We start from the raw sequence: 72,089 nt of genomic DNA, 5'->3' as shown, positions 1-72,089 counted from the left end.
CTTTTTTTTCTCTTTTTTAAAAAATCTAGTTTGTGCTTTTACAGTGTACATAGAAACTTTTCTGACACAATTTCAAGAGAAATTATAACCTTGAAATCAATGTTGTGTTGAATAGGGCTTCCTCTTACTGTGTGCACCTCTTGTACTGTTAAAAACTGTCCATTATCAATTAGCGGCATGAGAAAGATTTGCTCTACTGAAAAACGGTAGACCTGTCACCGTGTTGACACCCGTGCTATTAGAGGAACATTCTCAGGTGTAGTGGCTGGCAGTCTCCAGTGTTTACTGGGGAGCATCATTAGCCTGGCGTCTCACAGCCTTAAAGTGTCATATATCCACAGTAATGAACTGTGAGAGCGTGCACTATTCCCAAACTTCCCTGCTGCAGCACCCACATTAATCCACATGCTCAAACTCTGCAACTCGAGTCCCTCCACTCATTAACAGTGGCAGATATCAAGATAGGAATAATGAGGAAGTGCCCGCAAGTCAGGACATATATTAAAGAAATAGAAAGAGCAGGAAAAAAGAGAGAGATGGAGAGATGGAGAGAGAGAGAGAGAATAAATCCCGTCATAAATGGGAAAATACCCCGGAGAAATGGCCCGGGCTCAGATGACAAACAGCATGCATTCTTATTGTTTGGAGACAGTGACAGCCTCGTCTTCTAGTGCCAGAAACATAATCATAAGAGTGTGCAACTCATTTGTAGTCTTACAAAATGTACAATAAAAACAGCTTTTATACAGAGCAGCTGTTTCCAAAGACTGCACTGTACATAACATTGAACTGTTTACACTCCGGCATTTCATGCAGTTAATTTTCAGGAAACAAGAAAGAATAATTTGTATATTTTTGAGCATGTTCGGATACAATATTCAGGTTGGTGCTCTATATCAAAATCCAGCAGTACTGAATCAGACATGCTGAAGTTGTTTTTGTAACAAATGTAAAATAATGGTCATGGTTTGAAAAAAAAAACAATGTTGATTTTTGGTTGGAAATGGGACACGAACAGTGATGTAGCATATTAAAGTCAGGTATTCTGTTGACCCATCAATCTACCCCGACCTCCTCCATATGTAGACTTCGTTGCTTCAACGTCACCTGATTTCTTTTTTGCTCCTATCATAATTAATACAGCCACTAGAGGGTTTCTGTCACTATATATATATATAATGTGTGTGTGTGTATGTGTGTATGTCCTTGAGGGGCGCAATAAAAGTGGTACAGTATTGTTTAAAAAGAATTTAACAAAATGAAAATGGAAATATTTATCAGGTCTACTCTAAAAAGTGACATCAGTAGGGAAATCTTGGATATCAACCCCTTCTCAATTCCAGGTCGTCAAATACCTCAGCATCTGATACCGACACATAAGGTGCCCTTTAGTGTCTGTATGAGATGCGCCGGGCTTTCAACTGATGTGAACCCATCCGCAGTAAAATTAACTCCAATATTAACTCTCCTGCAGCGCTATATGACACTTTGAGCTTCACTGGGCCGATGGATCAATCTTCCCATCGGTGATGGAGGCGGCCAAATCAGAACACACAGTTTTCCTGGATGCTGCCTCCAGCTGGTCCACCCGTCCTCTGATACAGTTTTACGAGACATGATGTGACAGCTGTGCGTTATCGGAGTCAACGGACAAAACACTGAAACTGGATCTTTCTCTCCAGTTCTTCCATGTTTTTCCTCCATTCTTGGTCATCAAGAAGATGTTTCACTCTGCATGAATGTTTTTTTCTTTTTTGCTGCACCCAGCATGTGCATGTGGGCCCCATAAGGGTTCAATTTGGGTTGCAACTTAAGTATGGGTTTGTCAGCAGTTTCCATGGTGGCCCCACCTGTGTTTGCAAGTGGGTTTTGACTGGGTTTCAGTTGGGGCTCAACTTGGTCAGACCCATGTATGTTTACCCTAAATTGGATCAGAATGGACCTTAAATGGGGCCCATTTAGCCAATCCACATGGGCTTCACATGTGGTGCCCATGTTTCTGAAACAATATGGGGCCCGTACAATTTGCCCTGTTTATACCCATGCACACTTACTAACTTCAGGTGGTGCTCCTGGATCTCCAACACTTCTTGGAGCTAGATTAACTGCAGGCAGGAAGTGTGACGGACTGCATGAACAAAGCCTACGATCTGGCGACAAGGTGGATTTGGTATTGGGTATTTGTGGCAGGGCTAATCATGATGAGTGGCAGCTGTTTACTCGCCTTAGAAACACCTGTCTCCACTCCTGTAATTAGACACACACACACACACACACACACACACACACACACACACACACACACACACACATACACACAGATAGACAATGAGGTGGAGAAAGAAAGAGAGAGAGAGAGCGATAGAGAGAGAGAGAGAGAGAGAGAGGCTGCAGGCTAGGTGGATGAGGAGACAGAAATGGAGGGCATGACACTTGTAGATAAGTCAAAAATAAAGACGGGCGACAAATCAAAGGAAAACCTGAACAAATGAGTGGCGAAACATAACAAATTCACCTGCTTCTGTATGGTACAATTAAGCAATTGACATCCAAGCATGCTCTCTGGCATTTATACAAATACTGAGCAGGCCTAGTTGATTCTAATTTTGTTTCAAGAAGGCAAGAGGAAAATATCTGATTGATTTTGAAAGAGGGTTCATCGTTGCAGCATGGATGGCAGGAGCTCAACTGGCCAGTATTTCAGTTGGAACAGTGACTAAAGTGACATCTGCATTTAGACGTATGGGAATGAAATTGTGATGAAAAGTTTACAATTTCTGACCATTTTCCTTATGCATTAGAGTTTTGGAAAAACAGAAGAACAACTCCTCTTGACCCCTACAGTGATGGGTCCCATTTCCCCTGGGACTGTTAAGTAATGTCAAGTTGGTATTTTCATGTTTGGATCTAGTTTGGGTCCACTCGGGTCACTGCAAATCAATACAAAGTTGTTCTGTGTGATCACCTTTATCCTTCCTCTAGTGTTAGGGTCGGCACCGACCCGTTTTTAGGTTTTAAATGCATAAAAGTACTACATAAATGTGTTAATTGCATCAAGACTTTTTGACTTTGTCAGGAACTTCTAATTAAACAAAATAAAATTAAAAAAATCTGTTTTACTAAATTATAAAATGCTCTGATGAAAATTATGACCTTTGTGTTGTTAGGGTCAGTTTCGACCCAGTTATAATATAAGCTTGTAAAACAATAATAAGTGCTAAAACTGAAATCATAAACACACTATCAGCCAACAGCCCACAGCCAGCTCTTCCTCCAACCACTTGAGCTTCAGTTAGTGGCTTCTCTCTTTGCCTGTTTGACCAAACAAACAAAGACGGACATGTCCAGGTATGTAAGGCCAATTCAGTTTAGAGTCAGTGACTTGCAGAGTACACATCTCCAGTTCACAGCATGCCACAATGAGAAGAAGATTTACTGTAAGCCAAATTTTGGATTATATCTGTGCTGACAATGAGGCAGAGGACACACAGCAACATAGCGATACAGATGAGCAGGTTTCTGAGGTGGAAGATGATGTGGAGTATCAACCCGAAGACACAGACAAATCTGATCAGTCTGATGAGGAGGTCACCAGTGCTGAAGCTGCTCCCACTTCAGCTGAAACATTCATATCCAAAAGTGCAACATCTGTTCGAGCTCAGTACCTCTTTTCGTACATGGCAGGGCAGCTGCTGCAAATGTCATCAAAATGACCCCTGGGATCACAAGGTTTGCTGTGACGAGAGTAAGTGACATCAAGACAGTGGACAACCTGGACAAGCTGAATGCCACCTAGAACTTGCCAGCGAATGACCAGGAGATGGCCAATGGTTGTGTTTTACAACATCCTCGATGTGTCTGCATACAATGCATTTGCGTTGTGGACCCACATTCACCAAGGGTGGAATTAAACCAAAAAAAAAACCAAGCGGAGAATGTTTCTTGAGGAGCTTGGAAGTTCCCTTGGCAAGGTGCACAGGGAGCAAAGGGAACGGGTGCTGTGAGACCCAGCCGCCGCAGCCTTGGTCAGACAGCTGCAGAGCTCACCAAGCACTCTGTCCACGGCCACAGCAACATGAAGAGCATCAGCGCCAGCATCCTCCTCAGACAGCCCTGCCTCAACATCAACCACAACAGCCACAACCCCAGTGAGACCACCTGATTCTAAAATAAAGAGGTGTCAGGTCTGCCCTAGCAATAAGGACAGAAAGATAAACATATTGTGCTTCACCTGCAAAAAATACTCTGCAAAGAACACACTAAATGTGTCAGTTTTTGCCACACATGCATCTAAAAATACACAAATACACATGCATGTTCTTGCACACAGTTTCTATGGTACTAGTACTTGATTTCTGTTGGTTTGATTTGCTTGATTGGTTGTTGTTTGCTTGCAAATCTACATGTTGTATAATTACTAGTTCTGCTTTTCATTTGCTATCTGTATTAGTTCTATTTTTGAAAAAAAAAGACTTGTTTTTTGCCTTTTTCTTGAAGTAAATATATATGGGTCGAAATTGACCCGTAACACCATAGATGTTACTATAGTTAATAATATAAAAATTAAAAACTATATATTTTTGAACATTTAAGAGATGTGTTTTAATACCCCTCTGTAATATTCAGGTAACATAACAACCTTTTATTATTTATATAATTCTTTTGAGGTTAATTTAACATTTTTTTTATATTGAAAATGAGGGGTATGTTGTCAAGAGAAAGGCCAAGGGGCCCACTAAAAAAATATTAAAACCAATCTTTTCATGGATAAGGAAGCCTAACAGGGTAAACAAGAGATAAGAAACAAATTGGATGATAAATAATTGTTTTTAGGGTATTTTATGGCTGATTTAAGACACGGGTCAAAACCGACCCGTTAACATAAGAGATGGTAGCAGAAAGCTAACACAAGAGGAAGGTTATCCTATAATGAAACATTTCTATCCTAATGGGAGTGGTCTCTTGACAATGCTCCCATCCATAGGGAATGAGGGGTCGGAGTATTAAAATGATGTGAATCATATGCTATGGCCTTCACAATTACAAGATCTCCACCTAATTGAACACCTATGGGAGATTTTGGATCAAGTTTTAGACAGCCTTCTCTTCTACCATCATCAAAACACCATAAGAGTGAATATTTCTTTGAAAGAATGATGTCCATCCCTCCAATAGAGTTCAAAGACTAGAATCAATGCCAAGTCGCAGTGAAGCTGGCAGCACATGATGGCCCAACACCTGACTAAAACATTTTATGTTTATGTTGGTTTTTCCTTTAATTTGTCACCCGTCTGTATATAACTTGCACTTAAATTATGTTTTGCACTTTTGACATCTCTGAGTATAAATCTGCTTTCTTAAAGGGAATTCCATTAAATCACTGGAGGGCCAGTTCAGCTACAAATCTACGTGAAAGCATTTAACTACTTTACATCATTAATAACCATCTCAGACTTTCCAAGTATCATCAGCTGCAGAGACTGATTCTTATTACACATCCATCCATCAACACTGAGATAATATCAATAAGAAATTTTGCCAAAGTATTACTGTGCAGGTATTGACTGAATATTGTTTTCCATTTCATAGCATCACAATATATTGCAACTCATTACATTTCTCCACTGTCAAGGTAATATGTCATGCTGCTCATCTTTTGATAAATATAAAAGCCAAATGGCCAGGGTCCAGCCGCGACTTTAAGGATTTATTACAAGTCCACCTTGTGCAGCATATTTAAACAAACTGTGTCACTTTTTAAAGTGTCCTGAATTCCAGTTTGACGAAGCAGAACTGTGTTTCAATTAAAGTGTTTCCCTCATTATAGCACAGTTTCTTCCTACTGGTTTAGGAGTGACACTCAACTAAGCCGTACAATTTCATTTTTTACATTAAAGTTAAGGAGGAAAAAACAAACTCCCAATGTGATCATATGTTTAAAAGAAAACACAAAAAGACTAGAAAGGGACAGTGACAAAGTGATGCATTATAAACCAAGTTTCAGATATCCATCTGTATGCAGGTACATATTCTAAAATAAAGCATCTCAGGAACATCTACTCATGTGTGACTGGATTGCACACCCGGATGTGCTCTGACATTTCTCTGATTTTCACAGTGTTGGATGATAAACTTGTGTCAGACCTTCATGCAGATGCCACACTGATCTGCAGTGTTTACAGGAAGTGAGATGGCAGTCACCTATGACTCAGCAGGATCCCTGGCTGATGAATGAGCCAAGGTCAGGTCTCTGATTCAGTGCATGCAACATAGTTTTTGTGGGAGCATATTTTTAGGAGACGGGGTTGGTGCATTAGTGGGGTCAGGTGTGCGGCTTGCTTGTGCATAAGCATACTTTTAACAAAATGATTTATTTAATGATATATCACTAAAAATGCACTTTTACATATGACTAGACACATAAGGCCTATTTATTATGCTGTATTAATACTTTGATATTAATAATACTTTGGATTTTCTGATAGTGGTTTAGTGTTGTTAAAATCAATGATCAAATTGATTGTATCAGACTTAGAATTTGTCAACCTTTATTAAAATTATTTAGATACCAAATCCGTAAATTCCTCAACAAAATTGAGTTTACTGTTTAATGACCAAGACCAGTGGCGACTGTCAGAAGCTTTTTTTAATGTTTTCTTTGAAAGCGTTTGATCCAAGAGACAAGGCTTAAAAAGAACGTTAGGAAAACCGAACGTGTGTAAATGTTTAAGACCCTGCTCATGCATTCAAACTGATTGTGAATGACAGAACCTACTTATGCAAACCATTTCTACATCCAATCTAGACTCCAATCAGTTTATCTCCCAGCCGCTCCTCACGCTGACAACTTGTTCCTCTTATCTCCTCGACACTCAATCTCCTGCTTCTGTAGTGGCTGGAGCAAAAAAAAAGACTTAGCAATTTACATCCAGGACAGCGCTCATCAGTTAGCTTGTTTTGATCACTGCACTGGATCATTGTGACTTGTAGAAGAGCAGCATATCTGAAAGGGGCTTCTGGTAAAAGTGAATTACATTGTAGACAGAGTTCTTTGGCTTTAGAGACATTTCAGAATTTGTGATACACACTAATATTGACTGAAGCCCTCGTTTGTTGCCCTGACATTGTGTTAGTCTGTGTATATGAGCAGAGTGCACTTGTTGTGCATTTTACCTGAAGCAATGAACAGCTTTTTGGAAAGTCACAGTGTGTGTGCTCTCTCTCTCTCTTTCTCTCACTACAAGATTGCTTCATCCTCTGAGCAGATGCCCCATAATGCAATTGTTAGTCAGGCAGCATCCGGCACATTACTTACTCCATTAGCTGCAGTCAGATAAAAAGACACATGGAATTTGCCCAAAAAAAATCAAATTTTAAAAACAATAAATGATGGAGAAAGAAGCAGAAAGCAGGAAATACAGTAAGTGGTTTGGGAGACGGGTAATTACAGATTGTGTTTAACAGGGAATGAAAATTGCTTCTGAAATATTTTCATGTTCTGGTTTGCGCGGAGAATGAAATCTCAAAACAGCACAATTTTCATGTAACTTTTTCAAAAAAGGAGAACAAAATAATGTGGCTGCCTGTATCAGTCTGATCTGAATCAGTATTTAGGTCAACAGTCCCTATTATGTTGCTATTCATTTATTAAAATAAAATAATGAAAGGGGAATTTAATATAGAGTTAACAAGTTTCAAGACCCTATACTGTGTTGGTTTTATACTTTGAGAGGGGATTCCAATCTGTGGATAAACAGAGCAATTCAATCTATTCACAAGCACAAATAGTGTTTTGAGCGGTTTATAAAGCTTCATAGATTTCACCAAAAGAGTCTTGCATTCATTTCACCTTTTTCCTCTTAGTCCTCTATTCAACACGGTAAGATTGTTGTTATTATTTGGACAGTTTCTAAAAGCAGCGTTTAGTGTTCTTAAGATAGTGAATTGATTGAAGCTTACACACTCTCAACACCGAAACCTTGGAACACGATGCATGCTTTCAACACAGCCTAAAAACACTTGAACTTTTCTCATTAAATGCCGCCACAGCTCTGCTAGCCTCTCCGAGCTGAGCTGGAGCGGGGCATCAGCTTTGATAGCTCCCTGGCCTGGAGTGGAGCTGCAGACCCACACACAGGGCTGCAGTGGGCAGGTGCAGGAAAAGGCCCTGATAATTGGCTGGCTATAGCATGGCCGGGCCTCCGGTGGGGCTGGGCTGTGACTCCTGAGGAAGACACACAAAATGAGCTACTGCATCAAAAATTGAGGTTGGCAACCTCCATGCACGTCTGGGCGATTTTTCAAATGAGCATTTCTTGGCCCCAGAGGATACCACGGCGCTCCTGCTATCATAAGCAATTGGAATAGAAATGGAAACAAAATACTTTTTTTTCTGGCATGCATAAGTAGGTTGGGCAAGAGGGCAAGCTGTGATGTTCAAAGAGTGGTGGATAAGAGAGCAGGAACAAAAAGAGACATGTGTTTTTATTTTCTAAAGAAATTAGGTTAGCATATTTTGGTTACTGGAGTCTTTCCTTTAAGCCTCACATTTCATTCTCCTGTTCTTTAAAGAGTGAGAAGAGATCTGAGAAATGAGCTTTGAGTCCTAATGAGAACTGTAAAGGCTGCGTGGTGCATCCTGCTGCCTCTGACAGAGCTTTGAAAGCCCAGAGCAGAAATAGCTCAGTTTTCAGATCAGAGCTCCTAAAGCTCTTTTTAAAAGTTTGATAAATGTTACTCTAGACAAGCTTTCTTTAATCCAAAGCAGCTATAATAACACAAGTGTCTGCATTGTTTTTTTCAGTGCTATAATGTAGCTCAGGATGAAATGATGAAATGTGAAATAGTGGTTCATTTTTAACTTCTCTAAAATTCCAAGACAGAAAATGCAAATATAATTCCAGGAGGGATTTGATAATATTGTTCCGAATTTTAATAAGCTCAAAACTGGCCATCATTTAGCAAGTGTAGAGTCTCTGGAGACACACACACCTGGCTCACCGGCTCTGTTGGATAAGGAGCCAGAAAAGGAAGGAGGAATTATTCATCACAGAACTTGGACATCAAATACAGCAACTCTAATATTATGCTAGCAGCTACAGCCTCTAGCTACTGGGAGGACTTCGCTGTTGGACACATGTAACAAGAAAATGAGGATTTTCACATATGTTGACATATGAGTCAATGACGTATAAGGATGTGCAACAACTCAATTTTAGAATAATACAAACAAGCATATCTAAACATTCAGAATGTTGTGTACCTGAAGATCCATATTATACATTTGAAATTAAGTGATTTTAGTGGGTTTTTCAATATTAATTGGCACTGGCCTTAAAAAAAGTCATGTGGTGCGACCATGATTCATCTTGAAATAAATTAATTTACTTAACACGCTTCACATCTTTTTTTTACAAGTTTTCAGTAATATAAAGTGTTTGGAAACAAAGTATTTACATTTTTTTTTTTAAATGTTTGTAAATGATGATCTTTTATTTATATAAGATATTTCAAGATGAATCATGGTCGCACCACATGACTTTTTTTTAAGGCCAGTGCCAATTAATCTTGAAAAAAACACTAAAATCACTTTCAAATTGTAATATGGATCTTCAGGTACACAACATTCTGAATGTTTGAACTACTGCATTAGATATGCTTATTTTTATTATTCTAAAATTGAGTTGTTGAAAATCCTTATACGTCATTGACCCATATATACAAAATGTTGGCAAAACAGTTCATGCAAGGACATGAAATAAGAACTTGGAGAGTGTATTTATTATTTGTTACTGTGTAAAGGTGCATTGATTGATTTTTGTCACTTGATTTTTGGCAGTGGAAGAAAATTCATACACAGTGTCCGAAATATTATCATCTTAAAAAGTTGTTTTGGTTAACATATTAACAGTGACCTATTTATCCAGGAGACACAGATTTTAGCTTTCATTTGGAGTCTTCTTGCTGTTTGTGATTCTGGAAACATGATGGATTTAATATTTACTTTTTTCTCTTTTTTTTTTACATGAGGAAAATATATAGCTACATGGAGACTACATTGAGACAAACACTGCCTGTCTGCTGTTTGTTACTGAACAGTCTGCAAGTTGCTTTATTAGAGCTTCTTAGCTATAAAACACATTTCTGCTCTCACTGGAATTGAGGTCGCTCTCACAAAAGAGAGCTTCCAGGTTAAAAAAACAAAACTATGAACTAAAAGAAGCTAAATAGCTCCGTCGAACAGAAGGGTAATTGATCATTCTCTGTAAGTTTCTCACTAAGAGCAACACCTTCCACACTGTGCAGCTTTAAAGGCAACCGATTGAACAGGATGAACACAGCGCAGCAGTAACTACTGAGATGTCTGCAGGTAATTCCTCAAGCTGTTTATAAAGTGTAAAATTAGAACGGGGAAGTCTAATCTTTCTACTCTATTATCTCAAATATTTGACTCACTTCAGAGCTATCCTGAAATCTGATGATTTGGGGAAAAAAAGCTTCCCTCGGATCCAGTTCACATGTCACGCCTGAACAGAACTTGGCAGAGATGATTGAGGGACACATTTGCATTTGGCCGACCAAATCACTATTTTTATAGACCCTTTTCGCAATTACATATTCGCCGTGTTAATGTAACTTTCAGATGGAATTAGTTCTTTATGTGCTCCGATGCTTGTAGTCCATTAATTTAGTTTTATTACCGCTAAATTAGATTCACTTACCTCCTCTGGCAAGGCAGCATAATGTGCATAAAAATAACTTATACCCCTAAACATTTGTTCTCAAAATATTCAGCTCAAGTACACTGTTAGGTAGGCCACACAAATGCCAACAACCTTCAAAACTCCTTTATGTTTCGGACTTTTATTGTAATATGAACTAAATAACTCATTCGAATTCTTCTAAAAAACGAATGGTTGCCTCTTCTAGACTAGGGCATCATGTCGCCCTGCCTACTTTAAGTTTCTAAGGGAATTTTTTCTCTGAGGATCTGGCATTGAAATGATGAAATTATTGTCACCTTCACCCACCACATTCCGTGCAGACGGCGCTCTTTCACTTTTCATCATTTAACATTATGTTTTAGTGCCACTATTAAGGCATTATGAGTTTGCATGAGTGCTTTCTTTCTGCCGGAGAAAGGGCTGCTACTTCCCGGGTCACTTTGGGAATTGTGTCTGATTGCAGCTTGTGTGGTGAACTATGAAGTACATTTTCAAAAAGCCACGCAGATTGCTCTTTTGGGAACTACAGCTAGGAGTAAGCTGAAGGGGAAAGAACACTGAATGCAGAACAATAAAAGCAGAAGCTGATTGCAGAAATATTTTGACTCACAAATCACACATCATCTGCCTCTAGAGGAGGGAAATGCTTCTACTTGAGACTTGTAAGCCCATCATGTGAAGAACATAAACTGTCCCACTGAGTTATAATAAGATGTAGACATTAACACGTGATAAAGTAGCTATAAATTAAACATTGCAAGAAAAAAAGAGCGTGAGCTTCTACTCACGATTAACACCAATATAAGACAATATCACAGTTTTCAAAGGGTTGATATCACGCTTGAGAATTTAATTTGTTGTGTCATTTTCAGCATTTGAATTGAACTATTATTGCCCTTTGATATGATTAGTTTGATAGAAAACAAGGCTGTATACAGGCTGTTTTATTGAACTGTTTGCTCACTCATACCTGCATCAGTTGCAGTATGTTAATGTTTCCCTTTGATGTGGTATCAAATGTACTGAGTTACATTATAGAGGGAGACACAACGGTTAGTAGTTTAGCCCAGCAGCTGTGGAATAGATGACTCTGTACTGGAACTGTATGTGCGGATAAAAAAGATGAAGATGAAAGATGAGTGAATAGACTTAGAAGTGTATACATTATGTAATGTAATGTCAGTAATACTCATGGAAATTTCATGACCTTGGTATCAATAGTAGAAAAGAGTTGACATTTATATGCCGATATTTGAAAGATGTTATCTACTTTTCTAGATAGATAGATAGATAGATAGATAGATAGATAGATAGATAGATAGATAGATAGATAGATAGATAGATAGATAGATAGATAGATAGATAGATAGATAGATAGATAGATAGATAGATAGATAGATAGATAGATAGATAGATAGAAAACCCAAGGCAGGGAACGGAGCTCATTTAAAAGTAAACAGAGATCATTTAAAAGTAATATTCTATTTTTGTGTTTCCAAAAAACTGTTTATTGAAGGAAGGTAGAGCCTAAAACCACATCCATTTATTTAAGTGGACTGTTGCTATTATATTAATAAGGTTGCAAGAAAATGACTGATTTAGCATTGTAAATTGCGAGCAAGTTAAAGAGGCTATAATCATGATTTTGACGGAAAGGGATCACATGAATACTCACATGAGAAATGTGTTGCTTCTAATGATTAACTCACAATTACCACTGACTATGACTTTAATTTTGGCTTGAAAGAAAAAGCTTCTTTCAGCTTTTGTTGTTAGTTTTCAGGCCCCCAACTTTACTGTTTAGGTTCATTCTCACTGCTCTCAGTGGCCTCGTTGTTCTGCACCAAATGGCAGCACTATCTTGTGAAAATAGTGGAGCATTTAGCATCTTGGGAGCTAATTACAGTGGAACCAAGGAAGAGTGGCTATTGCCCAGCGCAATTGCTAATGGGGATCCTAATAAACTAAACTAAACTAAACTAAACAGTCTTTCCTTTTGGGAGGTGGTTGATACCATAAACAGAATTAAAAGTAAAGTGAAATTAATTTATAATGTTGTTCCATAGCTGCACCCTTGAATAGGCAACTGTTACCACTATCATATCAACATGAACAATTATATATTAGTAGTTTTTTTTTACAGCTAATTTATGCTGGCCAAAAATAAGTTAATGCACGTTTGAGTTGACAAGTACAACTTTTTTTTCTTTTCTGTATGTAAGCAGAGCCAAATATCATGACAATCTTATGCTTCACACTGTCAAAAAAGTGCTTTGAATACCCATGAAACTTGATAGTTTTTACCAACAGAATCTTATTATCTTTTGCTAATCTTCTATTCAAGACAGGGGATGAAATTAAACATTAATATTCCTTTGAAATTGGATTCTTTCAAAAGAACCCTTCTGCGATCTTAAACTAATGAGTTGATTGAAACCAACTTACTTTGAATGTTGTAAATAGATGGAATATATAATAATAATAATAATAATAATAATAATAATAAAGTCATTGTTTCAGTATTTCTTCATCAGCATGACTCATGCATGAATAATGGTTATTTAATTATTACAAAAGAAAGACGTGCACCCTTGACATGGACTAAAGATATGAATAAAATATTCATATATGCTTTATACATATCTGCTATCATTTTTTGAGTGAATATTTCAATTAATTTGAATTCAAAAACATAGGAAATGATCGGTTTTGTTCTGACTATAAAGCTATGGTTTAGATTCCTGATTTCTGTCTTAAAGGTCAAGCTCTAACTCCTCTCAACACAGATAGAAACCTTCTCATTATTTAGTTATGTCCCAAACATCACAGAGCTGCTATCTGTGAGCTCCAGTCTGAGCATCTGATGATCCGTGTGAGAGGTCAGAAACAGTCAGTATCACCAAAGAAAATAAGACAAGTGAAAGTTAATCTTTTTAAATCTTTTCTTTTTAAATCCTTTGTGGCATCGAACACATTTTCTTTCATGATGAATGAGGAAGTCCTTTCCTTCAGTTACTGCCTGTGCTGAGCTTGATATCCCATTACACCTTCAGAAACGTGGATATGTTTTCAATCCTGGTCTGTTGACATTATACTAAAGGTGGACAAATCTTAAATCATGTCAAAATACAAGGTCATACTTTTCGTTTTAACTTTGATGGAGAGCTAGTGTGTGTGTGTGTGTGTGTGTGTGTGTGTGTATGTGTGTGTGTGTGTGTGTGTGTGTACTTGCTATCATTCTTTCCTCTTTTATATGCACAGTCATACATGTTTACCCTGAATGCCTGAAACTAGACTTATATCATGATTTTTTTCCCTTCTGATTTTTACATTTTATTTTACTGATAGACTATTTAACTATAAATCTGAGGCCAACATCAATATTTATAAATAAATCATAGACTATCACAATAAATGTTACAATTAAATGAATGTGTCGGAATCTGTAGGTAATGCGCAATTTTCAAACCTCGCCCAATAAAGAGCAGTCTGTCCTTTCAGTTTGTGGATTTTGGGCGAGATGACTCAAGAGTTTCATAAGAAAGCTACAGCGGTGATCAAACCTATCTGAAAATTTAAAAAAATGTCTATTATTTTTCATTCGACTCCTGAACATATGGCTAAATCTTTCATAGCTCACCTGAGAGGTTTTGCTGACAGTCACAAACAGTTTTAGAGGACAAGATGCAGCTTTTTTAGCTTAATGAATAACGTCCATGTCTTAATGACACACATGCATTAATAACTCTGCTTTTTATCCACTCATAAAAAAGTGGACAGATGGCATTAAATAGAAGATGTTCCTCTCACTAATTTCAAAGATTAGTGTTTGGATCAATAACAGAAGATTCTTGTTGACTAAGCTCAACTGTTTCTGACTCTTTGGCTCTTCTTTAAAAAGGACCAGATGTCTTAATTTGCTTTTGGGATGAATTTTCACCAAACATAATGCAGTTGTTTAATTAGACAGCGTGTCTGAGCAACAATCACAAATAAGCTAACGACACCTAACGCCTGAAATTAAATACAATATCATATGATCTTAATTTTTTTCCGTGAAGTTGTTTTAAACTCTGTGACATTTGGAACGTTTAAGGTATAAATACTATGTTAGGGTTTCGCTCTTAGGACCAAATAAGCAGAACACAGCCACGGATTAGCCAACTCGGTGCAAACAGAGTTTATTGAGAGTTTGGGTTTGAGCGTAGATTCCGATTTATGCTGGAGTGCATGTTGGAGAATTGGACCAGGAACATTGAACAGGATTCGATGGCTGGCTGGGCGTAGCAGGAGGGCAACCGGGCAGGTAAGGTGGATCTGAAGCAGAGGCAAACAGGAGTTAAACAGAGGTCTTCCAAAACAGTAATACTAAGGCAAGTATATTTAGGTTCAGCCAAGCTGTGTACCACATGAGTAAACGGATGATCTGGCGATGAATGGGATGAAGAACCAGCCTTAAATACTGCAGCAGCTTGTTGAGATGATGAGGTGATTGAGGCCAGGTGCGGAGAAGAACAGGCAAATGGAGGAACCAGGGAGGCCACACCCACACAGAGACAAAACACAAAGGGGAGGGGAGAGACAATGCAGATTCCCTAACATACTAACCCGCTTCAGATTCTCCACCTCACCGACTCCACTTTCGCTGCTGTGTTCAACAATGTGTACAGCTCCAGTATACCTGGTATCTTGCATTTTTTACTTTTTATCATAATAGTGCTTTTTTTTTGTGTGTGCAGAAAACACACAAACTTCACAACTCTGCAGAGATCTTACAGTTGACATTATGTGGATTTAAAGCAGCTGGATTGTTTGTGATTGGTTAAAAAAAAAGAATGGTATAAGGACAATGATTTCAGTCTGGAGAGACTAGATAATGAAGCATAAAGAGTTGCTTTTTATACTGATGATACTGATGATTTGGTCTTTGGACTCTGCAGGGAGATTTTGAATCGAAGGAAGCAGCAGCAAAGGACCTCCCAACCCCCCATGGAGTCCAGATACTGGTAGTGGTGTCTGATGACTTCTGCAGAGATTGATCGGGCTGATGAGGTTGATGAAGTGATGCACTGATGAATCTGCGAAGATTGGGCGGTGATGGGGAGGTGGTGGGTCATGCAAAGTAGCATAAAGAAAGCAATAAAGCAGAGAGGACATAAAACAAATTTAAAAAGACATTTGCATTGTGATAGGCTGATGAAGAAGGTGTGTCACCGTGCTATTGCTTTTAATTGATGGCCCAGAAATGACAGGCAGGAAATTATGAGCTGTGAGAGGGATGAAAAATAAAACTATAGAGGTGAGCATGCAATAAGATGGTATCCCTGTCTGTACTTTCACCAAGCTTCATATTGGTAGGGACATGTCGTATCAATCCATACCCAAATCCATGCTCATGCAAAATGATGTTGTCTACACTATAGTCTTGCACTTTGACTTATCTACTTCTCTATTTTGTTTCGGTAGATTGATTATGATGCGACTAATGGTTGTCAGAGCATGAATAAATTAGATTTACGCCTTTCCTTCTGTTCCCAGTTGGACCTGTGGTATAATGAAAATATCACATTTTTGGCATCACAGTGAATCTGAATAAAAGTGTTGGCTTGCTTGAGTCATGGAGCAAAAAAAACAAAACATTCCACACAGACGTTGCCACTTTGATTGGTGTCATGCACAGATAATTCCAAAACCAAATCATTATGCAGGAAAATAATGACAAAAGCAAAACACCAGACACTCCGGTGCATGGTGGGGCTGATGTTCTATTCCATTAAATGCTGCAAGGGGGAAATTCCCTGCTGGTAAGGTGTAATTACAGTATTAGTATGTTATCCTAGTTCAGCTCAGATAGGATGACAGAAATGAATGAAACATTGATACTTATAAGATTTCATTTAACTAGCAAAAAAAGGTGTTTCCCACGCAATCGTTAATGTTATAGCACGTCCGAGCTAAATAGGAACATGTTTCTCTTATGTGTAGGGTTGCGTTGTGCTTGACTCCTTATTCATATGTTTATGTAAATCACCATACATCATTTGACTTTTAAAGTAAATGTCTAAGATAATTAAACATATTCAAAGTAATTCTGTGCTGCTTATTTTTCTTCTTCATGCTGGAGTGATGTCGGAAAGCAGCGTCGTTAAGAAATCTTTCTGATCCCGCTCAGAATTTCCACTTTATGCATTCTTTTATTCCACTATTAAAGTCAGAAGGAGCAATTTGCATTCGACGGACATATCTGGCAGGAAGCATCACCATCTTTGCTGTCTAAATGTGCGGTGGGGAATACTCCGGGCGATTTGAGTCTCAGAACCTGCTTTTCTACACTGACTGCTTTCATCATGTGAAATAGTTAAACATCAGAAAGGAATAAGAGAATGGCTGTGCTGTGGTGCAGTTGGGGCTTCGTACTACATGTAGCTCGAAGCACAAGGGGGACTCAGAGTGTGATGCTTTTATTTCATTGCTTGGAGTAAGACATAAACCCCTGCAAATTACAACAGACTTCAAACCACTGGGAGAACCACCTGAGATAACGGGCTTTGATGCCGTGTTTCCCTGACTGCTTCCAGCAGCCATCCATCAGTGTGAATCCAAAAGAGATCTAAAGCCCGGAAATTCTCTTCCTGTTACTACAGAGTACCATAAGCATTGTTGCATGTCTTTAAAATCCGCTACACATAATCAGCTGCTGAATCAGATGTACAGGAAACGTAAAGAGCTTTCACATCACAGGAGAAAACACTTTTTGTCATAAAGGTCTCATGTCTGAGATTTAATAAAAAAATAAATTAATGAGCCAAATAAAACTTGTAAAATAACAGCTATTGCTTTCTTCTTTAAAATCAGTGTTTTGGTTTTATAGGCTATTTGCTTTATAACCAAGCCATCAAAGCAAATTAGAAAAGTTTCACTCATTTTACTTTGTTGTTTTCAAAAAGTTGTATTAAAAAAGTTATCATTATGAGATGCCATTTTTCGAATGTGAAACAGCTCATAATAATACCAAACAACTCAACATTGCATTTTTTCAAAGATGAAATGGTTTTGAATGCAATTATCTGCACAGGCGGTATTGGGTGCTTTTGACTGGGGTCCCCCAGGACTAATTAAAACAGAAACAGAAAACAATGATATGAAGTCATTAGAAACAAACTGATTGACAAAATCATAACAAAATTGGAATGAAAGAATAAAGTACCTGTGAGATAAGACACAAAGTATACCTCTGGGGTCCGTGGGTAGCCCAGACGGCACTTTAACTTCTTTACTTTAGTTTACATATAAATTACACTTACATCATTTTAAATAGGTTGAACATTTTTAGTGTTAAAATGATAAATAAACCTTTTTCACAGCTGACATTTTGTTTTGTCATAGTAGGAAAAGTTGAAGTTGTTACTAATAAGAAAAACAATGGTTGTGTTGTACTCCCAGTATGCCATGATACTATGACAGTGAGCCAGTAAGCACAATATCACAATCCTGAAACCCAAGTAACTAAATGGAGTTCAGTTGTCATTAATTTCCAAAATGTCATCTGTAAAAATAGCCTATTCCTATCATGTTATACCTAAATAAATTGTGTTTGTCTTTTTCAATATATTCCAAACTATATTTGAATTATTATTATTTTTTATAGTAAGTACAATTATTTTATATTGTTGTATATGTTTATTTTAGGAAGGTTTTTGACTCCTCATTAAAGTGTAATAATTACATCCAAGAATTTCAGTCGTTTCTCAAGAACCTACGTACCGCTTAGAAAAAGTATAGTTTGTATCTGACAATGATTTCATATTTGGAGTTTACCGTAGAACAACTTGGTTATGATCTAATAGGGAATAAGCTGCACCTTCACAGGTTTGGCTTCAAAAAGTTGGCTCTCTGTCAACAGCTCCTGATAAATTTTAAGCTGGCTTTGAAGAACTGAGAAATCCAGCCTTGTGTCAAGTAATCAACAGTCAAATCAAGGTAACTCGCTTATCCACTTAGGAACGGGGCCAAGAACTTCTTCACAGAAGAGATCTGACATAAGGCACAGCAGGGGAAGCGGGTGCCAGGTGTTGCTGTTCCTTCCGCGATATACGTCAAAAAGGTCTGTTTAAAAACCCTCAGTGGTATCACACATACGACATGTACACTTTCTATAGACCACACATAAAAATGTTTTTTATTTAGTGTATTAACAAATTGTATTATACATTTTATAGACAGTGTTTTTGTAACTTTTGTTTCACAAACAACAGTATTATAAAAATAAAAGCACATGTAACATATATTGTGATGGTGGTGTCATTTTTTTCCTCGGCAAATCTGGAGTAATACATCATCTGTTTATTCATTTGTTTTATTCTTTTCATACAAAAAAATGTGTAATAGAGTTACAAACCAAAAAAAAAAAGAGGAGTGATTTTATTGTTGCATGGAAAGCCGAAAACAACGAGGTGCCCATCATGTCCTACTAAAGGTTAAAAGGGAAAGTGATGATATTAAAACAATTATTTTTATTTATTTTACCCCCCAAAAATACATGTAATGAGAAAAATTACAAATTAAATAAACAACAACAAAAGAAAAATCACGCTGGTGTTGAAATGTTTATATATTTGTGAGATGATTACATTGCTTGGGTAATACTTCATCAGCAAAAGCTTTCATTTACGTATGTGAGTGATTCAAATTTTGTGCAATCTACAAACGTTAGCACGTTGGCAACATATCAGTGATGGCAGAGTTTGAAATTTATATTATCAACTGTCAAAGTTATTATATTCTTCTGGAGAGAAAAAAAAAAGAAGCTATGAGGCAAGTTTGGTGAAATCCTCCTTAATTCTACTATGTTGTACAAATTCATACGAAAGCTGACATGAGAATCTCAAATGCACTCTTGAGATTCATGATGACAATGAAAATGCCCCCCAAATGTCCCTTGCATGGCTCCAGAATTGCTCTTAACCATCATCAGGCATGTGTGATAACTGCTCTGCCATCTGTGCACCTGGCCTCCTGCCCACTTATTAGCTACATAATTTGGTTGTTTCATATTCCATCGAGTTGGGCTGCTTGGCACTGAAAGTCTGCAGCGCTGCCTGGATCCTGGCAACGTCTGTAGTGGAGAGTTTGAGCCGGTGCCGCAGCAGACAGGAGAAGAGGTCCAGAGGCTGAGCTCCAGGCGGGGAGAGCCTGTTGACCCGATCCCGGATCTCCAGCAGCTGCAGCAGGGCCGAGTCCTGCGATCCCTGAGTGTACGGGTAATCGAGCTGTAAAATCAAGTCCTGGATCGCTTCTGGGTCAAAGTGCATACTATAGCCATACACCTGGATGCTGTTGATCTTCATGTAGCCTAGATTTCGCCCCGGCTCCAGGTACTCCAAAGGTTCGTAATATACTGTTCCATTTCCAGTAGGGGAGGGGCCTCTGATCCGGCTCCGGAGGTAAAAGTGGATTGTCTCAAAAAATGTTTTCCACTTATTGCCCAAAGTCAATGTCCAGTTGTAACAGTCGTAGGGGAGGTCTAATTTAGTCCTCTCCCAGTCTGGGTAGTTGTTCTGGTCAATGGGCATGATCCAACTCTCAGAGTGACTACCCCCAAATGGATTGATATATACAGACAGCATGGGATCCAGAGTGCTGTTCTTGGTAAGGCAGATCTGAAGAGACATCCCCAGGAGCATGTGGACATGGTTTGACTTGTATTTATTACTTTTCAGAGTCAGCAGCATCCTCTTCCTCCATGACGGGTCGAACCAGTTATTCAGCCTGACATCATTGCTGACAAAGATCCCGTGGATGCTGATGCGGTTGTCACGTTTCTGCAAAAGGTAGCGTAACTCCAGGTCCTGCAGGTCCGTCTCAAAGCCGATGTAGTGGTCAGTGGAGTCGGGTACTTCGTTGCGGCACAACCCCTGGCTCAGCATATAACCTGGGTTGCAGGTGGCGCAGCGGGAGCGGTTCTCATAGGAGCAGGAGGCGCAGGAGGTGCCCTCGCCCACCGTGCAGGGGATCACACCCTGGCAGGGGGGATGCTCGTAGGGGCAGGAGCAACTCCGGGTCTCCTCAAGATATGAGCCAATGTGGTTGTTCTCACTGCAGTACATGATGGAGAGGATGTAGTTCATCCAGTAAGTGAAGGGTCTGAAACAGAGAGCCAATATGTTAGATTCACTGTACATATAAATTTATCTATGAAATAATTTCTCCTCAGAAACATATTTGATGAAAGGAATTTCTGCACACCTAGATCCAGGTATGCACTATTCACTTTATTTTTGAGCTTTCCTTTTCAGAGCACACATGAGTCAATAATGAAAGAGGCAGGTAGAAATAATCATTGGCAATATGCGATACACCTCTGCACATCCTGGTGGTAGAAACTCCACATGTGGGTTTTTAAGTGAGGCATACTAATGGAAGTCACACTTGTTATAGAACAGAAAAAAAAACACACACAAAAGGGTGGAACAGCAGCGGAAAACTTAAAAGATAAACCTCTCATTTTTATATTTTTCTCATTGTTAGCAAGTCCTACGAAAAGACCAAAAACAAGTATGTGTTAGATTGTCCTTAAATCCTTTCTAACTTGTTCAGTGGCACTCAAACTGAGCAGATGAATTATTGCTGACAGTGTAAATCCTTAAGAACAAGTCACAAATGTTTCATTTCATATTTAACAAAGGCTCATTATTTTTTTAATAACACCTGGGCACTGTAGTTTTTAGTAAATGCTACTTAAACAGCAATAAACTGTGTTTTTGTAGGGAACTACTTTTAGCTGTAGACTGATACACATGTAGTATGCTAATATATATTTAAAGTAGGAGGACAACGTGTGGCTTTGAATCAAAATGTAGGCTACACAGGTACAACTATCAATTCATGTTTTTAGTCTTTCATGGCATTTTAAGACTCCATTTATCATTCAGCCCAGAGTTATGATTCAGATCTAGTGATAAGGACGATAAAAGTAACAACAGAAAAATGTATTATTTATCCAAAGATACAAACTCTAATAGTAAATCAAAATTCTTGAGGCTGTTTGCGAAAAAGTAGCAGATGGACCGCATGACAAGAATATAATGTCTTAGATCAGTTTTTCACTTTCTTTGTTTCACATCTGTCACATTTTTCTGGATCCACTTTTGTTCTGTAGCGGTTTTGTTATTGTGGTCATGCACAGCAGCTAAATTAATTTAAGGGAAACAATGGTGCATGTATAAATAATCTACCTTAAAAAACACATTTCGAAAGGGGGAAATAAATGTACTCATGCAGCTGCCAACAAAATAATAGCTAGGCTGCATAGTGTGCCGGGCACTGGGGAGTTCACCACAGAATGTTAACATTAAAGATAAATATTAGATCAAAGACAATAATGAAATGGTAAAGAAGAGTCAGACAACTTTCTTTCAAAACTCTGCAAACCAGGTTCATATTTCAGCATTTCAAAACCACTGACTATCTCAGACATAATTATCATAATTCAGGAATCCCAAAGCAACTATAATAATATGATGCTACACTATGTAAGATGATCTAGTAATTATGCACCATATGGGGAAGAAACCTGTTGTTGCACATTCTACTCTGGCATTTTTATATGCCTATGTTGTCAGAATCAATAATGCTCAGGAAATAAACAGCAGTCAGCTTGTGCTGTGTTCGTTAAGCAATATGAAAATGCTGTAAATGTTGTCAATTCCACCATAATTAAGTAACTACTATAGAAGAAAACATACTGGGCTAATTATACCTATGTGAAGAAAAACACACCTGCTGTCTAAAATCATGACATATTCTGTTTTCTGTTCTTTATTTGTGACAAACTTTATGGTATGTTAATTCCAGTGTAAAGTATCACTCCCTATGTTCACATCATGCAAATGGTAAAAGGTAATTTATTATGTCTATAGAAAACTTGAGTTTGTTGCAGTGTTTGTCAAATCAGCCTCAACACTAACACTTTAAATGAGCCACTGTAAAACAATATTCCACAATCACAATGTGTGTAGCTGAATACAGCATGCAGGGAAATTAAAATGTGCATAAGACATTTTCTCAAATCATTAAATTTTATATCTTGTTACATTTTGTCAAGAGACAGACAATAATATGTGTTAAAGGTCTTAACAGTTCCCTGCTTCTCAGAAACCCATCGGTTCAGATTCAGTTGTGCATATCTCACCTCCATAGATGCGGCTGTGCACAGCAGGAGAGAGGAAGCTGTCCCGCCACACTAAAGCGCACTGTGTCAGCAGGACATATAAACTGTTGTGGAGGAGCGGTGTGCAGTACGGGCCAAAGACAAGCCGGGTGTTCACTCTGCAATCTGTTCCCTGTCTGTCAGCTCATTTCATTTCACACAGATCAATGCAGCAAACCAACTTTCTCCTACTGCCGCAGATTACATTTTCACCAGTGAACAAAACTTTTTCCCTCCCGCAGAAGATGCACTACATTCCTCAGTTAAAAGTGATGTTTATTTACTTTGTGAACCACAAAAAAACCATCTCAGCTATTCTGACACGTCTTTTATTCTTCTCGACAGTGGGGCTCAAAGCTGAGAAAACATACCTTTATCTTTATCTCCAAAGATTGAGGAAGTTACAGTGGAATCTTCAGAATGGATTAATGGTGTGAAGTTGAAAAGAAAAAAAACTAAAACAAAGTATACAATATTTTCTGTTTGCTTTTTCTTCATCTGACAAAGACCATGATGCATCACTACATGAATAATGGCAGCAAAGATGCATTAATATTCTGTTTTATAAAAAGGAGAAAACTAATCCTTCATGAAGTAGGTCATTACACACAAGGCAATATGGAAAGACTGACGATTAGAGGAAATCATTGTACTTCTTTTTGTGTGTGTGAAGAACAAGACAATTATAGAATGTCCTCCAAAGAATTACAACAGGATCCACCAGCTTTTCACTAATATCTGTATAAGCAGATTTTTAAATGCAACATTAAAAAAACTATATCCCATAATTAATAGATTTTAATATAGAGGAGAATAACATTTTTCAATTGATAGAAGTAGTGGATGTTATATTTTGACTGCTTGGTTTTGAACTGAGGAAAAAGACTGTTCTTTAGATGTTTTAAGAGCATCGGGTTATATCACAGCAGGATCCAAAATAAGTATTACTTTCATTAATCCAACTATATCTCATTACTGCATTTACTGCTCTCCCACAATTTGTCACAGATACTGTCCAGCTGAAGCGTTTCAAAAATATTAAACGTTTCATTCAATGAACACATGGCTGCACAATTGTATTTGGCTTATTATCTCCATCGGCCAGACATAATTTCATTGCAAACTGCCATTTTTTGCAGTTTATCTGTCATATTTTGTGAGCTCGGACACAAAAAAATGTGCACCACCTCCACAGATCATTGGCTTTTGAGCTAAATGCTAAAACGTAAGTACATCGTTAAAAAAAATGATAAAGATTATGAGAAAATGACTTTGTAGCAGCTCTACTTTGAGGTTAAGAGTTTGAACAGCTCTGTACGTGATTGGTAAAATGTTGATAGAGTTAAAAAAAAAAGTAAAAGTGAAGTGAAGGTGATGAAGGTGGGCAGTGGGAGGCTGTAGCTAAAAGCCACAGAGGATGAATAGCTGCTTTCTCACATGAAATAGCATCTAAAATAAACCCAGCCGCACTCTCATAATCAGATTTATTTTCTTCTCATAAGCTTCGAGTCTACAGACTGTATGACTAAAGTTTTGTGAGGAACACAAAAATAGAAATAGAACAATCTACCGAGGATATATAGAAAAACTTTTTTTTGTCTATGATTTTTTCACAGGCACAGGCATCACAGCGAATTCCTTTAAAACACTGCAAACTTTAATTTCACAGGAGGATAGCTTTGATATCCTGAGTGTAAAGGAGACCTGGGCTGGGACTGCAGCCAAGCCATCAGGTGTGACACTATAGCTCACTTTAGTGGGACCTCAGTTGAATATCAAAGCGCTAATATATTTTGTGTATTATTAGCATAATGCCTAGTTCAGGGGATAACAAAGCGCTGCGCACAGAGTGGGCTGAAGAAAATAAATGAGCACTGCCGTTCACAGCTTGGTTGAAAGGACTCTGGATGTGGCTGCAGGCTTTTGGAATTTCTTGCTTATTTTCACACATGCACGACCACACACGGGCACGCATGCACACACACACAGACACGCTTCCACATCCATGTCAACAGAAAGGTCAGCAGGAATACTTATCAGTTTCTCACCTCTCTCTCAGCATAATAATTTTAGGCTGAGTTCGACATCTCTTGCTGAGGGTGAAGAGCTTGCTGACGATGCGTCGCGCTTTGCTCACGAGCTGCTGGGTGCTGAGCTCCAGCTGTTTGTAGCGCTGATGAATGGCCGGCTCCATCTTCCAGAAGTACTGGATGGCAGACGTGTTCAGGGCGTAGAACGTGGGAAGCCTTCGGACAAAGTTCTGAAACTCTTCTGGAAGCGTGGAGAGATGAGATGAGAGATGAGAGTTAGTAATCTTTTCTTTTCAGACATAAAGGCTAAAATTACCCTCTCACCTTCTTCTAAAGATATTTGGCTAATTCAGTCCGACCAAATCAGAGAAACACTTTGCAGAGTTCACATGGGCTGAACAGCTCAGAGGCAAACTGGTAGTAATATTGTTTGACACATATGCAAATGGGAAAAGGCAGAGCTAAATACAGGGTTAAGGTACAGTCTTTTTCTCCTGTTATTAATGAACAGCCAACAGCTTTTCCAGGGCTTATGCTGCAGGACTGTTTGTTGTAAAGTATAATGGAGAAGGAGCAAAGAGGGTAATATCTGTCAGACCTTCAGGGCTGATCTTAGCTGAATGCACAATGTACTGTAAACAGATTACATTTCCAAGGCATTAAATAACAATATCATTATCATCTTCATGATTATGATTCCTTGTACGGAAAATCAATACAAGAGCAACACTGATGAGAAAATGACCGCACTGTTTGTAATTAGTTAACGTTATCTTGATAATACAGCATCTGATTAGAAAACCAATTAAATGTCAGTGGTTTCCCTGGTGATTAGGCAAGGTATATTACATATTCCTGTGAAATTAATAAGGTGATTAAACAGCTCCTAATAAGGTATATTAAAAGGGTTCTGAGGTGCTTTCCACGGCCTACATTCTTACATTAGAGACAACCTCCCGCTGTGAAGAAAAATCACACAGCGTAGCTTCCATATTTGTACATTTAATTCATACATGTTCAGAGGCTGGGTAATCTAAAACATATTAGGTTTTGGTCTGTTCATGGGATTTGTTGACAGTAATAAACACATAGAGTATAGTACTCTATACTTGGGTATAGATTTATTTTATTGTTGTTGCTTGGTTGTTGCTGGTTATATATTTTTATGGCTTGGTTTCTTTGATTGTTTTTTATTCGATTCGCAGAGTGTCCTTGGTTGTCATGAGAGGCGCTTTAAATACAATGTATTATTATTATATATAGTATAAATCACTACATTTGTCCTTTAGAAATTACATTCAAATAGTGGCTCATAAGCGATTGTCCCAGTGGTCTAAGCACTATGCTTGGCTGGATTTTAATCCAGTCTGGGACCTTTGTGGCACGCCGTTCTCTCCTAGCTCTAGTGGATACTAGCTCCTAGTAAAATAAAAAACAGTCCAAATTTTTAATTGCCTCATCAGCGCTGTATTTATTTATTTTAATAGGCAAGCTTATGCTCTCGTCCATCTCTTTCAGGTTGTGTAATAGGTAGTAGTAGTAATTTGTTTATTGGGACTATGAACAGTGTTAAACATGAACGTTACCATTTGATGTAGTGTACAAGAGTTACATTATAGCTCATCTTAATCTGTGATCCCTTTAGTAGGCAAATAATAACAGCAGCATTACATTAACAGTACAAAGTATAAACACACACAGTGCACATACAAAATACAAAGCTACACACAATAGCACAGCACATACAATGTAGAGCCAGTGGTTAGAGAGCTGAGAAGCTTTTAGCCAACATTTTAATTGGTTTTAAATGTACTGATGGAACCGCAGCTCCTCATGTCATCAGGGAGGGCAGTCCATAATTATAAACATACTGTGTATTTCTCATGTCAATTGTTTTGTGCTATAAAGAGGTCAAAATGGTCCATATGTGAAGCTGTTAAAAAGCTCAACATGCTTAACAGGGATCACAGGGCAAGAACATGCTCCTCTGTATTTTTCAGTGTGCTTTAATGTTTTAACTTCGGTACCACCCACCACCATCTCACAGCTGTAGATAGTTAATCGTTAGGTTTATTTGTTTTCTGAATACATGTATGCATGCATGTATTGCTATTATTATTATTGTTGTTATTACTAGGATTGCCCATCTGCTCTATGCATGAAACTCAACAGCCAAATGATAATTATTATAATGAATAACTAGTGTACGTTGATATTTTTGCCAGGCCTCTCCGGTGAAATATATTCTCCATCTATATTAAATGAGGCTGCATACAACTAATTAAAAGATATCAGTGAATTACATACATTCAGAATCAGTAAGCTCATAGTATCGAGTTCAGCTGGGGAAGCAAAAAAACTGCAAATTACTGCTAAACTAGACCATTATTTTATCTCCAAGACAATGATACCTCATCCCTGAAAACTCACTCTCTACTCACCCATTATAATCTTGTCAGGCACTGAATTGAGGACGGTAACAACGCTTCCCTTTTTGTATGATTTTAAAAATAGAAGACACTGTCAGATTTGGAGGAGCACAAATGCAGACACTGTGGGCATTATTAAAAATAACCGGGGTTGGAGGGTAATGATGTGTATCAAGAGGCGCATTTAGCCAATTCTTTTTACATTGCTAAATTATGAGGTTACAAATAATACAGTGTGTATTGGTACCTGGGTTAGTTTAATATTTTTAAATTAATTGACTTCTACGTCAAAATTACAAAACATTTTGAAACAGCCTTTTTGCATCAATGTTCATATTGTAGGCTACCTCCTGACGTGTCAGTGGATCTTAGTTTTCAATGCGTTACATAATGTCAATACATACCATCATATGACTATTATTTAACCTATTGAAAACTAAAGTTCTGCAGGTGACTGTATCAGGCATTGGAGTAACTTACTGGATCCATTTACAAAGACTGGGCGATAAAACAATGACGATATAGGATTACAGTAAAACTTATGTTGACAACGATGATAAGCATTGATATGGATAGATGTATTTCCTGCCACTAGCCAAATATGACAACGCTACGCTACTGCTATCATTAGCAGGACTAAAACTATGTCATGTCTAAAGTAAAGTTAGCCAATAAAAGCTGCTCTAACTCACAGACACTCTTTCTCATTTATTTAGTAGAGATATCCTGACTGCAACGGTTAAACAGACATCACGTGCTATTGTTTTAATGAGGCTGCTTTGACTGCTAAGTTAACTGCTAAGTTAGGCTAAGCTCAAAGCTAGTAAACGGAGTAGCATCATAAAGCTACCCACTAACACCTGAGTTGCTTCAGAAAGAAAACTACTACTGTGATATATAAAAGATTCAGCATAATCACTGGATGTTCTGTTCAGGTTTTAACCATTAAAACACTTGAGAGATGTAAAACCAGAACAAATGTATTATTATATATTTATTATTAAATTCATTTCATCTTTTTACATCAGTTGAGTGTAAGGTAAGACCTTTGTGACTGTAATTATCCTTTTTTTTGTCTCAGATTTGAGTTTTATTTATATTATTTTAATAAGTTACAAGCTAACATGTATTTTTTTGTTACGGCAGGTGAAGCATGTTTGCAAAGTTAAATGTTGACATTGAGATGTTATCAGTATATTCTTCTTAATCACAAGATATATGCTAAATCAAGCTATGTTTGCACAGTTAAATGTTTACATTAGGTTATTCTATTTCTAACATTAATAAACTAAATTCTTAACTTTATCTACTGAATGCTCAGGTTTCTTCAGGCTTCAGCAATAATCAGGATTCTCCTCAAACTGGCAGCATATATTAAATTATGTATAAAATATGATGTTGATAAATATTGCCATTTTGCCCAGCTCTAACATTTCCAATATGCAATCAGCTGACTGTGGAAACCTTGTTTAACAGTCATGAATATTAATCTCTCTACTACTGATGCACATGTGTTCCTATTAGATCAAATACACAAGTGTATCCAAGAGAGTTACATTTTATTTTAATACAGTATTGCAACTTCGGTTCTCAGGAAACCTTGATGTTAACTTATTTCCAGCTGTGTGCTAATAAAGTTGCCCTCAGTATAGATACGTATACCCGATAATGACACACTGAGCCAGCAAGGTTCACAAAGAACAGTTTAAGCCTGGGTTGGAAGTGACTGAGACAGTCTGTGGGTGCAGCTCACAGTAACAGCTTTAATAATGACAACAGGACACAGAAACAGAAGTTGGTTGAGAGATTAAAAAAAGATGATATACACCACTGTGAAGGAGTATCATTTGTGCTAATGGTCAACATGTGTGCCAGACTGTGCCCAAAAAGCTTATTTGAAAGCCTTGGCCACTTCACACTGTGTTTATGAACACTGCTCGCACAATTGTTAGTGGATGACTGATATCTTTGTTTTCTGCAGCTGGAATAAATAAAGTGAACTAATAAAATGGCTACAATTGAACCACACACACACACACACACACACACACACACACACACACACACACACACACACACACACACACACAAAGGTTACACCATAGAGTGCTTACAGATTACAGCAACTGTGGTGTGCTTTTGGAGTATGACAGCCCCTCTTACAGTACAGCAGAGCCCCAATTTGACTGAATCATTGTTGACCCAAGCACATTACTGTCAATGCTACTCTTTCATTTGCAGGACATTGAGATAGCTGCTCTTTGCAATTTCTACACATAGACAGACTCAGGTAGGTAATCATCAAATTCAGAGGGTTAGATGATTTGACAGTGTGGTGTATCTATTGAAAGAGGACACATTTGTCAACTGTTGGAGATTTTGCTGTACCATTTTTTTTTTTTTTTTTTTACCAAGTCAGCTATCCCTTTAATATCTCTGGCTGTATTAGACCACTAAGGGAAACGTTGCCAATCAATAAGCAGGACAGCTTTATGGCAGTATTGGATTTACAGGATTTTTGCATTAAGGTGATGAGATACTTCCATTCGTCAAACATTAAATTCATCAGATTATTGAAAACATTTTCTATCAATAAATTGAATTAGCAGGGATCTTACAATATTACAATATATAATGTTATTGCAGTATAAAATGACATATAATGAGATTTACTTGTTTTTTTATTACCTCAAGTTAACAAATTCAAGAGAGATAAAAATGCGTAAAAGTGCTTCTATTTGACAGATTACATTTTGTTGTTAGACTTTTATGTAAGAATTTATAAGCTGTTGCCAAACCAAACACACTGAGACTTTGGGAAAACAAATCACATTTTTTGTAATTTGAGTTAATAGGGATGAGATGCTCTTCTGTGTTGTTTTCAAACAATTTAGCAAGATGCTGCTTTAAAATTGCCCCTCTATGTATTGATGTATTCCCATTACATGGATTGGATGTAATTGTCTCTTGTTTTCCTTGCCTTTCTGTCTTTGTTTTCTTTGGCCATCGGCTCCTCTAACAATAGGGTGTAATTTGCTGTCGGTGGGAGGGTCGCAACCATTGAATGAGTGTTAAAAGGAAAACACTGACCTGACTCCTCAAAGTCTTGGTTGGCCATGTTCCAGGAATCTCGGATTTGCAGCAAACTGGCTTCCATAGCCCTCAGATCCACCTCGGGGCAATTACACTGTGGGTAGTCCACGGCACACTGGCACCAGCAGTCATTGTCCCGGCATGCGAACTGGCCCTCCTCATTACATCCTATATAGCTGAGAGCTGCCTGCACAAACCTGGCCCTCAGATACTCTGGCAGAATGGCCTGGAGGCCTGGGGCAAGGACGAAAATGGGACACAAACATGGCAATGTCACACAGATGAATGACAAAGGAAGTGTAAGTACTTTAGGTATTGCAGAAAATGTGTTTAGAATGTTGTTGGATGCTAGATCTGTAAATCATTGAAAGCCCTGCACTCATTTTCTCTAGTTTTCTGCCACACTTGACATATGCTTGGCGTCACATGCAATACGCTGAGATTCACTTAAAGTTTTATTTTTACTGCACAGTTCTGCTGCTTTTGTTCCGAATCTTTACTGTCTGGGATTCACTTCAGAACTATGCAAGCATGCGTGGCAGAAAAAAAAAGAAAAGAGAAAAAGAAAGATTGATTGAAGCTAAATGCGTTCTGACACTCTCGTGCTGCAGTTATAAGCTTGCCAGAGAACAGACACTGTGACAATTCCATCAGAAATTGGGGGAGTTCAATTATGGATGGCCAACCTTGCAAATGAATCTTGTTTTCAGGGCTCTGAACCAAAACGGAGCTGACAGAGTCGAGGTTGTCATAGTTACTGCATCCAAGAGGTCCTGTCCTTGTTTCGGTCACCTAAAGTGAGAAAAACACAGACACATAACAATAATAGTGAGAAGGAAACCCACTAATGACATTAAATATACCCTACACACACAGAGAGAGAGAGGGTGAGATAAAGAGAAAAGAAAGGAGGAGAAGAGAGAGAAAGCACATGACAAAATAAGATGCAGAATAAGATTAACAACACATCTTTCCACATCTCACTCTCTCCTCTTCTGAGCAACACAAAATATATTACACATTAGTTAGACTTCTTTATTGTGCAAATCATATTTAGGATAATGATTTTGTGAGCTAGTGGGCTGGAAATTGAGTTGTGCTAAGGATCCCTGGAGTAAAGCGTAATGAGGAAGCTACGGTGTCATCTGTCAAATTCATCTCCACATTGTGTTTACCCATTACGATGTCCACTGACAATATTAACATACTAAAAATCTATCACGGTGCCTGTTGTGTAAGTATGTCCAATTCTGTTACATATGATGACTGATGTAATGGCTTGGTACAAAGGTTTTACATGATACAACATTGTTAAAAGACTGCACAGGTTAAAATCATCTCCGTCAATTGTGGATTTTTTCTTCCAATGTGGTTTAATAATCCTAAAATAACCAGATGAAATGAATTATGTTTTTCATTGAAAGAAAATTACTTTCTTTTTCAATGTGCCACAGCCACTAAGTACCCTGCATACCATATATGTATATCATTAGTATCATTTTTTTAAATGAAATTAAAAAAAACTGTATGAAAAGCCCCAAAAGGAACATTATAAACAGACTACTTGATTACTATAGGCAAATTATTTAAGCAGCATACATTTTGTATAGAATGATTGCGTGATTTCCCCTGAATACACTTAAACACGGCAGAGGGTCATGGTCACGACTTCATTTGATTTTCTTTTTTCCTTTAGTGACGAGAGTGCAAAAAGACACTTGATGGAACCATCTTTAGGGGTGTGTTTCCACCCGTCAGACATTATTTGACACACAGCTATATTAAGCTTGACAATTAGCCTGCTATGGAGCATGCTAGCTCTTTGGTGTAAATTGCTTAACGAAATAAGCTTGTCCTTTATCCAGCTTGATAGACCCACCCTCAGGACTCTCTGTGTGTGTATGTTTGTGTATGAGCGAGCGAGGGCACATATAGGAAGTGACTGGGAGGGAGAGATGCTTTCCTGTAACATGGTGCAGAACACAACATCAGAGATCTTTTATATTATTATGAGAAGAGTGAGTGAGGAAAAAGATGGCATGTGTGGGCACGAGCAACAGGATGTCGACAGCAGCTTAACCACTACCAGTTTCACTAATGAGAAGGAATTTCTGACTCTTACATATGAAACCTTTTAAACTTTCAATTTCTACTCGTGACATAGCAACAGTAATTGTCAGAAACTCATTTATTGATCTGTACTCCTAAATTATTCACTACAACATGGTAATGATAGATAACAAGGGATTGTTATCTATCATTACCATTTTTGAAAAGCTTTAGTACTTTCCAGATGCATTATGGTTATAACTTGATAACAGAAAATTCAACTGAATGGTGGCTTAAGTGTTACTGGTTGCTCAAAGACAGCCAAAAACTGATAATGGCATCCACAGCACCACTGCTCACACTAGATTTTTCTCTTTTTTTAAGGCTTCATCGTTAAATCTCACACCATAAAGCTGGGTCAATGGTATATGATGTGAACTTAAATGGCTTTTGGCAATTTTGGTCCACCTGTGGCGGAGCTGAAAGCGTACTATAATGAGATTACATTGTGAGTAGGTGTGATTAGTTCAATTATGCCCAATCAAGTAACCCCTTTTTTCATTCTCTCTAAATAAGTACAATTTGCACAATGACAGCCTGGCAATTTGTAGATGTACGAGCAGGTTGCAACACAAAACTTTCTCCCCGGGGAAACCAATGTTCCTGTGTGGGTGGTGTAAAGTCTCTCCAAGAGAGAATAAATGGCGCCCCAAGAAAACTAAAAAGGGAGGGAGGAATATTGAAATACTGTATCTTGGGAGGAGATAAGACATTTGGTTAGCATGAGTTTCTCTAGTCCCTAGAGAACTCTTGTACAAATTTAGGAAATGGTTCAGCGACATGAGATGAGGTGCCAAACATGCTGGCAGAAGTTGTTGATTTGGCTCTGAGAGAAGGTCATCTACCAGCTAGTTTAGAGAGGATATGGCCACTTTCTATATCAACACTCTGTGCATCTTTTTTTCAAACTTAAATAGCAATTAAAGCTTTTTTTCTGTTTTCAATACTGTATATCTAAGTTTGACAGCAAAAAGCATTTAAAGGATTTGGAATAAGATAACATGTGTTTTCTGTTTTATGTGGGCATGTTTGAGGGAGGGAAAGAGGACAGTTGGTTTTACACACCTGTTCAAACTAGTAATGTTAATTGACTCAGAACAGGTTCAACTATGTAGAAGTAAAAAATACTCCCTCCAGCGTTTTTCCAGCTCATATTTGTGAAGAAACTGTTTATTTGTTGAAATATGTGTGCATACAGTAGCTTATGATCATTTTAAGAAGTGAATTTTGTGTGCAAGGATTTTCTGGATTGTCAAAAAAAAAAGCTGTTGATTGTCTGAATAAACAGTCTGCGCAGTAAACATCACTGTGTCCTTGTGTCTTGGCTGAAGCTGTGTGAAATGACATTGCAAATTTTCTTGGTAAATTCATGAGAAAAAACATTTCTACTCTGATGTTTTCTCCTCGTCTGTGACAGAAGACCCAATTTTCATAACCTTTAACACCGGTGTTGGGAGAGAAAGTGATAGCAAAAGGTAATATCAAAGCTGTTTTTTGTCACAGATGTAAAATGTATGAAGCATGTCCAATGCTAATGTAACATTTTAGGAAACAAGAACAGCAATCTGACAGCAAACCTAACACTGTGGAAGAGTAGATATAGATATAGATAGATGCTTCTTGTGCAGCATCTGTTGTTTACTTGTGTTTATAAGAGCAAGTAAAGTGAACCTGTCTTCTTTCAGTTTTTTTATGAAAGTATTGCCGTATGCAAAGTAAATGATGCTTTTGAATCTGTTCAGGCAGATAACTGATCCAAGGCTTCACTGGAAATGAACGTGCTTATTTTTATTACGTGTTGGGTGATCTATTAAAGCCTACTTCTTATCCTCTGCTGTATTTACACCAAAACAAATCCTATATTTACATGTATCCTAAATGAAAATGTTGCTATTCAACATATGGGTTGATTTAATAGAATAACACACACAAAGCATTAGAGAAAGAACTGTTTTTATAGAGACTGCTTCTATTTTCAAAAGCTATTAGGCTATACTCGGCTGTCAAAATTAATCTGACACTGATGCATTGAGGTAGATTATAAAGAAAGCAGCTTTAATACACTGTAACTGAGTGCAAGCGTGTGTATCACACAAGCTCTACTGACAGTGTGTCTCCTGCTCGTGGAGGTGACCATTTAGTTGAACTCAGTCCACATAATCTTTTGAAACACAGTCACTTGTTATTCTGGATAAAAAGGTGGATAATCTGTTAATAATTTCACAGAGTGTCCATTTGAAAGGCCTCGTAGTGTCAAAGTGGTTTTCAAACTTTGATGTGCATCAATAAAGTGGTCCAGGTTGTGCTTAAAAATGAGTTTCTGGGCTGCATGTCATGCAAACTAAAAACGATTGCTCACACCACTACTCCACTGCTGGAGAGTAACACATTTTAGAGGCTTATTTCTTACTGTACTGATATATTTTAGAAGCTGCGGTTTTCATACAGGCTGGCTCACTCACAATGGACCAAGAGTGCAGCAGATATAATACAACTTCAATAAGAACCTCCATTTCTCTTTTGGAGAAAAAAAGCTTGTTGAAGTAGCTGCTGTACAATAGGTTATATTATATCCAAGTGTAACCAGGTGTTCTTTTCACTGAAACATGTGGCATGGGTTGATAAAAACAGGACTAAGAGAAGAAAGCAAATGGTACCATTCATGGAAAAAATAAGAAATAAATAACACTAACAGCAAAGCCTAGTTTTCACAAGAGCAAAACAAAAAAAAAACTACAAGAGTGAAAAATCTCTTAAAACAGTCAGATACAGACCATCAATAATTGCCCAATATGGAAAGTGAGCTCAGTTAAGCAGATAATGGACTATGTTGAAACCCTGAAAGGTCAGAGACTTTCATTTTAACATAATACAAAGTTGCGGTGAAAAAAGAAACACTTTCTAAATTAATTTGGGTGAGCACAGCAGTAGAAGTTTGATTTAAAATAAAAATGGAAGTGAGAAATAAAAGGAAATTAAAAACAGAATAACTTTAGACAAACGTATAAAAAGATCCCCCAACTTTTCCTACATGTCTTGAAAGACACAACTAAGCCTCAAAGACATGACATCAGATTATCCCTGATAACAACACAGATACACAAAGACAGAAGGAAAAGTTTAGAATCTGTCCTCTTTTTAGCTTAGTTAGATTGTTCAAAATCTCAGCTCAATCATCCGTGACAAAAGCCTGATTTAGAGCATGCGTATATCCAGGCTCCACAGGCAGCAGAGATAAACTGCCAACCTGAAGGGAAATCCATCTCCTTCGTTGTCACTTTCGAATTATTGCCAAACACCATGACGGTGTCTTATTTTAATATTTTCCCAAAGGTCCAATAAAAGTAACCGCATCTCCTTGCTAGATTAATGACAGCAGCCGTGGTATCCAGCCAGGAGGAAACGGAAGACTTTTGCCGCTGTGGGCAGAAAAGTTGTCTTACTTTTGACAACTATTTTTGACAAGTACAAAGTCAATGAGGGAACTACACATAGAGACTCACAGTCATATGGTATATTGTCAATTAAATATGGAAGAAATCATCAACTGTGAATTTACAATTACTGAAATAAAGTCATTTGAATACAATGACATCATTATTTTAGGCAGAGAGAGCCGAAATGAGAGCGAGAGAGCGAGACTAACTTATTTCCATTCTTCTTCTTTTTTTTAATATTGACACGTTAACACAATTAATTAAAATCTAAGCAGGCTCCGTAGGGATCAGCAGATTAATTTCTAACACAGACAGATGTCCAACTTAAAGGGAAAATTGACCAAATGCAAATCTAATGATGGCTTTTCTATGCATAGCAATGAGACCATCTGCAAAAAGAACCCAGTGGAGCAGAGCATGTGTGCACAGTCAGCCTTCTCTATTAGAAATCGACCCAAAAAGAAAAGAAAAAAATCCTTTTTATATATTTCACTATTTTCAAGACCTCATGAGGTCCTTTTTTTGCTTAAAGGAAAACAAAAAACATTAAAGTTATTCTCAAAAGTGATATGTAAATGACATTTATCGGCTGGTGGGGGAAATATTAATGTGCCATAATTGAGTACAAGATAATTGTGCTGACTGTGTTGGAATAACTAACAGCTGCATTTAATGGAACATTTAATTGCACTTAAAGGCTTTCCTAGAATAAGCAGTTTGTGAAGCTTACACTTGCTGTGAACGTGATTTATGTATCTTATCACAATGAATTTTGACTTAGCCCTCCAGGCATGCCTTTTGATGTTTTCTCACTGTCTCTTAGAATTTATTAATCCTGAAAAATATTCTGTGTGTAACTTCTAGAAAACTAAAAATCAACCATGCATTTCTATTATGACAAGAATTAAGCCAAGTAAGACATATTGTAAAGTGCTTACGTTGATGTTCAATGCAATGAACTGTATTATACTGTTCACAAGAGACAAAAAACTTTGGTTTGAACAATATGTTGTTTAATGAAATCATGCCAACCTATATTTTAGAGGTTGTCATGATTTCCACTAAAGTTACATATATTGAATTATTGACCTTCATTATATTAATTTTCACAAATGCATAACAGATTAAAAGGTGTTTGAGTGTGCTTCCTTTTGCCTCCTTCTAACATGTTATGTAATGTTTCTCCTGTACTTTATCTGTCTGTCTTTGTCCAATCACTATGCAGAGAAAACACAAACTAGTAAAAGAAAATTGCAACTCACAACTGAGCTTAGACTCGTGCAGTCAGCCACAGATGGGCAACAAATTACGAAAAGACAACATAATGTTCTTACTTATCATCTTCAAGTTTATCTGAAACATAATTTAAAATCTTGAGGATACATTGGACAGCGATGACAGTTACATGTATAATGTCGGGATTAAGCAAACAGGTATTCATTAATCTGTCTTTTTTTAAATATTAACCACCTGGTTTATCAAATGTCACAAAATAGTGATAAAAGGTATGGCTTGTCTGTATGTGGGTTTATCACATACAATATGTCTCATGCAGAGTGAAATGTAACATCTGTAAACCCTTCATTTTCAGCTAGCGCCATCAAAAGGTATATCTACCTATCACTATATCTACAAAACATCCCATCATCATGACGGCCACAAGATGTGATTCCAACACATCATAATTAAATGATCACATAGGTTGGTTGCAGCTGCACTCCAGAGCAACCCATACTAGCGTTTTATGGAACATGTAATATGCTGCATCCCAAAATAAGAGTGTACAAATCACTGTTAAAAGATAATGACGTTTTTGGAGCTCCCTGGTGGTCGAGTGGTTAAAGCGTATGCCACATAATCGCAGCGTCCCTGGTTCTAATCCTTGATCCCTGTTGGCCTCTCTGCCAGTTACTTACTAAAATAAAGGCACGAAAAGCCAAAAAGTAAATATTTTATGATGTGACAATGCTGTGGTATGTTACCCCTTTCACACCAAAGCAGTTCCAGTGCTGGTTTGGGGCCAGTGCTTAATTTTGAACTGGTTTCCCTGTTCACACAGACAAAGAACTGGCTCTAGGCCAAACAAAACGGTTCCAGAGTGGCACCAATTCTTTGCTGGACTAGAAGAAAGAACCCCTTACATTACAGGGGCAGGAGGCGGGGTTATGGAGACCAACCACAACAAACAAGACCGCAGTGAATAGATAAAGAGTAAATGATCCCTTGAACATTTGACTGATGGTGAAAATCATACACATTTGCGTTGTGAGTTAGCTGTGCTCTGCTGGTTAACGTTAGCTTACAACAAAGGCTAACATAACCACTTCAATCCTGTCGAGCGGCACAAATAAGTTGTATCTGCCGTGTTTGGATGCGAGCCAGGAGCAACAGCTGTACAAACGCGTAGTCTGCCATCGTTGTTGTTGCTTCTTCTTCTTTGTATTATTGCTGCTTCGAAGTTGGCGTGAGTCTTTATGGGAAAGCAGCGACATAACTGACGTATACAGTGACGTAATGACGTGGCTCCCTAAACACATCCATCTAACTACTTAGCCATCCTCCCAACCCGTCTCCTCCTAATAAGAAAGTCACCTTTTATGGCGTCATCTAAACTGCGTCACTTCAACAGGTGATATTGCTATATTTTATACCTATATTGACGTTTCGGTTGTGAGAACGGGCTATATGACTCACGTCATTTTCATACTCTAATATTATACTCTATAATATTTCAGTCCCTCTTGCCTGCATGGAAGCATCTGTTATGTTATGTTTCTGAACTAATTTATTCAGGTTTTTCCTTTATTGTGTCACCCGTGTCTATATTCAAGCAGCAAGCAAACATTCCCAAGTGAGCCCTGAAGGCTTCATATTACACTCTGTAGTGAAAGTGTAGCTCTTCCTGCTGCCAAAGACATTGTTCAGGAAAACACAGCCGCTTGGAAAGTTGACATAGTCTTCAACAGCGCAGTGGCTCAGTGCACAAGTGCGATGGCTCAGGATGTGACGTTTCAACTCTTGTAGCCAGGGACGACATTTGGCATTGTAAGTGGAGGAAAAAGGATGCACAGCTGCTAGTTTGACTCTGTTTTTGCTGTGGAGGAGGAGAAGTACTGGCGTGCCCAGCGCTCCCAGTAGGACGGTTAGGCACACTCACACTCGGAAACACACATCTCTTTCTATGCCAAAGGTTCAAGTTCAATTAGGCTTAATTTGATGCATGAATGTGTAATAGCTGCTGCTGCTGCTGCAAATAATAGCAGGTGTAGTGAATAGTTTGTAATTAAATGTTTCATTAAAAAAAAAAAAGTCAAATGGAAAAAAAGCAAAGGTTTTAAAAGTCTTTATCTCAATCTTGACTTTGCTGAGAGCCAGCACTATGTATTATCTGATATAAGTGAGAGGTTGAAACTGAATATTTACAACTAATAAATTGAATAAAATGGGTATGATAAAAGGAAATGATAGTACAAGTATGTTATTGAAGGACTTGTATTATCTAAATCAGATTATACCGTGTCTTTCACAGTATATAGATGGATGACAGCCTCTGTGTTATTGTTATGGGGCCCCGGCAGGGCACCACAGCACTTAGCCTGTTAACATGGTCCACTGATACAGATGGCACTGAGGCTCATCCATTATTTAAAAATGTGAGGTTGTAATATTATTATAAGACCAGTTAGGCGAGAGCATTTTACTGATGAAGATTCATCACTGCTGCAAATCCCTCATATGAATAATTCCACAAAAACAGCATAAAATGTCATCTAGTGAGCTTGTGTTGTCAGATGTTTGAGCCACAATGGACTTTAAATGGCTGCACTTTTCTGCTTGTTGGAAGAAAAAAAAAAGTCCAAGATGGCATTAATGTTTCATGAAAATCATGGCTCATTTCAAAATTGCCTCATTGGCTGCACCTTCAAGAATTGTTGTTCTCTTAATCACCAAGGCATAGTAGATGTGCAAATCCACATTTGCATCTGAGATACATTTCCGCCTGTTTATTCAGTCTTTGAGGATTGCAATGCGTGTTTTAAGACCACTTTGTTGCACTGGCTTACACTCTAATGTCAACCAGCGAGGGATAAGCTTATAAACTATAAGCAAAAAAAAAAAAAAAAGGGGGAGAAGAGGAGGAAAAAAGCATCTGAATGAGATTATTGTGTGCCCTAAAAAAAAGCCATTCAAAGCCACAGGGGAGCAGAGGGGAACCTTTGGTGGAGGAAAGTGGAATTTAATACTGTATGTGGCATTTTGTTTACTGAGTCTCTTTAAGGGAAACTATGCCATTTTACAGGAAGTACTAGCTTGAAATGGGGCCAAGAGAGCAAATTTGATTCTGTGTATTTATTTTCTGCTCTCTAAGCTTGACTTTTTTCTTTTTTTTAACCAGCTGAAGATTAGAGAGAAATCCTAGCTGGAAGAAGTGGAATTCTTAAAAATCTTTAAATCCTAAGTCAGACATCAAACTAAAGCCAGAAGCTATATCTATCGAACTATTTATACAATTATCTGAGGCCTCTTCACCTATATCACATCAAGGAGAGAAACTTTTATCCCTTGTTTAATGTTAAAAGGTTTGAAAACAGTGGAAAAAATTACATTTATTTTCCTATCTGAACGATGAAGATCCTAAAAGGAAACCTGCACATAATGAATTATTCATCCACAGCAGTAATAACAGAGGAAAGAGTGATTTGTTTTTGCTTTTTTTATTTGATTCTGGGTTTTTTTTAATCCTACCATCAAAACTGCCCCAAACTCAGAGAGCCGTGTTCGCTGCGACACTTCCTCGGCAGCCTGATTTCTGAAGCTCAGTCAAACTTGTGTTGTCCTCTGTTATGATAAATGAAGCACAACGCTGCATGACTGACTGAACACTCAAGGCTCGCACAGCAAATTGGGTCAAACATTCCTTATCACTTCTCCTCCCCATCAATGATATTCCCCTCCCAACTTTAGTTTAATGAATCTTCAATACGGTGGAGTCTGGGCTGCAAATCAAAGGTAAGCTCATTGATTGATGCAGCATTTCCTGTGTAACTGCCACACCTCAGACTCCGGGCTAAGAGGCCTGCTAAATAGGGCCTGTCTGTCCCCGTCTCATCTCTTCAGTTCAGTCGCATATGACACCTTAACTCATGCCACAAAATGTTTGACAAATGACAGAGGCTCTCAAAGGAAATTACTGAAATGGAAGGGCTGATTCATCACACTATGTAACAGCAGAGATGTTTTTTTTTCTGCGCTCCTATCTATCTCATTTCTCCTGTCTTTGATTATTTTCCAGTGCTTCTGCGCTCGGTTCTACAGGCCTTCAGGCTGGGTGTTTCTACCATTTAAAATATGTTATCTTTTAAAACCAGGGGACCAGTGCTCACCTTAAAAGTAGCTTTGTTTTGGCATCCATCTTCATTGGGTTGAGGTAAAAACCCATGTTCAGAACTAAAGGCTGCTGATGCCTTGAATATTTAACATCAGTCACCTGAAAATGCCTAACAAACAAATGTACCCCTGAGGGCTTTTTCTCTATTCATCTCAATCAGAGAGGTTTTTAGCAGCACTTTGGTTCAGTAGTGGCTGCCAAATCAGCTCAACGTCTGCTTGCCAATTCACTTTAGGGAATATACAATTTTATCTCTGATGGACTGTATAGTGGGGCATCACTAAGGACAAGTCAGTGAAAAATGGGCTGTGGCTCAGAAAAAGGAAAGCATTTTAGTTTTTTTTTGCTGCAGCTACACAGTCAAAATGAGGGACATAGACACTGAAGTTTGTGGAGTTTTATCGTAGTGACTGATAAATGTTGTTATTTTTTACCCGTTAAATGAAGTGACATCCCCCTTCACAGCACGCCACTCAACCAATCAATTTGTACAAACTAAGCATATAAATGATCAGATAATTGTGAGCAGGCATTACAGGGCATCATAGAACTGCTGAAATGTTGTTGCTGTGTTGCTCAAACAGGTAACCGGAAAATTGAAAATCAGAGTAATGGAAAGGTTTTTTAAATGTTAATGTTTTCAAATGTCATTTATATTATAAAATCAGAGCTTCCCAGTCCAAATCTGGTGATTTGTTGTTGAGGCAATGGCAAACATCAGTATTGCCTAATCATTTCAAAACAGGTCTTGCACACCACAAAGTCTCTATGATGTGTGTGCGGGGTTAGGGTTAGGGTTAGGGTTAGGGTTAGGGTTAGAGACGAAGCAAGGAATCATAATGTTTCCGATGGGGGACTGTGTCTGCAGTGCTGTGTATTGGAGTCATGGCTCAGTGTGACTACCCCAAAAACAATGGAAAACTCCATAATGTTAGTGGAGCTGAGCACTCTTGTACTGTGTGTGGAGCAGATGACCTTATTAAGAAATCTGTCACACGCTGACATCAGCTCAGGCTGAAAGTAAAAAAAAAACGGTTGGAAACCGAGCATTCAATTCATTTTCTGTTCACAGGGATTACTCCTACATACGTTTACCTCATTATGTGACATATGAACCACTTTTAACATCAACATCCAACATTGTAACATTATATATAACTGAAAATGAGGAAAAACATAATAGGTCCTCTTTAAGGTTATAAAGAACATGTATGGGTTGAGGAAAAACTGCCTGCTTCTTCTAAATAAACCACTAAAAAACATTTGATTATCTGACAAAAAGCATCGTCAGAGAGTCGAAGACAGGGCTGACATTTGGGAGATAGACTTTACAGGTAGTAATAATAATGCATGGTGCTTTGTGAATTTAGTATCATAGTTATCTAAAGCTGTTCTTATGTACATGACCTATTGTGATGGCATGTGATGAAACCTCCGGCCTCCATTCATTTACGGTAAAACTGCGTTGTTAATGCCAAAAAAAGGTAGTAAGTGTACCTTTGAGTAGGGACTATTTTGTCACTTATACCTTTCCAAAGGTTGAAATAACATCCATGCTCCAAAAATGTATTTTTAGTCTGCTTTCATCTTTCACATGCTTAATCATTTCATCTCACCTCAGTTTAACTCATGTTAATTAAGATTATCTTGTCTTTTAATAGTACTACACATGTGAATGCAGTAATTTAATAACTAAATCTAGCATTCGCTCTCACAAAGCATCAGTTTTACCCAATTACATTGCAGATCACAGACGAACACACAGTTAATATTAAAACAATAAATGTGGATCTATTAGTCAGGTCAGATATGTTTGGTTCTGGTGCATCCCGTCACATAACAAACACTACAGGGACAAGTGGAGTCACATCACAGAGCACATCACAAACAGGCTGATGAAGCTAAAAGTGTATCGGATGGGGTTTTTTTGCAGGTTGCTGATATTACCTGCATTCCATGACGTTAATCTGCTGTTGTTTACCACCAGCGAGTGTAAACATATTTAAGCCATGTGAGGAAACAGATTCCTCAAAAAGCAACGAGAAATCAGTCTGCAGTAAAGGCAAACTCAGCTGATTCTATTCATTCTACTTGATAAGAACTGACAGAGTGATGAATGAACACCCCCCGAGGGTATTAGGCAGTAAAAGATGCAGGGTGATATTTACATCATAAGCATATCTTGATATGCATAGTATGCTGTTCCATATACAAGCTTGAGAATACACACATGAAAGAGCAGGGAGGGAAGTAAACAATACTTCTCGCTTCATCTATCTCTTGGTCGAATTCTCACTTGCTCATTGTGTGTGCATGTGTGCATGTCTTCTCCAATGTCACATCTAAGCACCACGAGGTGCATACAACACAAGGTTTAACAATAACTTTGGTTTCATCACATCTAGCAGCTATGCTTGTGGCTTATCGACACCACAGAGTCTTCACCTCATCAATCATTTTCCACATCCAAGATGTTCTTTCATAATCGTGGCAGCTGTAGGACCCTAGCACCACAGCACCCTGCGGTGCCTTAATGACAGGCCAAGGGATCCACAAGATACACAGAATACAAATTTATTTATTCCTAAAGGGGAAATTGTTTGCAGCAGCTTGCCACCGAGATCAACTGATACAATTAACCTCCAGCTGATAGAAAATAAAGACAAATAATTTTCACCACAAGATAAAACAATGAAAGACTATAAACTTAGAGAGAAAATGTATGTAGAATTGATGAAAATATACATTAATGAATAATTCTTGACTTTACATTTACCATACATTTTAAATAATGCTTCACCACATCAAATATTTAGTAATCATTTTGAAAGTATCCAAATAGAAGACATAAGTATTAAAGCAGTTAAATTGCCATTATTTTGCAGCTCAAACTGGTAATGACAGCTCACTCGTGGTAGCTTGTTGTCACCGTAACGCACAAAGCTATCTGACAATCAGGTTTTCCAGGTGCACAGCAGTCAAAAATAGCGACTGTCAGAGCAAGCGATGGAAAGATTAGTCACTGTAAATAGATCTCAAAGAAATGCTGCTACATCTCAGCAGACTGAGACCAAAACCTGGGCTCACAAACAACACCAACGAAATAAGAAACCAAAAACTAAAAACAGACTATACAATGAAAGGTACGTGTCTTACAGCTTTTCAGAGATGGGGCAATGTCCCACACCACAAAGTTTTATTTGCAGTATATGAATTTGTCATATGTGGTACGTCAATGGTACCAAGAAAGCTCAAGAGCCATGTTGACAAAACACTCCTCTGTAGACAGCAAAGATATTGAATACTTAAAGCAACTAAGAGGTGAATGTACCACAGAATCAATGCATTATATATGGTGTTTTTGTTGTTGAGAACCTAAAATATAAGCTAACCTTTGGGGATACTTTAATAGTCTTTCATCATTTATAGTCTTGTCTGTCAGAAATAAAGTGCTGCATGTCCTGAAAATGTCTATATTGAAATGAAAATAAATCAGAAATCTTTACTTTTGTTCCTCCGAAGTCTCCCTGTCTACAAATATCAAACCTGCAGCATGACACCTAATATTTGACAGTGACCTGATGTTTGAAAAGTCAGCCATTGATGTTTTTATGAACTGAGGAGCATTAAAAAAAGAAAAGAAAAATCTGATTTTTTATCTCACTGGATCAGAACTCGAGGTCATACGTGCTTTTATATCATCTCAGTTAGTTTATTGTAATTCACTGTGTTCAGGGTTCAGACTATCGACCTGCTTGGCCTTTAACAAATAATAGAAGCACAGATCATACCACAGGTTACTAGTATGTTTTAGAACTGACTGTAAGATTTTACTGATTATCTTTAAACTTCATGGTTTAGCCCCCAGATATATTGCCGAAATAGTTCAGCACTATGAGTCAGAGTGCAGGTTCAGGTCTTCAGGCCGAGTCCTTCTGACATTTCTTAAGTCTTGGCTTAAGACTGAACGCACCTTGGCTTTTGCAGCCACGGTGTCTCATATCTCATTATCTCATATTATTATTGCTAGGTGTTTTATTCTCTTTTATTTTGTGTTATATTGAAGTGTCTGACTTTATTTTCCTTGTGGCAGTCTGAGATATCGTAAGGCTGCTGTGAAACCACAAAAATCACTGTGGGGGAGTGCCGTGATTTACAAAAAGTTTGAGAACCACTGGTGTAGGACATATTTCACCTGACAGTTTTTGGATCTAATGTGAAATAAATCCATGCCTCACAAAAATCTCTTCTCTCTGAATAAATTTTGCACATAGTATAATGGGAATATTATGTTGGAGGAGTTCTTCTGCTGACTGGAGGTAACGTATAAAGCAGCTGCCATAGATTTTTGGCTGGAACATTAGGTGAGGCTGTAAAGTGCATTCGCTATGAAAAAATCATTAATTAAAAATGGCAGAAGAAGTGGCTTAAGTTTATCAGTCCATACTGAGGGTAGTCTTTAAATGATGTCTAAATTTGTCAACCAATGACTGAGGTTGCCTTATGTCCTTTAAAATATGTATTAATCATTTGCTGCGTGATTATATTCTGCATTAGCAGCAGACCAGCATAGCCCATGCATTGAGGGCCTATTGATGGGTCGTAAACTGCATACAGTAATTAGCAGTAAGTGGTAAGTACTTGGCAAGTACTGACCACTGTAGAGCATGATTTTTCTTAATTTGTTGCAATACTTACGCCCAGAGGGGAGCGGAAGGGTCATTATTATCTCAAAAACGTAATCACATCAACAGCTGTTTCAGTTTCAGTCCATTATTTATACGTCTATTAATCAGGAAGTCAAATTTTAGTATGCACATGGGGAACAAAAAAAGTTAGATCTTTGTGTGTTTTTTAAGGGTCTTCAATCAACTTGTCAAAGAACAATTAATAAAGCAGCTGTGTGGCTGTTAAAGCATTCAATAAGACTGCATGATTGTATGATCAGTACCAGCCAATATTTCATGGTAAAGATCCTTTGCTACTCTGTTGTCGTTATATTGTTTTCCTATAATGAAGTATACTATGTCATTACATCAATAATGATGTATGGGTCATTAACTTTTTGTGGGTAAGGGGTATACACAGAATGGATTTGGAGACTAAATCCACAGCGACAGAAAAATAAAAAATAAAAAAATAAAATAATACAATAAAAGAAGAGGTGGCCTGGACCCTGATTGGTCATAAATAACATCTCGTATTATTAAAATGACATTAACCTGCTGATTGGAGGGTTTCCATTCAAATGCCATGGCCATGATTGCATTAGTTTGTTAGTGGGTGATCTAATCAAGACCACTTGCCATGTTGTGAAAAATACAATAATTATATGTATCAACTGAATCAAAATCCAATTTGAACAATACCTTCATGAAATTACTGTAATCACACATTAAAATAAAAAAAATAAAATATTAATAAAATCAAACAATGAGGCGAGTCAAAGCTTTGGCAATTGATTATCAGAATATGTTTTATCCCTCCTGTGTTTGACAGAAGGTAAGAGAGCAGCAGGCTTTTTACCTTGATGGCAGTGGAGGCGATCTGGATGTGGTGCAGCTTGTGCAGGGTGCTCTCCCTGTCAATGAAGTAGGAGGCGGCCAACTGGTGCAGAGCCTCCAGAGTCACAGCTGTGCCATTAGATTCACTCACTTCAGATGTCCGAGTCAGCTTCCGCTTGTCCACAAAGATCATTAATGACTCTTCCCCTATAAATCCACACAGACATGTACACACACTTCATTAATAACTCACACACATATATAACAATCTCCAACAATGGTGGGAAATGATAACCGATGATGAATACCTTTTATACACTAGTGCAATACCACCAACTAAGCTTCTACCTGTGCAGCTTAGGCAGTTTAAAAAGTTTCGGATGAACTTAGCAACCTCTGCTAATTGTAATTATTGGTGATAAAAACTACCGCTATAGAGCACAAATTGAGATGCTCTACAAAGACAGCGAAAGCTTTCAGAGAACAGTGTATTGACGGGCGGTGGAAGGAGTGAGAGATCGATGGAAAAATCCTTTCTAACAGCATTAAGTTTTATGGGGAGTGTGGTTTTAATTTGGATAGACACCAAGCTAACATATAGTACATTACCAGTGGGAATACTTAAAGGTTAAGATTTGTCTCCAGCAAACTGAAAAAAAAAAAAAAATCTCCATCCTAAGAACTCATTTAGTGTTTTATTGATGCCTGAAATCTTTTAACAACCAGAGAAAGTAATCTAATAGGGTGAGATTATTTCAAGTGTTTCCAATCATGTTTCAGGACTTTAACTGAATCATTTTCTTGTCTTCTTTCAAAACACTGACACTCTTTTCTAAAGGCATTCTTGAACACTATTTCTAGTTGGGAAACATGTGAAATAACTGCATTTTTTTACAATAGCAGGATTGTTTATGTGTAGGACCATGGTTATAATCAAAGATATTTTATGATTGTATATTGATGTTTAAAATCTTATATAAAGCACATTTAAACCACTTTGCACAATGCTCAAATAACCTCTAATAATATGCTACTTAATGATAAAAGTCATGTTATTTAGCATGTTTGTAGCATGTTTGGAAAGACACCTGTCCAAAACTACCTATACACTCCAAAACAGAGGCTCAAGTTCATAGGTTTTAGTGAATCGATTAAGCCATACTTTAGTTGTTTTTGTTAGAATGTATGATGCCCAGGACTGTTTCTTAAATCTGTTTTTTTTACTCTGTTGTAGCTCCAATCGGTTTTTTTACACTCTCAAAGCTGTCATAGCTTTGAGAGTTTTTTGCTCAAGAAACAAAAGATGAAAAGAACAAGCAGAGGAGCTGTGAGGAGATTGAACAGCAGATAGACATGGGAGCTTTGCTGCGCATTACAGCACTCTGGCTAACTTGTATCTATTGTTATGGAAACAGAGGATGAACTGACTTTCTTGTTTTTTTTTTTGTCAGACAACTCTATCCTCAGATTTTGAATCAGGGGTATGAGCAAAACATTCACAAAACAACTCCAGAATCACATCTAAGCTCTTATTTAGTAAACACAGTATATTTAGTTTTATGAGCAGAGTGCAAGAAGCTTTACAGCTACAAGAATGTTTAACTGGCAAATTGTTGCCAGAGCTTTACTTTACTTTACTTTACTTTACTTTACTTTACTTTACTTTACTTTACTTTACTTTACTTTAAAACAAAACATACATTTAACACGCCATCTTTGTTTGAGAGAAACAAAGATGGACAAGCATGAACTAAAGCATTCAGGAACTATATCAGGAAATAAAAGTGCTGTTTTCCCTTCAGGATTACCATCACATCTGAAGATTGGGTTAGGTAGACTGATTACGGAAAGCAACAGCATTTCAGAGACGCAATTTGAAGCACCCGATGAAGCACCACACATCGATCAGAGTGTTTGGAATTTACTGCTGCATGACTGTGATGTTGGAAAGGAGATAATTAGTGTTGGAAAATGGAGACTGAAACTGTCAGAAAAGCAGCAGTCTGTCTCCAAAGAAAAAAAAATCTACTTACTGTTTCAAACAATTAGCAATTACAGTTATATTTTGTTTCAACACTATTACATTCACACCTTTGTTCCTCAAGTGGAAACAATAGTACAGCTCCTGAAGACCTGAAAAGATTCCTGGAAGATTTCTTGTGGTGCACACAGGCAACGTGTTCAGCTGCCACCTGAACATTTTTTAACTCGTCTCTTCTCCCTCGTGCTAAGGTAGGTCAATAAAAACAAAGAGATCACATCCTGTCGACTTCATTTACCTCCGAGTGTAGCAGAGATCAGGAAGTGGGTTCCGTATTTCCTGATAATGTTGTCAGTGATGGCGGTGAGACTGGGCCTCCTGCCCAGCTGCCTAATAGTCTGGAGGAACTCGGGGTCCAGCGGCAACGAAAAGCCATTGTTCTCTTGTCTCTCCAGGGCCAAGCTGTTCACCTTCCAGCGGCCAAACTCCCTGCAATGTCACACAAACACACATTCAGCAAAGGACACACAACACAACATATAAAAGCTGCATGCAGGCACATTCGAGAAAGGACGTGAGTCCAACCCTTCTCGCCATTAGGACAGCCTTTCCATCATTGTCAGAAAGAAAAAGGGATCTGGGAGCTGTTTTGAGACATTTCCATTAGAGACACAATGAAAAGAGTAAATCCACCAAGTCGATTGGAGCAGTTGTTTTCTGCCTCTTGAAAAGCAGGAAAATTGAGCCTATTGTTGTGGTTTAAAAGTGGACAGGCCACAGCTTGCCCCTCACCAGGAGGCTCATATTCAGATCTGCTCCTTGCCAGGCATAAAATACGATTTCTGCACGATCTCTAACTGAATCTTGTGTGCCACACTTTGAAAGAGGAATGGTCTCTTGCTGTTTCTAGCTCCGGCTCAGACAATTGCTCGGCACCATACTGAAAAACATTGTGTTTCTCTACCGATTTTAAATAATAGCGCAATCTTTTCTCATCTCGAGTCACTTTTTGAGGCGTTGCGGTTGGACGGGCTGTAATCATGGATGGAGTCTTGCTGCTTTCAGGGTCTCTTTTGGAGGGAAAAAGGATTCATCTGACATCGTTTGATATTCAGCTTGGCCTTGGAGCATGCCAGCTGCCTTTATCTACCAAGTGCAGACTGAGTGCTGCTGCTGATGCATAGATTAGCACTAGTCATATACAGCTGGTAATAAACTGGTTGGTTCTACACTGACCTACTGTAGCAGGGGAGAAATTGAACACCTTTCAATCACTGTTGGGTAGATGCTTCGCATGTTTTTTTGAGGGGAAAAGAAACATGAATTCATTTAGTTTTTGAAACTACTTTTGCTTTAAGAGTTACATATAAAAATATGTTTGCTGCAATAGCAAATGTATGTCTCCTAATTTCTTATCACTACTCATTAAATCATTAATTTACTCATCTGATGATGTGCGGATAATTCGTATTTAAAGCATGTGAGGTTAAAATATAACACAAATGACATGTATCTCCTTGGTTCACAGCTCAACTTATTCACCCTATAAAGACTATGAAAGCATTTAAAAATGACAATATACTAACTAATGAAGTAAACTTGTAGTCCTTTACCTCAAAGTGCTTAATCAATACAGAGAGGAATTAGCATGCATGATTAAAACAATCAACTGTAATGCAAAACCTGAACAAGACTTAATTACAGCTATTTTAAAATGAATATACAAAGAGTTTATTGAGCACTGCAAAACCCAGTTTCCTGTTGTGTTGGTAGGGGCATTATGTTGCACTGAACACAAAGAGGTTGTGAGAAAATGTATTTGGCCTGCTGGCATCTCTATCTTCTTCATATTTTAACAACTTCTTCAGAATTTTGGCTCCTGAATTTATTGGTGGCAGTAATAGGGGACGCTGACCATTATTTGCAACGTCCGTAATTCTAGTCTGGCTGTCACATCTCTATCCTGTTGTTATATGTCTACTTTAGACTCCATAATAAAGGCATACAATGTGCCACCTCTGACGGTTAGGCTAATGTAATATTATTGTAACCCTAACAATAATGTACTCAGGCTAACGCGTTTGGCAAACAAAACTCATAAATCCAGCAGACATGGAGCAACATTTGCATTCACTTGAAGTTGTGTTTCTGTCTACCTGATGGATGAATCTCCAATACTCACTTTCCATTTAGCTGTAGTTGGGTCTCCTATAAAAAATATACAGCTGGCTCTTTAGCAGCTAGATGTGTCACTCTCTTTAGCAGCTAGATGCTATCTTTGTCCATCTGCTATTTGGTACTGACCAAGCATAGGTACAGTGGGGTTATCAGTGTTTGTTTGCTGCCTCTTGAACCATGCCACAAAACCAAAATAATGAGATAAAATAGGATAAAAATCTCCACTGAGTTGCACTTGGGTTATAATCATTTTGTGGATTTGGGTGTAATATACAGTAGCCTATAATTAGACTTATAATATTTGCTTAAATTCTCTGTATTTCACGACAGCTCAGACAAGAACAAAAAAAAAGTGTAGTATCTGTGGTTGGCACAGGCCTATAAGTGGACTAGCTGCCTATCTGCTCACACTCTGTCTGTGCACTCATTGCGCATGACGCAGAAAGTTTGGAGGCCAGACGAGCAGTGAGATATCGACGGATAGGAAGTGACGGGACTGCATGAATTGCAGAAGGAGAGAAGAAAAAGAGACAAGAATATCAACAGAAAGCAGAATGAAAAGCATTGTGCAATCACAGGACTATCGCCTGTAGTGCTGGAGAAACTGAACAGCACGTAATCTTATCAACAACACAAGAGACTCTCAATGGAAATGAACTCAGCTCCCACATGTGAAATGCAGTATCACTCAAATTGAAGCAGGGAGACGGGACACGTTTGTGGGATACTTTTGAGGCGGATTTCAAACGAGTGAGAGGTCCTTTTTTTACCATTTACTGGTTACTAAAGGTTGTTGTGCCTTGAGAGGAAACTGTATGAGTGCTGTAGTAAGTGCATGCATACAAAGAGGAGACGGAGGAGAGCTGCAAGAGGAGGGCTTTCATTTGTTTGTCTTTCCAGAACACTCTTTAAGTCTAAAGTCTAAATATACTACAATAGAAGATACATATACTGTAATATACTGTAAAAAGATAGTAATTTAACTGTATTGCTTCGAGTTGTATAAGGAGCATCAATGTGATGCTGTATCTTGATTGGTCAGGTATATTATGTACTGGATTAACCAACATTTGGGGAAAAACACATAATAATGGAGTTTTTAATAGAATTTTTGAAAATATACTAAATGGCAAACACTATCTTCATATAAAACACACATTAACCTCTTGTAGCCTCAATGTAAGTTACTCTTGTGATGGAGAAACACAATGTAAAGTAATTATAAGATGACTTTCAAGAGCACAGGACTGACTAAAATGGTACTGTGATTTCTACAGTGTTTCACAGCATAAAAGGTACTTATACTGTCTGGTTTATGGAAAAATACAATTCCTCAAACTTTCAAACATTTAAAGTCCTTGAAAAATAATCTTTGCAAATAAGCAAATGGGAACTTTTCTATTGTGTTGTTCTCTCTTCCTTAACATAGATACACCCCCCAACACCCTACAGAGATGCACCAACTCCCCCATGTAAAGACAAATGCCCACACATGCATCACAAACATTCATCCTGCAGCTACAAACATCTATACAAAGCTGCCCTTGCTGCAACAACTTCTCTATCGCCCAGAATACCACAGGGCCCCCATGGGTGCGGGCCTGCTGCCAATCAATTTCCCACCAATAACAATGACCCCCGAGAAAAATACAAAACAGAAAACAGCTCATTAAGGCCTGTTTCATGTCTCTGTTTCTCTATAACGAGCGGCCATTAGCGTTTCCCTCCGTCCGCTGGGGCCGGCTGAAGAAGGGAGCAGCGGGGAGAGAAAAAGGGAGAGCTTAACTGTGATCGACACACTGCCTTGCTATTCTGCTCACTGATGGACATTTATGAATGGTGCCACAGCTAAGCTGGAAAATACACCACACACAGATACAGAGATCTATTGTCGAAGACTTCAATACAACACCTATTGCACGCACGCACAAAGAATCTGGCGTTACATGGAAGACTGAAGGTTTATTTCACCCTTAACTCTTCTCAGTGAGATGCTGAGTGACTGGAATAGCCTATCGCAGACACACACACACACACACACGCACGCACACATAGATAGCAGGTATATTTCACCCGCAGCACTGTGCAGCAGGGGGCTCGCTGCACATCTACCTGTCAGGCCCCCCTTTGAGTGAACTGAAGCGCTGTGCACCAGGAGGTGAAGAGCTGCAAGAGCTACAGGGGCTGCGACCAGAGCAGGGGAGTCATGCCCCGCTATGTGTCCATCACAGCCCAGATGGCTAACATCTATCACAGTGTACAGGCAGTCAGAGGCTGCAGCTCGGTGCCCAACATAACAAATCAGGAAATCAACCCAGCGGATAACCCGCTGATGCAGTTGAGACAGGCTACTGAGCACAGCAATGCAGATTGTTTTCAGTATGTGACTGAGCAGGTATGCGAGTCTGTGATGCTACTGATGTTATCTCCTGAGGCAGGTTTTTTCTCAATTGCTTGGCTTTGCATACTAAACTGTATTTTAATAACAAAAGATGATATTCGATTAGTAAAAAAACAAATTTTAAACAATGTTAGAGCAGCAATCTAGAAATATGAAACTGCCTCATAGTTCAAACAAGCCTGTATATTAAAAAACGGATTGTTATGATGAAATAAACAAATGGTTTTTACTCTTGCCTTTAATCAATTCTAGCAATAATATGTAATTTTCCCCTTAATCATCTCATCTTCTCGATGCACTTCAAGCACCAAGTAGAGTATTATCAAATTGAATACACCATAACTGTATGTGCTACTGTACTTTACTGTATACCACATGAACAAAAACATTGGCACTAATCCATATACAGTACATTATTGTTGGGATCAGCCTCAATGTCAGTTTTCATTATGAAAAATGCCGAGGGATGCATCTATATAAGGTCAGGCCTGACTACTTGTTAATAAAAAGCCCACAAGCTGTGTCATGACAGCAGCATAATTCTATTAGATGATTGAAAACCACACAGGGGATCACAGCACGTCTTTCAAAACTTCTGGTAAAAAAACAAAAAAAAACATCGAAAATGAGCTGATCATTTCAGAGGGATTTTTACATGAATTTAGTTGTTTGCTCCTATTAGCCTCAACACTTCTGTAATTCATTTGTGAACTGTAAACATCAAGTCACACGACACTAAAAAACTGAAAAACATTGTGTTTCTCTACCGATTACGATAATATATGAGGACATCATATAATTGATGCATTATCCAAACTTCTGTTACATGAAATGAGTTTGCACAGAATAATGACACTGGAATTGCCAGCGTCTCCAATGAAATTAAAAGATGTCAAAATGACGCACCACACCTTATACAAATGCCGACATTTCATTTAAAATTCAAATTAGGAAGTACACTAATTTTGATACTTTTTAAAAATATAATTAATGGTTGACATCATTCAATGTCTGCAAGTTAATAGTCTGTCATAAATAAGCCTGACAGCAATGTTTTGTTGCTGCTGTCTCAATCATGCTTATGTTAATGTTGTGAGCTTCGATGCATTCTCATTTCAAGTCATCATAAGACCATTTGAATGTCACGGGGAAAGGAGAAAAAAAAGAAAAAGGAATGCACAAATTACTCGAATTGTCTTTGCAGGTGTTCTGAATATTTGCATTTTTACGTTGTTTCCAACAGTGAGCTGATTATCTCTAAAGACAGTTTTCTTCAATCTGTCATTTCCTCGCTGTTTTTACTCAGATATTGTATAATGACTTTACAGCAGTTAGGTCCAGATCACTGCTCTACAAATCAAAACTCGGTTTCACACTGTGCCTTATGAACCAAATGCACAATATTTACACACTGAAGACACAGTGAATTGTAGTACAGGTATTTTTCGTTAATTTGATTGTAATTAATGCACATTGTTACAGTAGTTCTTTTCATAAGTAGGAACAACAGGGGAATTAATTAAATGGCTTCCTTTATTTGCTTGACTAAAAATGTAAGTTTCACCTGTGATTGCGCCTTTATTAAAAATGAAATCTTAGTCTTTCATAAAACTTCAGAATTATGTTACATAGAAGTTGTGCTAAAGAAAGTCACAAATGAATTCCTCTTTATTTTAAAAGAAGGTTGTTGGATTAAAATCACTTGGAGTGTTTTTTATGTTGCATCCTGATTCCTGTGTGATAGATTTAGGCAACAGGACACTCTGAGATAAGGCAATGATCCTGGTTTCAGTAAACATGTTTTTAAAAAAGTAAACTTGTTTAACTCGTCTCCTATTTCTCTCAGTATTCTACTACTGAGATCTTTCTGTAACCAAGTGCCTAAATATAAGCATAAAAAATGTTTAATCATGCTTTAGATGCCTTGAACAGATACGTGTTGCAAGAGCAGATATACTGTCAAGAAAACAAACGTTTAACCGGTACTTTCAGTATAAACATTTGTCAGCTTGGCAGACTTTTAATAGACGAAAACATTGCATCAGGTGAATGAAAATCATTGCATTCATGTATAATGGTTTGGTTTGTCTATGTGGATTCAAACATCACTGTGGAAACAACAAAAACAAAAAAAGCAATCCACACGTTTACCTTACATCGATACATATTTGGTTATTATCAAACAGGCCTGAGCCAGAACACATTGTTGTGTTTTGTAGCTGGGTTACCCCAGATACCAAAATAACCCGCTGTGCAAAACAGTTGGTTGATGCAGACTCAAAGTTATTTCAAGGACCTCCCATAAGAGAATTGCACAAAATGGGAGAAAAGTCCTTCATGCTTCATTCAGTAAGATAAACCAAATTACATTTCTTTGGAAGACCTTGCAAGGAAACAGCAACCGCTCCGCTGTTTTCAATGTTACTGATTTATTCTTTGCCGCAGTTTACTTTTTTTTCTCCTTTTGGTTTAATCTGAAGTGACATTGATCCTTCTCAATATTCATGCGCCATTAGGAACAGAGAAATGATTTTTTAGAAATTAAGAATTACAGCCGAAGAGGCTTTTCAGTTGATCATCATCAAAGGAAATTCTAAACATGCCAGACGCATAGCAGGCATTTTCCTGAAAGGCACCTTCATAGCGCCGCGTGTCAACTTAGTTAACTGAGCTACTGATGATCCAGTCTTAACAAGAGGAGAGCAGGAAAGTCAAATGAGAGTGGGAGTAAGACAGAAAGAGACAAAGACGGAGAGACTTGTGTCTTTTAGTCACCCACCAACCGCAGAGACAAACAGGGAAAGAAATTGAGCTCAAGACGGATACGGAGAGTGTAATGATGTAGTTAATAGCCGCCGGTTGTGATCGCTTCACAAAATTGCCACCAACTGTTTTTCTAACAACATCAAACAAACATCAGACCATTAATTTGTGAAAATCATATTAAACCTGCAGAGAGGTCCCATAAACAAGACAACATATTGCTTCTCTCTCTCCCAGGCCTTTGATGCTACTGAAATGTTTATTCAAATACACATTTCAAACACTTGATTACCACCTTAAATTGTGACCACTGCAATGCACATTTTAAAACACCTATAGAGGATTGGGATGCATTGAATTGGGGATGCAAAATGGTGCAACATAGGGTTGATCTGAGCAGTTGAGGTAGATTCCAACTTTTCTGAAATATTAAAAAAGCAGCTGGTCGATGACCTTCATAAAGACACTATATCTAAATGGATCTGACTACATTGTTCCTCTTTTCTCTATTCATTGTCATGTTTAGATAATACTCAGCAGATAGACTTAACACATTTTACACTCATTTGTGTTTAAAGGCTAATGCAAAAAGCTAGAATGAACGATATGGCGCCGCGATTATTAGTTTCAATTATTAGTTATTGTGTTCCAAAAGGTGACTATCATTAAATGTTTTCTGATAAGCAACTTCATTGATTAAGATGTGTTTAAGGTCAGAAAACATTTGTGGTCTCCATGGTACACTTCACAATTTTCAACAACTTCCACCGAAAGAGATTCTGCAAATTTCCACCTTTGCTTCTGAGCGACAACGATCACACAAAAGGTCACTTATCAAGAAAAAAATGTAATGTTAAACATGTCATTTTAACTATTTCAACAAAGGACTAATTGCAGAGCGTTCCAATCTCCTTCTGTTGTGTTGGAAATGTGCAGTGTTGACTGAAGATGTATTTAATTGTTGAGAGGAACCTTTCTTTTTAAGATTCTTCTAGAGACGTTTTCACCGAATCTCACTAAAAAACCATTCGGTCTTAATGTAATTGTCTCTGAATGGACTGTGTCTATTTAATTTCTACTCTAGACCTTTTTAAACCCCTTTAACACATTTAAAATGAACTTATTATACAAATATTGGATTGGATATTGGAAGTGGATACTGGGTATTGAATCTTTAATATTTCTCTCGCGTTTTTAAAACATAATAGTAAAACATGCAGTTTTATTTCTATTCTTTTTACCATTTTATCTAATTTTAACCTTTTGGGGAATTTAAACACAGGCTGATTTTGTGTAACTGAAATACTGCAGTGCCTGGAGAGAAAAAAAAACAGCTAAAATGTGGTAGGAGGGTGACTTTTGTTAAAAAAGCAATTGCAGTATTGATTTGTAGCTCCCATGAATATCACTACAACTCTGATAATAGAAAGCAAGGGCAAGTCAGAGAGAGATAGCCTGATTTGCAGGAGCATTTGCTGACATGAACACTGCTGATCCCTTTTGTACTGCAATTTGTCATAACACAGTTGACAAGAGACTTCTCTTCACACTCAAAACAAGGAATGCCTGGAATCACATTGTGTACATAATGAGGCATGCACATACTGTTAATACACGCTGTGCATACACACTCAAACCTCACAACTACACATTGACACACACACACACAAACAAATGGAGCAGAAGACAGAAGACCCACCAGCTACGCTAAATCCTGCTCTTCATGACACAGTTGCTTTCTGTCAATGAGGCTACATGGGCTCTTTTAAAATTGTAATCACATACTGTCGCTGAACACAGTGGATCATCACACACGTGCATAAGCACACCATGCATTTCTGGCCCCATTTTTTATTCCTCAGTTAGTTGCTAAACACTTAAACAGTTGATAACAGTGTTTTGGGTTTGGTTAGAAATAAGGTCCTCTTGAGCTTAAAGAGGCAAATTCACACATCATTGCCTCAAAAAAGTCTTCTTGAAAAATGAAAGGACTTTGTTGCTGAGACGTAATGCAATGTCTTTGTGAGGATGTTGAAAACACGAAAGAAAATAATGGTGTTGTGAAGAGCCGTTGGTGGTACTTGCTCTCTGTCTTATGGGCTGAATCCAAATGTCCAGACTTCACCACATTTGCAGACTCGTGATCTTTGCAGGCCATTTTCAGGAAGTCTGAGATTGCTAAGGGCTGTCCAAACCCACAATTCATCAACTCCACAAGGGGTCTCAAGTGGACTTTCTGCAGACTTCCAGAGATTCTGCTTGGGGTGCAGAAAATTACCCATAATCCTGCTGCAATAGGCTTTAAAGTGAGTGATGTTAGAAATACTATTTGTCATTATAAATAAAATAAAAAAAACAATATTACTGATAATAATAGGCTAAAGTATGTAAAGTATTTGCTATGAATTAATTGATGTAGTGATGTATGATATACACACAGAATAACATGCTTATATGTTTATTTGTTTATTATAAACTAGATGGGGTAAGGTTGGATTTTGTCCATATACAATGTGAATGTCCACAGTGAGGATTTAATGTGAATAAAATATTAGAAGTGTTTAGCAGCTCATGTAAAAGGAAATCTCACTGAGTGCTCTCATCAGATTTGTTGACTGTAAATCAGCAGATGTACGTATCAAAACCGTGAGGAGTCGTTCAAGAAAAACACTTTGAAATGAGGTCAGGAATTTAAATTTATCTCCATGGAAACACTGGGAGTCTTTAGTCCCTTTCAAAGAGCAATTAATCCCCTTGTGGCCCAGCGCCCTTGCAGACTTGACGTAACGATGGTGAGCTCATTACAGTACGGACTACTGAAGTCCGTGAGCGCTCGGTCCACAAGTCCATACGATGGACATTTGGATTCAGCCCTAATGTTCTGTTTACTTTGTCATTAGTCACTTCCTGAGAACTGAGAAGGTGTCCCGCCATTGACCACTAAGGACCAAGCCTCTGGAAACAGTGCCAGGCTTTGAAGCCAATTTGACAGAGTGGCCAAACAGTGGAATAACAGACTCTGTGTCCCACACAGTCATGGAAAAAGAAGCTAATTGAATGTAAATTATATTCATTTCATTCAAGTTAACCAGAAGATCAACTGGAAGTTAGCTGACTTGATTTGGCTTCATGTGCCACTGAACAACTTTTATAGGAATGAACAGAACCCCATCTGTGCTGCTGTAGCCAGTCCTCTTTAAACATTCATGCTCCTGACACAAGCTTTACATTTGGGCAGGGTGAATTCACAGTATTTCAGTTAAGGATGGGATGTTGTTCTCGGGCCAAATCTCTGACATAAGATAATACTTTAACCGTATTTTGATATAAAATGACACAGCTGTGACCATTAGGAGAACAAAACAGCCTTAATCAAGATTAATACATCTATAAATCCTACCCCAATGATTTTTTTAAAAAGCTCTGCATTGCTCAAGCCATCCGTACAAAATACAATCCAATCCAATATACAGACTCTCTCTTTCATAAAAGCTGCTTCCATGGACCTCTGGCCCTGATAACTCCCCCATCACACAGTTGTCAGAAGCCATAAGCTCTCTGCTGGATGAAGTCCTCGTCACTGTCATTGCTGCTGGTGATCAGGAGGAGGACGCTGCTCTGCTTCTGTCCTGGAGACATGTTCAACCTCTGACTGGAGGACGATAGACCGACTTGTCGCTTATTGAACAAGCTGCTCAGGCATTCACACATGAAAAAAAAAAATGTAGTTCAATAAAAACTGTATTTCACTCTACTCTTCTCTCTCTGCCTGGATCTTTCCTGCAATGTGTTTGCAAAATAAAAATAGAAATCTTTACCACAAACATTTCCAGATATTAACATATTGATTGTGAACACCCAAGACCATCGCAGTAAGGATCAACGGCATATACTTGCAACTGCATTTCATACTGTATACAAGGTCAGATTTGATTTGGTTATGAGAGTCAGATGGGAAGCAGTTGAATTTCTCACAGATGTGAATTTGGGGAAACATAACATCAATTATAAATGGGGCATGAAATGAATCAGTTTTCTGATTTTATTGGAATTAAACCAAGGTACAGCAGCCGAGTAGAAATTCTGGATTTCTCTAAATTCAATAGACACAGTATTGTACTAACACATAACATCTTGGGAATAAATGGTTTGTGGATAGTTCACTGTATAAAAACATACAGTACTATGGTGCAATGCAAACCAAAGTAGCTGGTGAACACAGTGGAGCATTTAGCAGCTAAAGAGCCACATATTTCCCTCAGGAGTCGGTAGAGAGCAAACACAGAGCTTAACGAGAATGAATATTGGACTTTCACCAAGCGGACAGAAACACATCTAAAAATGAATGATAATGTTTCTCTGTAACTTCTGGATGTGGGAATAAGTTACAAGTTTAGCATATCAATTTAAAAGGTTATGTCAATGTTGTGTTGTTTCCACTGCCTGACAACTGATTGTTGCCAAAGTTAAAAGAATGAAAGAAAGAATGAATTGAGATGTTGGCAGCAGGAAGCGTGAACAGTTTCCTGAAATGTAAATGAAAAGCTGTCGTTTGTTCAGACAGTCTCAGTTTTTCCCCAGTTTTTAACAAAGCAGTTGTCATTGCTTTAACCAGACCGTAAAGCATAAATTTACTTTTTTTTCAGTTATTATCTTTTTAGTGCAACATTTCCTTTTGTGTTTCCAGAAAAAACATAACAAATGTTGTATTGAGATGCGGCAGTGTGTTTACACAGCGATGATGTCAGCACAGATGGCTCAGCAAAAAACACAGCTGACCAGCAGACAGTTGACCAAGATTCAACTATGGCCACTGTGTAACTCAGCATCATGCAGCAAGCCACTGCATCAGCTAATCATATACATGCAAGCACATATTCCATATTCCTGGTGGATTACTTTGTTAAATCCCTATTTGATTGTTAACCTTGCGATCGTCACAACCAAAGAAAAAGTATTTGCCACCATGATAACTTTCCAGAATTGTAAAATCATGTCTATGAATACTGGAAAGCACTGTGTGGTGTTTTAGTGCCTGATAAGCCTTTACACGCTCCAATGCTCCAACTCGACTTACTAGATCATATTTCATTGTCTCAACAGTAGCTCTAAAAGCACATCTCCACCACCACCTGTCTCCTTACTATTTTAATACGGGGCTTTCGTATTCGGTCTGAACGCGACCTTAAATTAACTTCGGCTGAATTGTTTTAATGCATCTTGTGCAGAATGTGAACTATGGATTTTGTCCCTTATCTTTTACAGTGTAGGACATTCATATTTGCCATTTTGGAAGGCGCTAATAAAAAACATGTTTCAGTGTTTATGCATTTGAAGTGTTGAGCAATTTAGATGGTATTCTGCACTCTGCATACAGTTTGAAGGTATACTCAATGGCAAGATTGGTTGAACCTACCATTGCTGCAAATGCAGATAAATGACAAGTAAATACAAAGTTTAATATTATTTGTGTCTTAATGAAATCACAGATAAAACATTACAGACTAGTTTTACCAACCAGTCAGTGATTTTCACCTTTCTGTATCCGTATCTTCTCAATTTATTCAGAGCATAGACTGTATATAAAATGGACGTAACATCCGTGACGTCACCCATTGGTTTGTGGAGTGCTGCTTGGAAGCGAATAGTTTCGGATCTGGGCAGCGCCATCTTGAAAATTTCCGGTGCATGCCGGGTAAAAAAAACAACACAGATTCTACTTATATGGGCATCAGGAGGAGCAAGAGGCGCCCTCCTGAACCTCTGAACCAATCAACCTGTCAATCACGACGTAGCCATGCCCTAATGCATACCCTGCTTTATCGTCAAATATAAAATCAGGAAGGCCAAAATTTCACAAATGAACATCATACTGCATTGAAGAAGGCTTTAAACTAGCGATTGAGACCATAAACACATTTTGAAAACGTTCACTGAGGTTAGAAATCAAGTGAGAAGTTGGTGAATTCTCCATTGACTTGTATAGAGACGGAAGTCCTTTTGACACCAAAACGGTCGCCCCCTGGTGGCCTTTTGATAGAATGCAGTTTTAAATTACTTCCGCGTTGGCATCATTTCAGAGAACCGTAACTTCCCTCCTGATTCAGAGCCATAAAATGTGCAATCAAGTAATCCCACTTTCTATAATTAGGAACTCTAAAACTATAACTGTACCTATATTTTGAGAAATAAGAAAATAAGTTAAAAGCTGAAATCCTTTTTCCTGTGCATTCATTTGTCTGTGATATTGTTTACTATAGTATTTGGTTTCCTTATGATGCAGATTATATGATTTATCTGTAATTGTATCTTTTCTCTCCTTCTCTTTTTTTCTCTTCATTGCTTTATATATCAATGCAGTTGTTTACTTGCTTATTCTATTATGTTTTATAATCTATTTTAAATGTGATTTTCAATCTAAAGCATTCACAATGCAGTAGCACAGCCATAAACATGAAAAAAAGATAAAACACAATAGGCTCGAGTTCTTTCAAATCTAAATTGCATGATTACATAGTGCGACGCAGGTATTGTAACATCATTTGCACCATATCTTCTATACAAACATGTTTGCATATAATTGAATCACTAATCACTCCGTAATTACAAGAGACGACTCCTTACATCAAATGAAGTCACTGTAATAGCCTGTGGGCTGACAGGAGAAAAGAGTGGAGAAAACACAGGATATGAGGCGTGATATAAAAGTTATGGCCCATGAAGAAGAAGAAAGGAGGAGCTGACATTTTGACTAATATGCTACTGTCTGCGGATATGGCTCGACTACACACAAGTAATTGTGGAGCAAGAGTTTTCTCACATTCGCTGAAATGATTTCACAACACCACAAGCTTCTAAATTATTAAATGAAACATGCTTTTGTTCATTTCACACCCACTTCCACCTCTGATGCACGTGACAGCAGCAGTTGAAAAAAATGATCTATAATTCAAACTCATGCTATCAATGTGAACAGGAAGATCAGAAATGCTTTTGATTCCTTTAATTGTCTATTTTTCAAATATACCAACTGGGTGTTTATGGTGGACAAACGTGCAACTAGCTAACTGCTTGCAATATAAAAGAAAAACCACAAAGCTGTTATGAGATGTGCAAGAGACGAAAAGACTTAATGTTATAAAACCGTCATTTGCCTGACATAACAGGTGCATTTTTCTGCAATCACAGTGTAAGTAATACCGTTAAGTGCCTCTGTGTCTGGTTTTCACTGCTTTTGAATCCGCTGAATCCATTAATTCATCATTCCAATTACTGCATTTGATCAGACCTTGAGAAAAAAGAAAACCTCTTTCACTCAGAGGACTTACGGTTTGAAAATCACAGTTTTCATAAAACATCAGAGAACTGTGACTCTCCAAGCTTCTTTATCTCGGTTTGAAGACAGTGTAGACTAAAGACTAAACTGTAAAATCATTTCACTCGTATTCTGAATATTCCTCCATAAAAAATGCATTTTATAACATTTATTATAATTAGAAATGGCTACAAGCTGTTCCGGTGCAGTGACCAACCAGCAGGGGGGGATAAAGCTCTGGTTCCTCTCATGTCCACTCCTCTTTACTCCAATTCCTCCTCCTCATCCCCTACTCCCCCCCTCCCCTGCCCCCTGACGGGAAAGGCCAACCGAGCTCTGGAGAATATTTATGAGCGAGGGAGAGCAATTGGTTTGAGATCATTCGACAAGGGAGGGAGGGAAGGAGGGAGAGAGGGGTGGCGATGGGGAGGGGAGCGCAAAAGAAAGAAGATGTGAGATAGACACGGAGATAAAGGCAGAGACAGAGGGCTGATTTTAATGTTTTTGTTTAACCTTCTTTTAACCTGGTGGTTAATTAAGAGTAATTCTCTACTGCTGTTCCTTTGTTCCCATATCTCTCTCTGTGTATGTGTGTGATTGTGCAGTGTGTATCACTGTGTTTACTCATGGGGACCAAATACCCAGACAAGGATGGAGGAAAAACTGCCCAAACTGGGGAAAATCTGACTGTTCTTCAGTTTTATAAGAGACTAATTTGAGCTTTCGACTTTGGATTTAGAAATAACAACACATAGCGTTGACGAGAATAACAAGAATTTTACTGTCCCATAAAATGACCGTAATGTGTTTGCAAGGAGCAGAATAGTGTTGTTCGATACAAATGACTCAAATATTACTGTGCCTGCATTTTCTTCCTTTCAAAATTCATGAATCTGTTTTGGAACAAAAAAAAAACTACAAAGCCATCGCAGTTTGAAGGCACGTCTGATCTCTTCAGTTCTCAGCTAACTGGCATCCTCGATTGCTCAGCGATGGGTGACAGTGCTACGGGTGCAGGATATATAAAGCCTAAAAAGGCTTGTATTTTCGAGCCCAGGAAAGGAAATGACAAAGACTGAACAGTTTTTAGCATAGTGATACCTCTTCACTGGGTTTTTCCTCTAATTAGCCAGCATACTTTTCTTCTTCTGAGGAACTGGAAAGGCCACTCTAGCTCGAGGGGAAAAAGGAGGGTTATGGTACTTGTCAAGTTTGCTTTTCTGGATATTTGCTGATAGAGGTCTAGAGAAGTCATACTGTACTGTAAATGGTCTTTTAGGATTAGGGCTACAGCTAGGGGGAATAAAAAATGGTTCAACAAGGTCTGATAGCACTCTAAATGTGTTTGTTTCTGTTACATTTGCAAGCCAAGGGTGGGGTACAAACAGAGCAGGGTGATTAAAAAAAACAACTAGAGAGAAAGAGAGGTATAGAGACATCCTGAGAGAAGAGGCCAACAGAGAGGCAGCGAGGGAGGAAGTGATGGATGTGAGGAAGCCAACAGCGCTACATTCTCTATCTTTGCCTGGCATTGTCACCCCTGTCAGCTGCTAAATGCCAGTGTCAGTCAAACCTCTGTTTAGCTGGCATCAGTCCCTCCACTGCACGGCCGTGGACGCTCTGACAGCATCGCTCACATGACAGGGTATCAAAACACTTACCTGACACATTATGTACATAAAGAGCCACAAATACAGCTGCTCTGTGTGGTCATGCTAACCCTAAACTAGATGTACAGTATGCTGTAATGAAGCTCACTGTCGATGTTGCTTCTTAAGCTTTTCTTTAAGTTAGAAAACCAGCTTTATTTGGCTACTGTAGATTAAAAAAAAGAATTACAAAATTAAAAAAGGTTACACACAATACGTTCCTCAACATTTTAGAGGACCATGTCACTCTTAAGTTAAAACAGGAAAGTATGCAAAAATACACAAACTATGGTCATTTGTACAATAAATATATGCATAAGATGATATACTGTATGCATCACACAAACACACACACACACACAGACAGACACACACACAGACAGACACACACACACACACACACATTTTTCTCCCCTACAGTTAAACACCGCGTGGGGCCAACTGCCTTAAACACACACTGAGCCACCGACTAAAAGAATTTTATCAGTCTAAGTTTCAATATAGAGTTTAAATGCTTCAGAGGCGTTTCTATTCTAAAGAGAATAAAACTCAGAGGAAAATACCAGCACAAACACACACCCACACTTGCACACACACACACAGACTACTAACAAATGAACGAAGACTGCCGCCTGATACAGTTAAGATTTACAGCTGTTACACTACAGCTTGATGGGTACATAAATCATTCAGTTTAGATGAAAAATCAACTTTAGTGCAATGTGTGAAATGGTAAAATTGTCAGTATTTCTTTGATGATACAACATTCATAATCACTCATTTAATGTTACTACTAAAAATACGACTTTGGACAAATAGACAACTAATGTCCAGCATCCAATGTGCATTAACACGTGGGGATTTGCATTTTGACATGCTGACTTTTTTTTTTAATACCAGTTTCTTGTCTCCATAAACTGCAGAAGAAAATGCCACCATACCATGCTTTCAAACAATACCCTGCTGCCTCTAAGCATACACCCTTTATACTTCACACCCCACACTTCTGAAGCCATTCTGTATACCCACTGTCACACATCAACTGGCTCAGTCAGATATCTGTTATGTCCCGCTGCTTTGCTCAAACCCTACTGCGGTATCGCCACTTTTGTCTACTGATATGCAGCATTCTGAGGGTTTTGTATTGTACTCAAACCATATGTTTCTGTTGCCCACAAAAAAAGAGGAAGCAGGCAGTCACACCCAAAAGGAGCTTGCATCTACACAGAATCCACGCCGAGCTTTCATTTGTATGCAAAACTCCACTAAGTAATCTTCTCTGTGCTCATCCCTCAGTTTGCCACCTACTTAATCTGCATCTTTTATTGTCTAAAGAAAAGTATTATGTGATCTCTTGCATATAGTTTTTTTTTAAATCCTGCAAAAAATGCCTCTTTTCTTCCAACCAAGACAACAAGAATTGGAAATACTTCAGCATGATGTAACTGCACAGCTTTTCTGCATTCAGATTCAGATTTCACACACACAAAAAAAATTCAGGCAATCATCTCAGCTCTGCAAACAAGACATGTAGAGAGTCAGCCAGGACCCTGCTGCCCCCTGTCTCTCACCTGTAAATCTTGTACTTGGTGGTGAATCCTTGCTGGTAGCGCTCTGTGAAATCAACAAACTCCGGCGAGTGGTGAAAAGGACCCTTGTCCGACAGGAGCCAGCCCAGGGGCCCAGATGAGCCGCTGAAGCCAGCCCCGACAGGGTCCGCTGCCCTGGCCCCTACTGACACCCAGCACTGGAGCAGGCTTAGTGTTAACCACTTCCATAGAAACATGAGGGCCGTCAGTCTAATGGAGATGCACGGGCCACTCATGCTGCTCCCCCCGGCCCCGGTGACTCCTCATTCTCCCTGCACTTTGAATGAGTCCTGGTGGAGGGAGAAAGGAGAGGAAGAGGGAGAGGAGTTGAGGCAGAGTGGACACAGAGAACAATAAGGTTGTAATTTTGGTTTGGGCGTGAGTGGGATAAAGATTAACTGAGAGTGCTGCATTTGTCCAGTGTTGCTGGGTCAGAAATCATGGCAAGGGGCCACTATTTTTGAAGGTTAAACTATCTACAGTGGATTTGCTGGACATTAAAAAGCAAATTATCTTTGAAATAGTGCAGTTAAATTAGGATGTTATAATATATTTAACATGCAAAATCCCATCATTGATTGAATGTGATGCTTTTTTTTTTTTTTTTTACCTTGTTCTGTAAGTGTTGTGGTCCTTGACTGGTAGGAATTAGTCTCCGCAAAATCCCCTGATAGGACCGTGAAGTTGGGTTTGGCGCGGCGGATAGACGGGGTGGCATTGGAAAAAGACTTTTTTGTTGAGTGTTACGCCACAAATGCAAACTGACGCACAATTAGGAACATCTTCAGCAACTTGATCTAAACAGAATAGGACATCCAACCTCCTGGCTGTGCGCTCCTCTCTCTTCTTTTTTTCACAGTGGCATATTTCCAGCGGGGGAGCCTCCGACGATGCGCAGCAGCTACAGTAGGTCCAATCCAACGGAATGAGTCGCAGTGGACAGGGTCAATCCTTCCAGGTAGACTAATTCTTTTTACCACACCACTATGTTTTGGATTAAGTGAATTTGCAGAGAGTAAATGACCACCCGCGTGTGAGAAGTCCACTTTCTCATATCTGCTTTTGATTGGAGGGACGCACTCGGGGCGCATTGAGTGCGCACGGAGAGCTGCTGATGCTGCTCACGGTGGACTCCCAGCGCACGGAATGTGTGAATGGCATTGGCATCGCTCTCTCTCTCACTCTCTCTCTCTTTCTCTCCCTCTCCCTGAACCATACCGCAATTTAATTTATTCCAACAGCGAGCACACTCCCTGTTGGCTGGGACGTAACTGGAGGAAGTGAGAGTAGGAGGTGTTCAGACGAGGGGGGGGGGGGGGGGGGGGGGGGCACAGGCAGGCTGGATGAGGCGATGGTCAGAGGATGTTGATATGCTGGAGTCAGATGCCTCATTTTTAGAAACCCGATAAAGAAGTCACCAGATGTTGAGATTATTATAGATTGGAGGCAGGACCGGGAGAAAGGAGGAAATCAGGTGGAAACCAGGCTAAACAATAAGACTTGTCAACTTTAATAACTCGGCTGTCCTCATATATGCAGCCTATTATTTCTTTAAAAACTGAGTCATTCTGCTTTAATAAAAAAAAAGAAACCCTCTTTATCAAGAAAATCTAACTTAAATTTCAAAAGGTATTCGGGAAAGTTTAATAATTTACAGAACAGAATTATTTTAAAGGACACTACTAGATTTGAGTCAGACTTGTTAAAATGGACATTATCTTTCATGTGAAGTGTGAATCCTGTTGAAAAAAAACCCGTTTGATTTATCAGAATAATGACTTTAATGATGGTTCTGGTGGTGGTGATGGTGATGATGATGAGCATGAGGAGGAGGAGGAGGAGGAGGAGGAAAGGGTGTATTTTGCCCCCCTGCAGTTATTCTCGTTATCTGCTTTGCCCTCTTCCTCCTTCTCCTTCCTGCGGAATAATCATCACTTTCACCATCAGCAAACTTAATTAGATCTGCTCTATCCCTGCTCTATCCGAGTGCTTGTGCGTCGGACACTGAGCGTGGATCAGAGAGGCAAGGAGCAGGCGAACGGAGGGAGGGATATGTGCTGCCTTTCAGCTTTTCTGTAGACGTTCAAAGAGAGGTTTTATACAGGGATTGGATTAGAGAAATGAACACCATTGAGTCGCAAGATTCACGGGCTCCCAAACTCAAAGAGAAGCTGAAATCCCGTGGCGCAGCAACTTGCCGAATCTGGAGTGAAAGAATGAGTTGATTTGTCACGGTTTCATCATCTTGTCTTGGGATTGGGTGCCTTTTTCTTTTAACCCCGCCTCGCAGCCACGATGACTTGTGAAGGACGACTACCTCATAGGAAGAGACAAGTTTATAGTGTATAGTGTTTTTTGCATAAAGGTTCCTCAATTTACCTGTTTTGAAGGTGCATTGTTGCTGACCATTCAAAGTTTGTCTGCAAGCATAGGCTATTTATTTATTAATTTTCCAAAGCTTTGAATAAAAGATGTTTTTTAGTGGAGAGAGTGCTATGGCTCATTACTTCCTTGGATTCACGTTGCATTTTTGGCAGTTTTTAGAACACTGTTCTGGTTTCAGAGCCCAAAAACTCACATGAGTAGAGAGGAAGACTCATATTAACCTCTTCTAATAAATCATTAATTTCATATGTGTTTTTGTGCACAAAAGTGGATGCATGTATGCACCCCAAAAAAAAAAGAAAGGCATGCTTGTTTATTTTCTAGAAGAGACATGGAAGGCTGCAGAATTGATTGGCAATAGATGAAACGTACCAATGGTCCATGTGAGACCATGATGTAAACCAAGCACTCAGAAGAAGAAAAAAAAAATCAAAGTGAATGTCACAGCTAAGGGATCATTATAGCACCAGAAAGGCGGAGGAAATGTGTAGGTCACAGTGGCTAAGCAGTGACCTATAACTAGAACTCATCCTTGTACTGACTGAGGCCATAATTAAAGTAAAGAAAAAAAAATTCTGTGAAATAGTGAAATAGTACTAGTATTAGAAGTAGAAGTACTGGTAAGGTCAATTTACAACATAGCAAAGCCTATATGATTTTTTTTTTTAATAAGCTATACGTAGGCGTGGATGGATGTGTTTTAAGACCAGACACCGGCAGTTTAATAGGAAAAATAAATAAATCTTGTTCTTCTGTCAGACTGAAACTTATTAATATAGACATACATACAATATTTCTGTATTATAACCTTTGAAAATTAGGCAAACAAATTAAAATAAGTCAGAACAAATGTAGCTATTTCAGGTGTATTGTGTATAATAATAATACAAACATACTGAGCTTTGCAAAAAAAGAAAAAAAATGTATCAGTTTAATTTAATAGATTGAAAATGGTATTAAAATGGGGGAAAAATGGCAATAGAAAAGGTGTTGAGCATCTTCTTCTCTTTAAACACTATTGGTATAAAGTTTAAAAGCTTATGGCTGCATTAAAGAACAGCAGCAATGTGTTGAGTGGTGCTGAAATCTCATAATTGTACATACTGTGTTATTTAGAAGACATGAAGTAATGTAACCTGTAACAACTTGCAGATAGGGAATACAACTTGGCTGCTGCTCGAAAAACATTTCAGCGAAACATTTTTTTTCTCCATTTTTTTTGCTTTCATTTTGTGATGAAAGGAACAGTTAATTAAAAAGTAATCGCCCTGTAAAAATAATTTTCTCCCAAGTAAGTGCGTGTATCTTAATCCTGACTCCAGAGTCCAGCCTCTCCCCATCATCCCAGGTCTCACTGTGCAAGGTAAGATATTTATTCATTTATGAGCACTTCTTTCAAAATCCACAGACAAAATCAATTTAGTCAGCTCTTGTGGCAGTTGTCCTTGTTATATTATGCCTATTTTTAGACATTTTATATTTATATTTTACATTTATTTTGGCTCCAACACAAGCACCTGAGCAGTCATCTGCTTAGACGAGTTCGATGTGTTTACTCATATTAACAATGCTGTCTGTAGTGTAAGTTTCTAGGTAGTTTACACAGAGAAAATAGTATCTTCAGTGTTAGATTAATACTCATCAGGAGAATCTGAACCTCCTGTTAGTGATCAGCTGTTAGTGACTATAAGGAGGAAACTACAACTAGACCTGTCACGATAACTACTTTCGTTGGACGATATATTGTCTCAGAAATAATCGCGATAAACGATATTATTGTCATTTGAAGATCATTTCATACGACTGATGTAATGATGATATAATAGCATGGTAAAGCAAGGGGGGGCGGAGGGTAAGATTGGAGAGTGGGAGCTACACTTTTGTGAAAAAAACAGACTGCCATTATGGGCAGGGACAAAGTTCTTTACCTTTAATTCCATATAAGCGGCGTCACTCTTTTCTGCAGTCTCCACTAAGGACGTGCACAGTGAGGAATGGAGGACACTACTTTTGTAGCCAATGTGACATGAATAACCTCTTAACTGCTAATGTGAAGTGTGATCGAGGTCATGTCCATGTATCATACGATAACTCCATATATAGACATGATGATGTTGATAATTATGTTATTGTACGATAAGTCGTTAACATAATTATTGTGACTGGCTTAACTACAACATCACTGGAGTCTTTTTAAAGGGTATTGCTCATTCACATTTTTACATCACATTCCATGTCCTTTTTAAACTTACACATACATAATATATTGCTATAAATATATCTTTAAAAATTTGTTACAACACACAATTAAAACCTTCTTAGGTGTAACCTATTCTGTAAAAGCTTACTTCTATGTTTGACAGTCTTCAAAATGCATCTTTTGATCATAGCTTGGCTAAAACACTGCCAGTAATGGTATAACATTTTTGTTTTTCTGTCATCTACAGTAGTCATTCAATTTGATGAAATACAAGAAGGATCACATGCACAAACACCATTTTGAAGACTCTATGGACACCTGTCTACTTGACATCTCCCACAGTCAAATATCCATGTTTAGATTATCCGAGAACTTGTTTGTGTCAAGAAAAGCAGCCTCTTATATATTGTCAAATTCAGTGATTTGGGCTTAAGACGTGTGTGACTGTGGCTACATTTAAACTTTTTCCATATTGGATTTATCTTTAATGTCGTCTTTGTATCATTTGCTAATGTGTTGCTCATACATTTGAAAGCTTTGTTGACCATATCAGTCACAGAATGATTTTAATAGGACAAAAAGTTGCACATGGTTCCTGCTTCTTTTATGGCTAGAGGCGACATGGTAAAAGTTTCCAGGAATTATAAGAACTGGAAACACTTAAAATAAAACATTCTTATTTACTATGTTAAGCTGAAGCCCATG

General features: G+C 38.2%; 1 protein-coding gene across 1 annotated transcript; it reads right to left on the bottom strand.

The window, feature by feature from the left end:
• Positions 1-19,750: 19,750 nt before the first annotated feature.
• On the bottom strand, positions 19,751-67,035 carry brinp3a.1 (bone morphogenetic protein/retinoic acid inducible neural-specific 3a, tandem duplicate 1). The gene is made up of 7 exons (XM_062424316.1): positions 66,782-67,035; positions 49,203-49,393; positions 46,946-47,130; positions 31,171-31,276; positions 30,482-30,718; positions 24,981-25,203; positions 19,751-20,867 (listed from the first exon to the last, which is right to left on the bottom strand). The coding sequence occupies exons 1-7, from the start codon at positions 67,033-67,035 to the stop codon at positions 19,751-19,753; spliced, it is 2,313 nt and encodes a 770-aa protein (XP_062280300.1).
• Positions 67,036-72,089: the final 5,054 nt, after the last annotated feature.

The sequence above is a fragment of the Scomber scombrus genome, chromosome 8, assembly GCF_963691925.1.
Source record: "Scomber scombrus chromosome 8, fScoSco1.1, whole genome shotgun sequence".
NCBI lineage: Eukaryota > Metazoa > Chordata > Actinopteri > Scombriformes > Scombridae > Scomber > Scomber scombrus.
This window is presented reverse-complemented; position numbering and strand designations above follow the sequence as displayed.

Bases quoted from the DNA above. Each gene is read 5' to 3' on its own strand.
- brinp3a.1 (XM_062424316.1), bottom strand. From the start codon at position 67,035: ATGAGTGGCCCGTGCATCTCCATTAGACTGACGGCCCTCATGTTTCTA. The intron at 49,394-66,781 runs GTGAGAGACAGG...GTGACATTGCAG, and splicing joins ACCAAGTACAAGATTTACAG to GGAGTTTGGCCGCTGGAAGG. The intron at 25,204-30,481 runs GTCAGTGTTTTC...CCACGCTTCCAG, and splicing joins CCAAGACTTTGAGGAGTCAG to AAGAGTTTCAGAACTTTGTC.